The sequence below is a fragment of the Choloepus didactylus genome, chromosome 4, assembly GCF_015220235.1.
Source record: "Choloepus didactylus isolate mChoDid1 chromosome 4, mChoDid1.pri, whole genome shotgun sequence".
Lineage (NCBI taxonomy): Eukaryota > Metazoa > Chordata > Mammalia > Pilosa > Megalonychidae > Choloepus > Choloepus didactylus.
In genome coordinates this window covers 158,453,502-158,525,590 of record NC_051310.1, presented here as the reverse complement: position 1 = coordinate 158,525,590, position 72,089 = coordinate 158,453,502, and the positions used below count along the sequence as shown (strand labels likewise).

Sequence of the window (72,089 nt, the reverse complement as noted above, 5' to 3'; positions counted from 1 at the left end):
AAACATTCTACTTTAGCATTCATGAATCATTCCCAAGGATAGATCACATGCTAGGGCACAAAACAAGTCTTAATTAATTTAAAAAGATTGAAATTATTCGAATCACATTCTCTGACCATAATGGAATGCAACTAGAAATCAATAACCATCAAACAATCAGCTCTTTCACTCCTAAACAACAAGTGGGCCAAAGAAGAAATTGCAAGAGAAATAGATTAGATATGAATGAAAATGAGAACACAACATATCAAAACCTATGGGATACAGTGAAGATGGTGCTGAGAGGGAAATTTATAGCTCTAAATGCATATATCAAAAAATAAGAAAGAACTAAAAACAAAGACCTAATTGAACAACTGAAGAGGCTAGAGAATGATCAGCAAACTAACTTTAAAGCAAGTAGAAGAAAAGAAATAATAAGGATTAAAGCAGAAATAAATGATATGGAGAACAACAACAAAAACAATAGAGAGAATAAATAAAAGCAGATCAACAAGATTGATAGACTGTTAGCTAAACTGACAAAGTCAAAAAGAAAGAAGGCCCAAATAAGCAGAATCAGAAATGAGAACAGGATAATTAATATGGATCCCGAAGAATTTTTTTTAAAAAATCATAAAAGGATACTATGCCAGCAAGCTAGATAATTTAGAGGAAATGGTCAATTTCCTGGCAACACATGAACAACTTGGAATGACACAAGAAGAAATAGAAGACCTCAACAAACCAAGCACAAACAAAGAGATCCAATCATTAGTCATCAAAAATCTACCTACAAATAAAAGCCCAGGGTCAGATGGCTTCACAGGGGAATTTTACCAAATGTTCCAAAAAGAATTGACACCATCCCTGCTTAACTCCTAAAAAAATTGAAGAAAAGGGAACACAAGCTAACTCATTTTATGGTGCTAATATCACTCTAATACCAAAACCAGATAAAGATACTACAAAAAAGGAAAACTATAGGCCAATCTCCCTAAGGAATACAGATGGAAAAAGTCTCAACAAAATACTTGCAAACTGAATCCAAAGGCACATTACAAGACTATAAGAGGTGGGGCAAGATGGTGGCATAAAGAGGTGTGGAATTTAGTTAGTTCTCTAGAGCAACTAGTAAATAGGCAGGAACAACTAGTAAATAGTCTGGAACAACTGGTGGGGGACATCTGTGACTGGTCACACATTGTACACCAGCCTGAAATGGATAGAATGGCTGAGTTTGCAGCACAGAACTGTAAGTAAATTTCCACAAACTGTGGAGCAGGCACCTCAACCCATCAGCATGGCAAGCTGAGTTGCAAAACTTCATTGTGGGAAAAAGAAGCAGTCCCTGCTGGAGGAAGGGAATGTAGCTCAACCAAGCTCCAACTGCAGTTTTAATTAACAAATTTGGACTACTGAATACAAGCTACAAGCACAGATAAACCTGGAGAAAATAAGAAGGGAACCAGAGGTTCTTCCTGGCAGAGCAGATGGGAAACATTAATTAATTAATTAATTAATTAATTAACAGAGGCTTTTGGAGATGGCTGAGCTCAGAATACTGGAAAATGGCTGTGTCCCAAGAAAAGGAGCACAGAGAACCAGGTATGAAAACCAAGCAACCAGCAAAACTGTGTGTGTGTGTGGGGGGGGGGGGGGTTGGGCCTGGCTCTGAAGAGTGGTTTTTGCTCTTTTTCCTTTTTTTTCTCTCATTATAAGCAGCTCATTAGAGAAAGTTTCAGGCATTTTCAATTGCAGCCTTGACCCAGGAAGGGGTGGAGTTAACAGAGTCAGCGAGACAAAGGAGGAATTCAAGTGTGGAAGATAATCTCCTAAAGGGAGTATCTTCCCTAAGAAAAGGGGGTGGGGCCCAGCTCAAGAGGCTTCCCTCCCTCAGAGAATTCAGGCTCCAGCGCCAGGACAGAGTCCACTGAGAATTAAAGGGACCACACCTCTTCACACAGTGGGGAGCTGTGGGCTGAGAAGTGCCACCTGCCAGAGAGGAAAGGAAAAGCTCTGAGTCTAGAGGCCTCACAGGAAAGTCTGACAACCTGCTCCTAAGGGAAACTTGATACTGATTACATCTTCATCCTGAGACCTGGGCCTATCTGGTCTGGGAAAATCTGATTAGGGTAATCAAGGAAATCAGATGCCTAGACAAAAAAAAATATGACTCACATTAGGAAAAAGATATGGCCCAGTCAAAGGAACAAACTTACAGTTCAACTGAGATACAGGAATTGAAAACAACTAATTATTAATCAAACAAAACTCCTAAATCAATCCAAAAATCAAATCAATGAGTTGAGGGAAGATATGGCAAAAGAGATGAAGAATATAAAGAAGACAATAGGTGAACATAAGGAATAACTTGAAAGTTTGAAAAAACAATTGGCAGAACTTATGAGAATGAAAGGCACAATAGAAGAGATGGAAAACACAATGGGGACTTTCAAGACCAGATTTGAAGAGGCAGAAGAAAATATTTATGAGCTGGAGGACAGGACATCTGAAATCCTACACACAGAAGAACAGATAGGGAAAAGAATGGAAAAATATGAGCAGCATCTCAGGGAACTGAATGACAACATGAAGCACATGAATGTACATGTCATAGGTGTCCCAGAAGAAAAAAGAGAAGGGAAAAGGGTCAGAAACAACAATAGAGGAAATAATCACTGAAAATTTCCCATCTCTTATGAAAGACATAAAATTACAGTTCCAAGAAGCACAGCATACCCCAAACAGAATGGATCCAAACAGCCCTACACCAAGACACTTAATACTCAGATTTTATCAAATGTCAAAGACAAAGAGAGAATTCTGAAAGCAGCAAGAGAAAAGTGATCCATCACATACAAGGGAAGCTTGAAAAGACTATGTCTATACGCAGTTTTCTCAGTAGAAACCACCTAGGTGAGAAGGCAATGGTATGATATATTTAAGATACTGAAGGAAAAAAATTGCCAACCAATAATTCTATATCTGGCAAAACTGTTCTTCAAAAATGAGGGAGAATTTAAAATATTCCCAGACAGACAGACACTGAGAGAGTTTGTGAGCAAGATACCTGCTGTCCAGGAAATACTAAAGGGAGCACTACAGGCAGATAGGAAGACAGGAGAGAGAGGTTTGGAGCACAGTAGCACAATAATGTAAGTACACTGAACAAAGATGACTGTGAGTACAGTTGAAAGAGGAAGGTTACAGGCATATAGGACACCAGAAGGAAAGAAAGATTGAAGATAAAGACTGGGACTGTATAACTTATTGAAATCTAGAGTGTTCAATGATTGTGATTAAATTGTATGAATATGTGTTTACATGAGGGAGAACAAATGAATGTTAAGTTTCCAGGTGTTAAAAATGGGGTGGTATTGGGTTAGAAATACAATCAATGCAAACTAGAGTCTATAGTTAACAGTAACATTGTAATATGATTCCATTAATTTTAACAAAGGCAATACACCAAAGCTAAATGTCTATAAGAGGGGGATATAAGGGAGGGATATGGGATTCTTGGCCTTGATGGTGTTGTCTGACTTTTTTATTTTATTTTATTTTATTTTTATTTTTTCCTTTCTTGCCTTTTAGTTGTCATTTTGTTCTTTCTTTTTCTTTTTTCTTTTTACTTTTATCACCCCTTCCTCTTTCATTGTGGAAGAAACGGAAATGTCCTTATAGAAATAGTGTTGGTGAATGCATAACTACATGATTATACAAGGAACCATCAATTGTTTACTTAGGATAGGATGTATGGTGTGTGAATAAAACTGTCTAAGAAATAGACAGAGGAATACAGTGCTGGAGAAAATGTGGAGAATGAGATGTACCTAACCACCATTGGTGGGGAAGTAGAATGGTACAACCCATCTAGAGGACAGTGTGGTGGTTCCACAGGAAGTTAAACATGGGGTTACCACATGGTACTGCAATTTCGTTATTGGGTGTATACTTTGAAGAAATAAAAAAAGGGACATGAGTGGCCATTTGTACAGAGGGGCTTGCAGATCACGATTTGCAGTGGATGGAGTTGGCCTAGGGATACACCAACTAATAAATGGAATGGAGAACTGTGGTGTATACATACAATGGATTACTGAGCTACTACAAGAAGGAGTGAAGTTGTGAGGTGGATGGACATTCAGGACAGTATGTTGAGTGAAATAAACCAGAAATGAGAAGAAAAACATTATATTGCCTCACTAATATGGACTAACTATAATGTGCAAGCTCCACTAATTGAGTCTGAGAGAACAGCTTATCAGGGGAAAGCTTATTGTAAAGGTTCCTAGAGTGTAAGCTCTTATAGCAGTTACATCTATTTCTGAATTGTAATGGTTATTTCTAAATTCTGAGATGCTGAGCTCTTGGTGTGTTATCTGGTCAGTCCCTGGTACTTTGGGTATCTGTGTGACACCTGAGATTCAGAGCCAGAATCTGGCAGCTATGAATGTCAGCATTACCCCATAAAACAAATGTCAAGAAGTCTGAAAAAAAGAGATCAGACTTCAATTAGAGATATGAACAAAATGGACTTGGTTAGGACTAAGGTAAATTACACTAAAGGATAAAGGACAATATTGATGGTGTTTTTAAAACTTCAACTTCTGTGTAAGACCAAAGGAAGAGATGTTTATTAGGTGCAAAATCTGTATTTTTTGTAACACACTATATAATTTAACTTGTATGGTCAGTTTATTCAAACAACATAATTACATGAAACATTGACTAAGGAGTGAAATCTGGTTGGTGTGTACAGGTTAGTGTGAAGCCCCAACACATCCCAGAGTAATCTGGGTAGAGAATAAAGATGTATTTGCAAAGCACCCTTGAGGGACTGGGAGGAAATGTGGGAATATTAAATTTCCCCACCTGGGAAATTAGTGATATTCTTATAAGCATTGGTGTGCCAGTTTGAATGTATTGTGCCCCCCAAACACCATTATCTTTGATGTAATCTTGTGTGGGCAGATGTTATCAGTTTTGATTAGATTTCTTTGAGAGTTTCTTTGGAGATGCGCCTCACCCAGCTGTGGGTGATGACTCTGATTGGATATTTCCATGGAGGCGTGACCCCACCCATTTAGGGAAGGCCATGATCAGTGGAGCCATATAAATTAGCTGAAGGGCAGAGGGAACTCAGTGCAGCTGTGAGTGATGTTTTGAAGAGGAGCTACAGCCAAGAGGGACACTTTGAAGAAAGCACAGAAGCTGCAGATGAGAGAAAGTTTGAAGACGGCCGTTGAAAGCAGACTCTTGCTCTGGAGAAGCTGAGAGAGGACAAATACCCCAAGTGCAACTAAGAGTGACATTTTTGAGGAACTGCAGCTTGGAGAGGAATGTCCTGGGAGAAAGTCATTTTGAAACCAGAACTTGGAGCAGACACCAGCCACATGCCTTCCCAGCTAACAGAGGTTTTCTGGACACCATTGGCCATCCTCCAGTGAAGGTACCCGATAGTTGATATGTTACCTTGGATACTTTATGGCCTTAAGACTGTAACTGTGTAACCAAATAAACCTCTTTTATAAAAGCCAATCCATTTCTGGTGTTTTGCACTCTGGCAGCATTAGCAAACTAGAACAATTGGGGACTACCAATTTAGAAACCTGAGCCCTCGATCTTGGGGCTTGCCTTTATGAAGCTTGTTACTGCAAAGGAGCAGTTAAGCCTGCTTAAAATTGTGCCTTAGAGTCACCCCCAGAGAACCTCTTTTTTTGCTCAGATGTGGGCTCTCTTTCTAAACCAACTCTTCAGGCAAACTCACTGCCCTCCCCCCTACATGAAACATGACTCCCAGGGATGTAAATTTCCCTGGCAACGTGGGATATGACTCCCAGGGATGAGCTTGGCCCTGGCATCTTAGGATTGAGAAAGACTTCTTGGACCAAAAAGGGAAAGAGAAAGGAAACAAAATAAAGTTTCAGCGGCTGAGAGATCTCAAGTAGAGTTGAGAGGTCATTCTGGAGGTTATTCTTATACATCATATAGATATCCCTCTTTAGTTTTTAGTGTATTGGAATAGCTAGAAGGAAATACCCGAAACTGTTGAACTGCAACCCAGTAGCCTTTATTCGTGAAGACAATTGTATAAATATATAGTTTACACTATGTGACCATGTGATTGTGAAAACTTTGTGGCTCCCACTCCCTTTATATAGTGTATGGACAGATGAATAGAAAAATGAGGGGAAAAAAAAGAATTATTCACCATGACCAAGTGGGGTTCATTCTGGTATGCAAGTGTGGTTCAACATAAGACAATCAATCAATGTAATACAACACATTAACAAATTCAATGGAAAAAATCAAATGATCATCTTAATAGGTGCTCAAAAAGCATTTGATGAAATTCAACATCCCTTTTTGATAAAAGCACTTCAAAAAGTTGGAATTGAAGGAAACTTCCTCAATATGATAAAGGACATATATGAAAAACCCACAGCCAGCACAATACTCTATGATGAGAGAATGAAAGCCTTCCCCATAACATTGGGAATAAGACAAAGATGCCCACTGTCACCACTATTATTCAACATTGTGCTAGAAGTTCTAGCCAGAGCAATTTGCCAAGACAAAGAAATAAAAGGAATCCAAATGGGAAAGAAAGAAATAAAATTGTCATTATTGGCAGATGATATAATCTTACATTTGGAAAATCCTGAAAAATCAATGACAAAGCTACTTGAGCTAATAAACAAATTCAGCAAAGTGGCAGGATACAAGACAAATATGCAAAAGTCAGTAATGTTCCTATATACTAGTAATGACCAAACTGAAGAGGCAATAAAAAAAATTCTATTCATAATAGCAACTAAAAAAATCAGGTACCTAGGAATAAATTTAACCAAGGATGTAAAAGCCCTCTTTACATGGAAAATTACAAATTGTTACTAAAAGAAATTAAAGGAGACCTAAAGAGATGGAAAGATATTCCATGTTCATGGATAGGAAGGCTAAACATCGTTAAGATGTCAAGTCTACCTAAACTGATCTACAGATTTGATGCAATTCCAATCAAAAGTCCAACAACCTACTTTGCAGACTTGGAAAGTCTAGTCATCAAATTTATTTGGAAGGGAAAGGGGTCTTGAATTGCGGAAAACATTCTAAAAAAGAACAAACTGGGAGGACTTACACTTCCAGACTTTGAAGCCTACTATAAAGCCACAGTAGTCAAAACAGCATAGCATTGGCACGAAGATGGATATATTGATCAGTGGAACTGAATTAAGAGTTTGGAAATAGACCCTCAGATCTATGGTTGACTGATTTTTGATAAGGCACCCAAATCCACTGAAATGGGACAGAACAGTCTCTTCAACAAATGGGGCTGGGAGTACTGGATATCCTTATCCAAAAGAATGAAAGAGGACCCCTACCTCACACCCTATACAAAAATTAACCCAAAGAGGATCAAAGGCCTCAATACAAGAGACAGCACAATAAAACTCTTAGAAGATAATATAGGGAAACATCTTCAAGACCTACTAAAAGGAGGTAGCTTCTTAGACCTTATACCCAAAGCACAAGCAACAAAAGAAAAAATAGATAAATGGGAACTCCTCAAAACCAAAAGCTTCTGTGCCTCAAAAGATTTTGTCAAAATTTGAAGAGGCAACCAACTCAATGGGAGAAAATAGTTGGAAACCATATGTCTGACAAGAGACTGATATCCTCCATATATAAAGAAATCCTACAGCTCAATGACAATAGTACAAACAGCCCAATTATAAAATGGGCAAAAGATATGAAAAGACATTTCTCTGAAGAGGAAATGCAAATGGCTAAAAAAGACGTGAAAAAATGTTCATCTTCACTAGCTATTAAGGAAATGCCAATCAAGACCACAATGAGATATCATCTCACACCAATAAGAATGGTTGCCATTAAACAAATAGGAAAGCTACAAATGCTGGAGAGGATGTGGAGAAATTGGAACTCTTATTCATTGCTGGTGGGAATGTACAATTGTACAGCCACTGTGGAAGACAGTTTGGCAGTTTCTCAGAAAACTAGATATTGAATTACCCTACAAACTGGCAATTCCACTTCTTGGTATATACTCAGAAGATCTGAAAGCAGTGACATGAATGGATATTTGTACACCAATGTTCATAGTGGCATTGTTCACAATTGCCAAGTGATGGAAACAATCCAAGTGTCTTTCAACAGACGAGTGGATAAACAAAATGTGATATGTATGTATGATGGAATACTATGCAGCAGTAAGAAGGAACAAGGTCCTCAAACATATGGCCATATGGATGAGCCTTAAAGATAAAATGCTGAGTGAAATAAGTCAGACAACATCCAAAAGGAGAGATGTTGTATGTTTCCACTTCTGTGAACTCCCTGAACAATGTAAAATCAATGTCTTATATGTAGAATATTGGGGACCGAGAGATGACATAAGCCAGTGAAGAAGGAATTATAACCTAATATGTTCAGATATGTTATGCAGGTGAATTTAACAGTATGGGAATGGATGGGGGGTGATGATTGTTTGTTAATGGGATTGTAAGTATCAGAGCAGCATTGAAGTTGAACAGGATTGAAAGGGGTTGTTTAAAGGCATGTATCCCATAGATCAGCACTACAAATATAGATACTTCTAAGGTATGACACTGGTACAGAGAGTTGACAACAATGTGGTATATGGGAAAAATCTACCTATTGCATACTAGGGCCTATAATTAATAGGAATACCTTACTTGTACTACACAAATACTTAAGGGCTGAAAAGAGCTATGGGATGTTTTGGGTCATGAGAATTGTTTAAAATGGAGAGTGATGAGGATTGTACAACTAAGTGATGATAATGTGAGATATTGGTTGATTATCATGGACAGAACATATGCTGTGTGAAATTGGGAACCCGCTCCTTATAAGTCAAGCCCTCAGTCTTGAGGCTTGCTCTTGTAAAACTTATGGCTGTAAAGGGGAAGCTAAGCCCACCTATAATTATGCCTAGGAGTCACCTCCAGAGAACCTCTTTCGTTGATCAAATGTGTACTTTTTCTCTCTAAGCCCAACTCTGCTAATAAATTCATTACCCTCCCTCCGATGTGGGATGGAACCCCCAGGAGAGTGAGTCTCCCTGGCAATGTGGGACAGGGATTCCAGAAATGAGCCCAACCCTGGCATTGAGGTGCTAAGAATGCCTTTTTGACCAAAAGGGAGAAAACAAAGGCAACAAAATAAGGTTTCAGTGGCTATGAGATTTCAAATAGAGTCGAGAGGCTGTCCTGGAGGTTACTCCTATGCAAGCTTCAGCTAGATATCCCAAACGGCCACAGTGTGATAAGCCAAAGTCAACATTAGCCCCCAAAACCCTAAAGAATACCCAGGTTCCTATCTGAGACTTTATGAAAGTTTCACTCACTGTGCTGGTTTGTATATTTATGTCCCCAGAAAAAGCCATATTCTTTAATGCATTCTTGTGGGGGCAGACATATTAGTGTGGATTGGGTTGGAACCTATTGGTTCAGTGTCCATGTAGATGTGACCCACCTAACTGTAGGTGATAACTCTGATTGGATAATTTCCATGGAGGTGTGGCCCTGCCCATTCAGCGTGGGCCTTGTTTAGTTTACTGGAGCACTATATAAGTTCAGACAGAAGGAGCTCATAGCAAGCTGGAGCTCAGACATTTTGAAGACAGCCGTTGGAAGCTGATGCAGACATTTTGGAGAACGCCATTTTGAAACACAACCTAGGAGCAAGCAGATGCCAGCCACGTGCCTTCCCAGCTAACAGAGGTTTTCCAGATGCCAATGGCCTTTCTCCAGTGATGGTACCCTCTGTTGATGGACACTTTATGGCCTTAAGACAGTAACTGTGTAACCAAATAAACCCCCTTTTATAAAAGCCAATCCATTTGTGGTGTTTCGCATTCTGGCAGCATTAGTAAACTAGAACACTCACTAAGTGTATCTTCAGAAATTTAAATCCTCCAGAGAGCTCCTATGTCAGGTAAGTTCCAAAACTCAGAGGCAACAGCTTCTTCAAGAACATCAACCAATTGCGTCTTCTTTTCCCATAATGCTGACACTCCTTTTCAGCATGAACAAGTTAGGGTGGTCACTGCCTAGACATCCCTGAAGATTGGAAAAGTAATTAGAGGAAGGGATATCAACAGACAAGATAGAATTTAACAAAGGATTGTGAATACTGAGTCTCTATATAATTTTCTTTTTCTTAGTTGCTAGGATGTTAGAATAGGCTAGAAGGAAAGAACTGATATGGTGGAAATGTAGCATAACATTCTTTGAAATTTGCTGTGTATCTACTTGTTAAATTGCAGTTTGAAAGTTATCACCTTTTTGTGCATATGCTATATTTCACAATAAGGAAATAATTGAAACTATGGTACCATAACCCATAATATTCTTGGAAATTTCCTATATAACTGCTTTAACTGTTAAATTGTACTTGGAAAGTTATCACCTTTTTGCATATGTTATATTACAAAAAGGAAATAACTGAAACTGTGGAACTGTAACCTATAACATTCTTTGAAATTTGCCCATAACATTCTTTGAAATTTGTAAATACGTTGTATTCCACAATAAAAATTTTAGTTCATTCTTTGTACAGTTCTATGGATTCTGACACTTGCATATAGAGTCATGATTACACCACTGTAGTACCATACAGAAGAGTCCCATCATCCTAAAATTTCCTGTGCTATCCCTTTATAGTCAATCCCCTTCTCTAACCACACTCCCTGGCAACCACTGATCTGTTTTCTGTCTCTATAATTTTGTCTTTTCCAGAATATCAAATAAATAGAATCATATGAAATGTAACCATCTGAGTCTGGCTTCTTTCACTTAGCAAAATACATTTAATCATTACCTATTTTGTTGTGGGAATCAATAGTTTATTCAGCTTTATTGCTAAGTAATATTCCACGGTGTGGATGTACCACAGTTTTTTCACCGGTTGAAGTACATCTTGGCTGTTTCCAGTTTGGGTTGATTATGAAAAAAGCTGCTATAAACATTCAAGAACAAGTTTTTGTGTGAAAATAAGTTATCAACTGCTAGGATAAATACCTAGAGGTGCAATTGTTGGTTGGATTATATGGTAAGTCTATGTTTAACTTTATAAGAAAGTGTTGAATGGTTGATATATCTCTGAAGTCTCTTAATCTACAGGTTTTTATTCCATTTTTTTTTCTTGAAATGTTTTATAGAAGAAACCAGGTCATTTTTTTTTTTCTGTAGAGTGCATTTTAATAGCCAGACAATTTTAAATAACCAGATATTTTTCTCTCATATTGATGTACCATAACTTATTTAACCACTTCCCTATAACTGGACATTAAGGATGTTACTAAGAACCAGATTTATTAAAAGAGTTTTCTCTTTGGGGTCTCAGTTCCATCACCTCCTAGTCACTCATCATTCTCTATCCTCACCTGCCACAAGGAAGTTTTCACCAAAATCTCCGACCTGCTAATTGCAAACCCTACCCTACCTATCTTATCAAACTTGTCAGAAGCATTTTCTGTTGTTGACTGCTCCCTCTTTCCGGACATATCCCTTCCCTTATTTCTCATGACTCACACTCTCCTTGGTTGATTTCTTTGTTTGTTTTTTTCACCTACCTCTCTAAATGATCTCTCCTCTCTTACGGGATCTTCTTTCTCCGGCCATCCGTTAAATATGACTGTTCCGAATGTTGATGATCTGGTTCCTCTCCCCATTCTCCAGAGCACACACTGTGGATGATCTCATGGGTTCCTATGATTTCTCTCAATATGACCCACAGATCTCTTTCCTGACCTCCAGGTCCTGAAATACATAGGCCTGCTGGATGTCTGTTCTTGGCCATCCCACGGGCATCTCATATTCAGTGTGAACAAAACTGAGCTCTTCTTATAACCAGTGCAAACCTCTCTTACTCCTCCTCTCCACCCATTCTTCTCTCCTTCTATACTCTCTCTGTGATTGACAATGCCACCCTCCTCCCACCCACGGGTGGCCCAAACCAGAAGAAAGGACTCCATCACTGATGCTTCTCTCTCTCACTTCCCACAGTTGGTCACCAAATCTGGCCTCATCTTTCACCCCTTCTCCTCCACACTAAAATGCTCCAGCCATACTTAACTTCTTTCAGTTCTCCAACTATACCAAGCCATCGGGGCATTTTATATACTGTTCTGCCTGCCTGCAGCACTCTTCCCCTCTTCCCACTCCTCCTTTGCTTGACTAACTCCATATGCCGTTTCTTCCAGGAAGCCTTCCCTGACCACCCCCCAGGCCTGGATCAGGAGCCCCTGCTCCCATGATACTGTGAGTTTCCTATACCCTAGCATTTATCATTCTATATTCACACTTCTCACTTACTTTCCTAAATCTCTGTGAAGCAGCATGTCCCAACTTTTCTCAAGCAGATGTTGAATGAGGCATCACTAGAATGTGAGCTCTGTGAGAGCAGGAATGTTATGTTGTGTTCATTGAATCCTCAGTGTCTAGAAGAGTGCCTCACATATAATAGGCACCCACTGAATATTTGCTGAATGAATGAATATTAGTATTTGTGGTACACAGCCTGCAAGATGGCTGCATATTATCCTCACTTCCTGGTATTCCCATGATGAGTCAGGGTCCTCTGTCTGCCTCACAGTGTACGGCAGAGGTGACAGGGCGTGACCTCCAAGGCTAAGCTGCAAAGTTTCCAGTTTGGCTTCTTGGATTGCTTGCTCTGGGGAAAGCAGCTGCCATGTCATGAGGACACTCAAGCAGCCCTGTGGAGAGACCCATGAGAAGAAAAATAGAGACTGACAGCCAGCACCAACTTGTTGGCCATGTGAATGGGCCATTTTAAAACCGAACCCTTCAGTTCCCATCAAGCCTTCAAATGACTGCATCTCATGAAAGACTCCAGGCCAAATCCTCCTGGCCAAGCCACTCCCAAATTCCTGACCCACAGAAACTGAGGGAGGTAATTTGTTACTGCTGTGTTAAGTCACTAGGTTTGGGGTAATATGTTATACAGCAGTAGATAATTAATATAGTATTGTCAAACAGAAAAGAGTCCATGGTGAAAGAAGTTTGAAAAACTCTGGATTAAACATAGTTAGAGGGGTTTATTTACTGGAGGGCTCTTGAGAACTTTTAATATGCTAATTTGCTTTGAGAATCTCCCCTCCCATTTAAGGGCTTACTCCTTTTTCATTATATCTTTCCAGCATCCCACATTAAATAACATCAAGATTTTCCAAGAACAGCAAGAGAGGGAGAGTTTCCTGAGGAGTGAGGGAGTTGGCCTTCAAATTTCTACTCTTCCCTCCTTCAAAAGTCACCTTTCCCCTGGGAACTCCAATAAATCATGGCTGCATTCACCAAGCTGGCATCAGAGGACAATGATCTCCCCTCCACCACTTGGGTCCAAACATGGGCACCTTCACTTAACTTTCCACAGCACAGCTGAGACCAGGCCTATCGGCAAAACTTAAGAAGCTCAGGAAGGGCCAAAAGGAATTATTCAGGGGGACATAAAAGAGGAATGCCACCCAGCCATGGTGCTACCACATTGCCCACCCTTGGCCCCTGGCTTCCTGCTGCCAGGATCCTACTTCGCTGTGGCATGGGCTGCTTGGACACCCTAAGGCCTACTGAGAGTCTCAGGGTTCAGGGCCAAGAGAGAAAAGCATAGAGAGACACTCCTTCAACCTCTGCCCAAGCCTGAGTAGCAAATCCACATTTCCTGACCCCAGATGCTCCTTATCCCAGGGAGGCTGATATTAGGAAATCCATTCCTTTCAGAGAATATCTTACTCCCCACATAAAGGATGAGCGCAACAGGTTATCTCAAAACATAGTAATCCAGCAACGCTACAAGAGAATACACAAGCAGCAGGAGAGGACAGGTTAAGTGCCCTTTTTCTCAGGTCCCAAAGCCCCCAGTAGTTCCCCCACCAAAACACATTGTTCTATAATTGCCTATCTATTTGGCTCTGTTCTCCACTAAACTTTAAATTCCATAAGGGAAGGAACTGTGTTTGTCTCATTCATTATTCTATTGCCAGTGCCTGTCACAGAGCCTGGCACATAGTAGGTGCTCAATAAACCCTTAAAGATAAGTTCTGTTGATTTGCTGAAAATCACTCAGATAGTTGATGGCCAAGCTGGGCTGCAGCCCAGGAGCCTTCCTACTTAGCTGAACTAAGCAGGGGGTACAGCCCAGATTTTCCTTTCCTGTACTACTGCAAAATCCTGCTATCTGGTCTCCCAACCACTAGACTTTCCACATAGTTTCTAAATCGTAAATCACATACACACACATGCAAGCACACACACACATCTGCCCCTGTAAATCCTCAGACCAAATAAGTGAATGACTTTCCCGTATCCACAGAACACGTACCACACTCCTTGGCATAGCCTGATAAAGCATCCAAAGCCTGGTTCCTGCCCACCTATCTGGTCTTGACCGTATACACTTTAAGTCCAGATGTGACTCCCTCTCTTGTCCCTATCTTGTTTACCCAGAAAACTCCCAGTCTTCCTTTAAGACCCTGCTCAGAGTCACCGGTCTTTGTGAAATATTCTTTGACCCTCCCCCACTGGGCTCAGTTCCCAACGTTTCCATAGCAACCTGTCATTTCTGCCTCAGACAGCTCTGATCAAACCATCTCACTCCCATCCCCAGGCTGGAAGGTCTTTCCCTCTAGAGACCAGATGTCAGCTCCTCCAGGACAAGGCTCCAGCATGATGTCTGTGGCCCCAAAGCCTAGCACAGGGCTTGGCACAGAGCAGGGGCCCCAGAGGACTTTGCAGGGAATTGGCTAGGTCAACAGTCAGACACTGAGGCCACGAAAACCAGCTCCCAAAAAGGCAGCCAAACCCAGTGCACATCCGGCCCTGGAATTTCCAGGAAGTACATGAGATTTCCACTTCTCAGCAGCCTCCTCTCCGGGACAGCTTAGAAAGTCCAGTGGCAGGCTCCAAGAAGAGAAGAGCCCAAAACCCAACCAGAAGGTTACCCGATATGTTCCTCCCCAGGCCTCTTGGGGGCCCAGCGTTCCAGTCAGACAAGGGAGGGGAGATTCACTGAGTTCCACGGGCAGCCCTTCCTGCAGCTGGGCTCCAGGCTGCCACTGAGACCATCCTTAGATTACTGAAGTAGCAGGACAAAGTCAGGTGAGGGGGGAGCTGAGCCGCAGTGTCAGGAGCACGTATGCCCCTCCCTCTCCCCCAAGTATGCTTTTCCAATTGACCCTGCACATGGGGCAGCCCAGACAAGGCTTGTGAGAAGGCGACAAGGAGCTATTTTAGAGCCTGGAGTAGGAAGGAGTGACATTTAATTGGCAGATGACTCTAGTTTTCAAGCTTAAAAAGGGATACCTGGACTCTGCCACTAGAGAATATATTGGAGTAGGTCCAAGTTTGCCTAGGAATCTGCATAAAAAAACTTCCTAGTGATTCAGATGCAAATTATGCTCAGACCACACTTAGAGAAACTCTGGCCAAGAAGGTTTATTCTGGCACCGCTGAAGACCCAGCTTCCTTCTCATCTGTCTCCCAACCACAGTCTCAGGGAGCTGGCTATCTGCAGGGGCCTGGGAAGAGACAACGACCCTGGGAGTCCCAGACAGATAACTTGTGCAGAAGCCCCAGGAGGCTGACCCACATCACTATTCTAATGGGAAGAGGGGCTGGGCCTGTACAGTGTGCCCACAGGGTTGTTAGAAAAAGCCCCTTGCAGAGTGTCCCAAGGAAGCAGATGTGCACTTGACAGAGGGAAGAATTTTATGGCAAATCTATTGCCACTACCCCAATTTAAGGTCTCGGGTCTATTTTCTGCCACCATGGAGATAATTCTAGGTTACCTTGGCATGACTTAGGCGGCCTTTCAGAACCCAGTCTCAGCTTCCCTCTCCAGCATCTCATCACTGCTCCCCATTTCCAGAACTTGACCTGCCCTCAACCCCAGCTGAATCCCTCTTAGTTCTCCAAGCATGCTAAGCCCTCAAGATCTGTTAGCCTTTCTCACTTATCTCTCCCTCCAAAATTTGCCCATCCTGGTCTCCCTGCTAGTCTGCCTTTCCCCTACTCTTAACCTGGCCAATTCCCAGTCATTTTTCAGATCTCAGTTTAGAAGTCAGCCCCTGGAGGTAAACTCTAAACCCTCATAGCTGGATGGAATGCCCTGCTCTCTGCTCCCTCTGCATCCTGTATTGAAATTGTTCACTGCCCACCCCCACCCCCACCCCAGCCTGACCTACAATCTGTACAATACATTTTACTGAGTTAAATTGTTAATTGTAATTAGCTGTTTACTTATCTGTTGCCCCATGAGACTACTGGCTGCACTTAGTAGGTGCTCAATAAATGTCTGACAGTGAATGAATGAATGGGTATGACACATGAGCCCCAGGGCCCCTTCCAACATGAACATTAGAGTGTCATGACTCCTGTGAGGGGCTGCGGAACATAGCAAAAGCCAGGGGGCTGGTTGCCTGATGTCAGTTTTGTCTACAGCAGTTTGTGTTCAGGAAGTTGAAGGAAGTTTATTGGAAAGCAGCAACCTGCCAGAGCAGTCACCCTGGTTCTCTTGCCCTCCAATCCAGAGTCAGTTTTTGTCACACTAACCCCTGTACTCTCGGGTGCTTGCCAGACTTATGTGGACCCCCTGGGCATAGAGAGGCCTCACCAGCCATGAGGTGAGCCAAGTTTCTTGAGTACTAACTCCCTGAATATCTTTTGGGGACTGCCCACTGTGGGTGGATGTAACCCACTCGGGCCAGTGGTATTCAGTGTCCGCTGTGTGCCAGGCTCCAGGTGAGCAGGGCAGACAAGGTCTGGATATCCCCAAACCCACTGGGAACTTGGCCTATTGGCTATCAAGACTGAGGAGCAAACCTGGTTTCCAGCCCGGGCCTGCCAGTGGTGATGGATGTATGGGTTACATAGAAGGCTAATGTGGGTGTGTCTGCAGGATGGGCCAGTAGCTCCTGAACCCCAGGGTGGGTGGTAGTCAAGCTGGGGAGGCTGCTTGGCTTCCTGCAGCCTACTGCTGAAGCACAGACCTTTCCAGAAAGTCTTCACAGTCCCCAAGGGTGGGAGAATCGAAAGTGTGGATAGACCTGTGCCAAACCCTCATCTCCCTGTGCCAAACCCTCATCTCCCTTCTCCCCTCCTCCCCACTCCAAGGATGTGAGCCTCTGCAGCCCAGGCTTCCTGAGTCAGGGTGTCAGAAGGTGGGCTGGAGTCAGGAGCCCAGGAGTGCCACCCACATCCTGCTGTCGATTAGCTGTGTGACCTTGGGCAAGCCCCTTTTCCTCTCTGAGCCTCAGATTCTACCTTTATAAATGAGAGGGACTAGAATAGTGTTTTCTGACCTTGGCTATGAATCGGAATCATCTGGGTGGTGGGGAGAGAAAGGAACTTGAAAAAACAGACTCCCAGGTCCTAGTCTCAAGCTTCTAAAGGAATGTGACCTCCTGGGGAGGAGAGGATGGAGAAGCTTTACTCAAGCCCTAGTCCCCAGCCCCTTTTAGGGAACATCAGGCCCCCAGGCTCCAATCAGGGCGTTCCTGGGGCCCCTTTGCACCTTCCCCAGCCCCTGCTGCCAAGAAGTGCTTTGGGATGCAATGTCCCCCAATCCACCATCACTTGCCCCACCCCTTTCTTCAAAGAGCTCTGGAACCCAAGGCACTAATTGGTGAGCAGTTTATTACCCATACATCCGTGCCCCACAGTCTGTACATAATCTAGGCACAGCCTTCACTTCAGTCAGTCCTTTCCACCCAGGCTCGTCTCCACCCACCCCAGTTCTCCCCACTTCCCCTCCCCCAACCTTCCAAGGCAGCACCAGGCCAGGGTGGGGATGGGGGGGGGCCACACCTCAGCTTGGGGGTGCGGAGAATAGTTGGAGTGGAGTGTCAAAGCAGGAGAAAGAGGAACCAGAGTTGGCCCCAAGCTTCTGGAACCACCACCCCAGGAAGAAGGGGAAGTGGGCAGGGCAGGGGCCAGGGGGCTGGGGTTGCCAGGCGATGATTCAGGCAGGAGGCTCTTCTCCAGACGGCGCAGGGAAGCCACTCAGGTCTCGGCCAATGATCTCACTCACTGCAAAGGAGGGGCAGTTGAAAGATTGGGCTAGGGGTGGGGCCCCTCCTCTTCCAGAGACTCCCAATCCATTCCAGACAGGCCTCCGGCTAGGATGCCTCTGGCTCCTCCTCCACTGGCTTCTCTTCCACTGGGCCTCAGTTTTCCCAACATGGCTTGACATCTGCTCCCGATAAAATCTTGCCCAACTCCATCCACGTGGACTCCCAGTCCCCCACCCCCAGCCCCTTTCCTGCTGACTTGACCTGCAAAGTCAGGGCAATCGGTGTCGGCAGGGACAGAGGTGGGCGTAGCCAGTGGGAGGAAGGAGAGGCAAAATCCTGACCACAGTCACCACGTTAGGGGACTGCTGAGGCAAGAAAAAAGTGCCTGATTGGGACCCCAGCAAACTACTGCCCCTCTCTGAAACTCAGGGCCTGAATCTGCAAATTGAGGGAGCAAAATTAAATGATCTTGAAAGCACTTCTAGCTCAGAGATTTGGGGATTTGGGGCATGGTTAGGAGAGCAGCCGGGGCAGATACTCCATGTGCCCTTCAGAATGAAGCTAACTATGCAGGTAGCCACAGCACCAGGAACGTGCCTCCTGGGACCCTGCAACTGGCCCTGGGGGACCAAGGATGCCCAGTCTAAGCGTCCCCGCAGCAAACATGCAGAGCAATCTCTCAAACGCACTCGCACTCACACTCGCAGCCCCCAGTCCCACACCCACCTTCCTCCAGCGTGATACCCTGGATAGGGACACTGTCTCGGAAGCCGCTGCTGTAGCCACCCCTGGATTTCTCCTGCTCCGGAGCCCCCTCCCCAGGGCCATAGCCTGGCCCTACCTCACTGTATCCCTCAGCAGATGGGGGATGAACACCACTCTGGGGAGGGAAGGGGCCTTCAAGAGGGGGTGACGAAGGTAGTGGGGACCGAAAGGGAGCTGGAGGAGGGAATGGCAGCCCCAGGGGAAAGGGGGAGCCCCGTCCTCCATAGGGGTCATTAGGGAAGGGGTGGGGAAGGAAGGAGACGGGAGGTGGCCGGGCACAACCTGTGGTCCCCCCAGTCTCAGGGAACATCCGCAGGCCAGATCTGTAGGATGGTGGGGGCCCCGTCTGGGGATACAGAGGGGGCGTGCCATAGCTGAAGCCTTCTGACAGGTAAGGAGTTTCGTAAGCAGGGTCTTCATGGGGATAGGAGGGGTAGGGGGGCCTGGGTGGTGAGAAGTCCATGTCAGTGCCAAAGGGGGGGCCTGATGCTGAAGGGAAGCCCCGGAGAGATGAGTCCGACAGAGGCTCCTCCTTGAAGACCACTGACAAACAGGGAAGCAGAAGGACATGCAGGTGAGAGATCTGGCAGTTTCCATGCCTTCCAACCACCCCCCATCCATCCCCAGATTTCACTCACCCCTGGGCCCCTCACAGTGGAGTCACTGCTCCTCTCTGCCCCTGCCCCAGCTCCCCATGTCCCTATACCCCCGCCATGGGCTACCCTAGAGCGCACCAGGCAGGAACTTGAAACTCTGGGTAGGACTGCGCTTCCTCCGCCCATTGGAGACGTAAAAGTAGACCTGGACTGGCCGTGACACCCGCTTGTTGCTGTACTCAGGGACAGTCAGTGTCAGTGTCACCTGGGGAAGAGAAGAGGATGAGGCAGGGAGCACTCAGGGATATAGGATCAGTCCAGCCCTTCCAAGGACCCAAATCCTACCACCCCCTGGCCTTTGCCATTTGCCAAGGAGCAAAGTTCATTCCTTAGAGATGAAGCTGCTTCCACAGTGGCCAGGATGCCTCCTCCAGAAAAGAATAGGTAGCTTTTGGAGTCCACTCCCATGGGCAAGGGGATCTAGTTGAGTATTTCTTGACTTCTCCCACCCCATCCCCCAGAATGGCACCCTGGTGACACTGGTACCTCATTGCTCTGCAACCGGTTCACTGTGGCCTCCTCTTCCCATTGCAGCTTTCCATCTGTGCAGGGGGAACAGAGAGCTCCAGCCCAACACTACGGTCCCAGTCCCCTGCCTCAGTCCCCTGCCATTTCTCCTCCTGCTAGAGCCAAGGCCAGATTCAGAAGGCCTCTAGAAGGTCTGGCACATGGAGGAGCCCACTGTGCATTTACTCAATGGAAAAGTCAGGGTTTAAAACCATCCCCAAAGTACAGAGCAGCAAACCAAGACCAAGAGAAATGACAGGACCAGCCCAAAGACTAGAGGGGGTAAGTGATAGAAGCAACCCTCAAACGCTCCCATCTAATTCCAAACATTCCTTCCCATGATAGTTCTGAGGAGAAGATCAATGGTAAGAAAGGGTCTTGGCTTAAAAGAAGGCAATGATCCCACCAAGTCTCATGATCTGGGACCTCTGAATCCACTCTGAGATTTGGGTAGAAGGGCTGGGGCTCTTGATGGGCAGGGTTGGAAGGGAGGGCAAGAGCCTCAGGTGGGTGGGTGCACCTGGCGGCTTCAGTCTTCCCCTTCTCCACCCCTGCAGCTCTGTCTTGGGCACTTCACGGGTTCTTGTAATCATGGCTGGGCTACAAGCCCATAACTCAGGAGGAGGTGGCTCATGGGAGGGGTGAGGGTGTGAGTCACCCGTCCTTGCTATACCCTATCCACCTGGGGGTTAATTATCTCAAAGCTGACTCCTCTTTAATAAACAGAATGTGCATGCCTTACATTTGTTCAGCATTCTCAAGGTTTTAGATAGCTGTCATCCACATCTCTCCACGGGAAGCGGACAGTACAATAGGTAGGGAAAGTCTATCTGTCCCATTGTACAGATAAGGAAACTGAGGCTTCACTAGCTAGCTTAGTGGCAGTACCAGAGACCTCCCACCTGCCAGTCCCAAACTCTGCCTGCCTCCCTTCCCCACCCCAGTGGGCACTTACCAGGACCCCTCTCAATGAACACCACCTTGGAGTCGGGCAGGAAGTTGGAGCCGGTCAGCACTAGTTCCTCACCTCCTCTCACGGAGCAGGCACTGGGGCTGTAGGCCTCCACCTGGGGCAGCTCCTGAGCTGAGCGCTGAGCTGCAGAACAGTGCAGGGAAGAAGCCTAGCTGGGCTGGGCAGTGAGGGGAGACCTCCTCTGCCCCCACCCTCCTAGGAATAACTGCCACCAGGTCCTGGGAGATGACCTCCTGGGGGGGCAGACAGACAGGTAAACCAACAGTATCCCTGGGGTCACACAGACCATGTCAGGGCCACATCGGGGACAGAGAGAGAGGCAACAGGGTAGGCCAGGTTTTCACCAGACAAGTGCACAGGCCACCCCAGAGGCAGATGGAGCACAGGATCACTCAGAGCCAGCCCGGGGATCAGAGAGTCTGTGGCAGGGCCCTCCATGGTAGAAATGAGAGCTGAGTCCTCTATAGGGCTACCTGGGACAGGGCACAGGACACCGTGCAGAGGAGATGGGCAGATGGACAAGAGAATAGCAAGAGACAGAGAGATGGCGCAGGGCCTCTTTGCTCACAGCACTCAATGGGCACTGATGCTGCCTGCACCGAGATGACCTTCCCGCTGCCCTGGGGCACGTGGACCCGAAACACCAGTCGAACACGCGTGTTCTTGCGCCCGATGTCTGTCTCACCCTTCCGCAGCTCAATGTCTGAATTCCGAAGCTTCAGGATTCCAGCACAGTCGATGCTGAAGGCAAAGAATGGATGGCAAGCCCTCCTAGCTGAAGCCAGAATGGTGACACCTCCCAAGAGTGAAGCCCCCTCTCTCCCTCCAAAGCCCTGAATGACCTTCTATGGGAGCCTAGGAGGGCTATCTTCTAACCCAGGGAAGGCCTTTCAGAATGCTCTCCAGCTCCAAAAGTCATCCTCTAGATGGTGAGAAGGCCTGAACTGGCTCCTAGATGATGTCTAGCTCTTCTGGGAAGAGGGAGAAGGGAGCCTAGTCTAGGTCCAATGGGAAAGACTGGTCCTAAAGCCTGCAGACTTAAGGGAAGTTGACTGGGGACTTACTTGGCTGCCATGTTGTTCTCAGGGAGCAGGGTCATCTCCAACACCTTGGTACCACTGACTACGGCCTCATAGCTGGCCGTGGCCACCATCTTGCCTGTGATGCGGTGCACTTGGTAGAAGGCATGAGGCCGCAGGTTCCTTTCATCTGCAGTGCCGATGAACATCTGTAGGGTCAGTGGCTTCTCACTGTAGCCTAGGAGCTGGCAGAGGGAGACAGAGGCTACCCAACTGAAAGCCCTGCTGTCTTGTTCTTCATCCATCCCTGGATTTTCAGTCCACCAGGGGATGGGGATGGTAAATGATAAAGGATATCCTGCAAGGGATTCCCTGGGGGAACTGGGCACCAGTTATGGAGAAAATGTGGCCTGGAGTTCACAGTGTTATTCTTGGAAAAACACCCAAACTGGGTTTGGGGGAGGGAGAAGAGCTTCTAAAAGACTGGCCCAATTCAACTTAGGGACAACTTAATTCCCAGTGACCTCTGGCCTCAGCCTACCCCCTCCCCCACATTTGGCAGGCCACCATTTTCCAGAGGAGACATGAGGCTGGTGTCCCATGGGATGGGGGTGGAAGGATAGAAGAGTAGAAAGTATATCCGGGTTCTTGAAGTGCACCCCTCCTCCTCCAATTCCAGCCCCTCCCCCAGGCTGCCTGCAGGGTCAGAGCTGAGAGGGAGTGTGGGAAAGGGCAGTGCCATGGGTCTGCACAGTTGGAGCCTGGCTGCAGGGATCTGAGTTCGGGGAGGAGAAAAGCTATCAGGCCCACCCTCTGCCCCTTACCTTGACCACAGGGTGACCCCCAGGGGCGGCTTTGACAGCTCCTCGGCTGCCCTCTGTCTCATAGTGGGCCCGATGGTGGGCTCTAGGCTGCACTTCTATCCTCAGCTCCAGCTGCTCATACTGGCTAGGCAGAGGCCAGTCCAGCGGGGGTAGGGCAGAGGTCCTAGGCAGGAGAGAAGAGCACTGACCATCTGCAGCCTCAGACCCCAGTCACGGCAGCCCTGGGTCCTGGATCCCTGGGTTGTGAGGGAGGAGGGGGTGTGGACATGGGAGGAAGAGTGGGTCCCAGCAGAAATAAGGAAATCCAAAAACCCAGAAGGGGAGATAGGGGACAGGTCCTGCAGCGCCCCTTGAGGTGAGGCCTGGAGGATGACAACAGGCCCAAGTTTCCTTTATCCCAGCTCTGAGCCCAGAGCTTGGGGAGTGGAGGGGGTGGGTTTCACCTGGATACAGAGAGAGCCCAAGCCCATCCTAATCCCTCAGTTCTGGATGGGAAGAGGGAGGTAAAGAAGCACCACTGCAGATCAGAAAAGGCCTCAGAGATGAATCATTTTGTTTTATAAATAAAGATCTTGAGGCCCAGAGAGCATAATCGAAAGGGCCAAGTGAGCAGCAGGGGACAGAGCCTAGGCCTGAGCCTGTTCTCTGAGGCCAGCACCCTTTCCACTAATTGGGGATAGACAGGTAGAGTTCCCATAGTGAGCTCCCAGATATCCAAGAGTAGTGGTGACTTTGTCCCCCAATGATCTTTGGCATTGTCTGGAGACATCTTTGGTTGTCACAACTAGGGGAGGACATGCAACTAGCATCTAGTGGATGGAGGACAGGGATGCTACTAAACAACCTATAGGGCCCCAGACAGTCCCACAGACTGAAGAATTATCCTGCTCAAAGTATCAAAAGTGGCAAGATTGAGAAACCCTTCCCTAGGGGAGCCCCAGGGGAAGCCAGGTTAAGGTCTCTTTCTCCAGGAAACTTTTCTGGATGGAACCAGCCCAGCCTGATATCTCAAAGGTAAGGATTATTGAAATGAGCAGGTTTTTTTGTGAGTGGAAGAGGTAGAAAAACTGCAAGAACTGCTTGTTTTAATATGAGTTCTTTGACTTGCAAATATGTGCTATTTTATTGAAATTAGCAGCTCTACTTTTAAGGCTGCTAGGTCAGGACCTTGAAACTGGGGTATAGAGATGGGGTGCTTTCTGCAGCAGAGAGAGCCAGAGTAAAAGGCTAAAATCCAGTCCATACTCCATGCCCAGCTCCATGCTCCATGCCCAACTCCACACCCAGCCCAGAGTGGCGATAACATGCAGGAATGGTGCCTTTATCTAACTGGGACTTTTAGAACACTGTGCCCTTTTTCGAATTGGTCCAAGGGCTGTGACTGCCCTTGTGCAAATCATCTGCCCTGGGTGGGCCACGGTTTTCTAAATTCTCCCTAAAATGTGGTAGGTGGCAGCTGCCTTCCTGGTTGCAGATTCTCTTTTGAAAGGGCACAGAACTAGGACCCTTCTTCAGATCCATTTGTTCCTTGACCCTCCTGCTCTCCTAGAAGGATGGCTGGAGAGAGTGTTGCTGCCAGGCATGATCCTCACCTGAAGATGGGGCTGTGTCCCCCAATCCGGGCCTTGGACCAAGCAAGTGGGGAGGGCACTGCCAGGTAGTCCATGCCGGCCACCTCCTTCCGGGGCCCCACAGAAGGGGCAGCAGCATCCTCTGCTCCCGAAGGCAGCTTCCCATTGCATGGGGCAGGCTCCTCTGGCCGAGGCAAGGCCGCTGCCTGCTCGCTGGAAGTCCGCCGGGTCTTTTGGGGGATGCTCTCAGCCGGTGGGGCACCCACATAGTCAAAAGGGCCAGGTGAGCCAGGGTCCCGGGTCAAAGGCAATGGGGGTGGTGGAGGTGGCTCAGGACCCTCTTCCCCCAGGCTGCCGCGGCGGGACAGAGCTGGGGAGGCTGAAGACGGGGTTCCCGAGCTGGAATAGCGCCTCTTGCCGCACGGAGAGGCAGGTCGAGGGGATGCTGGAGTTGGCCCTGGAGTGCTGAGGAGTAGCCAGCTATCCTCTGGCCCCCGGGTTCCTGGGCTCCGGCCGTACAGGCTCCAGGGATCCTCAGGGGTCCATGGCCTAGGAGAGGCCCGGGGCGAGGGCAGCGGAGAGCCCAGGCCAAAGCGGGAGGCCGCCTCATTTAACTCAGACTCCACCTCGTCGCAGGCCGCATATAGGGCTGCCTCGTCCGACGCATCCGAAAAGAAGCTCCACGAGGACAAGCTGCTGCTACCGGGGCTCGGGCTGAAGAAAGGCCCCCCGCCCTGACCCCCTGCCTCTCGGTAGCCCCCAAAGCCTTCTGGTGGGAGGTAATCTCTGGGAGAGCCGTCCCCCCAGGCGTCGAGGTTGTCCTCTAACGGAGCCGGCAGGTCAGACGTGGGAGAGATGGAGGTGATGCGGATGCTGGGGCACTCGAAAACCCGGCCGCCCCCAGTTCCCCCAGAGGCCCCGCCCGGCCCCCCCAGTCTCACCGACCGGGCGGGTTGGCTCTCCCAGGTGCCAGGTGAGGGGGCCGGGCGCGGCGGTGGCGAGTGCATGCCAGGCCGAGGGGGTGGAGGCCGGGGAATGCCAATGGGAGCAGCGCCGTAGGGCGGGGGCTCTCCCAGGGCCAGACGGCAGCATAGTGGGGCGTCCTCTGAGTCCAGTTCTGTGAAAGTGGGGAAAAGGGGGGAGGAGAGGGAGGGATGCCATAAAAGATGGCGAGTGAGAGGAGTAGGTGAGGTGTCTGGGCTCCTTGAGTAGTCAGCTCCCCAAGTCCTGCTCTACACCCTACCCCCACCTCAGCGAGGAGGGGTCTCTCAGAGCCACAAAGACAAAAGCGAAGTTGGACCTCGGATTGCGGAGGAAATAGACCCGGGTGTGCCAGAACTTTTCCACTCGGAGAATAGACTCTGAGACCCTGGCCCTGGGACCTGAGGTACCGTAGGGGGCGGGTCTTAAGGTGAGGGAGGCGGGTCAAGAGGGGCTGAGCTGGGCCTGGAGGAGTGTTTAGGGAGGTGCTGGGCTGGGCTGGGGTCGACTCACACATGAACCCAATTAGCAGCGGTTCCCAAACCCCCAAACGGGCATTGGCAGGAGCCCCAGTTGCCATAGCAACCTTGGGGAGGGGGGGACAGCCAGAGCTGTGGTGACGAAGACTAGGTGGCTCCTCCCTTGGTCCCCCCAATCCGGGGGCGGGGGTACAGACAAGGAGGTGCTGTGTGCGGGGCCCAGGCGGGGGTGGGGGGTGGGGGCGCGGGCAATGCGGATTCCGTGCGAGCGACGGCCGCCGCCCCCGGCTCAATCCCCGCCATCTGCCTCTTATTGCGGCCAGACAGGGGAGGGGGAGGGGCGCCCTACCCGGGCCTGAAAGTGCCCCCAGCCCAGGGAGTCCCGTCTGCGGACCCAAGACTCTGTCCACAAGGGGCAAATTCCAGAGCTGGACCTCCCTTTCTCCCCGCGGCTCCCGGACTTTTGGGGCCGCGGTTCCTGCCCGCCCCCCATCCCAGTGACAGTCAGCCCCGCTGGGAGGCGGCGCGCAGCCAGCGGCACCCCCACCCCCACCCAAGTCACGACCTAAAAAGGAGAAAGTGGTGCCCGGGCCCCCAGCCTCATCTCCCCAGACCCCGGACACCCCCACCGGCTCCCCTCAACCTCTCACCCCCCTCATCCTTCACCCTAAATTCCCCAGACGCAGGATCCCCGGACCCCTCTCTCGCTGACCCCAAGACCGCTTCCCAGTCCCGCACTAACCTTCCCCCGACCCCCCCGGGCCCAGCGGGGGGGTCTCCTTTTCCTCCCCGAACACCAGCTTAAATTCCAGCTCCTCATCCTCGCAGCTTGCTGCCCCCATGGATCCGGCCAGAGCCCCCAGGTCCCGGCCTGGGTGGGAGGGGGAGCTGAGGAGGCCGCTGGTTCTTCACCCGCGGCTCCCTCCCTCCCCTTCTCTGAGACGCCCCCTCCTCCGCCGCTGCCGCCTCCCTCTGGACGCCCCCTCGTTATTATAGAAACTTTTCCAAACTTTTTTCCCCCAAACTTCTTCAAAGCGGGCCCCCCCCACCTTATCTCTGATTGGCTGCCCGAGATGCTCCAGCCCCTCCTCCTGGGATGAGATGGGAAAACCACGCGCCCCTCGTCCTCCCCCACCCTCCTTCCCTCTGTCCTCTCCCCATTCCCTCCCCCTAAAAAAAAAAAAAAAAAAAAAAAACTGAATTGGAAAACGGTCCCTCAAGCATGGTACGACCCTAATGATGCCTATTGGTCAGCTGCAGTGACAATCATCTCCCTCCGTGAGTCCCGCTACCCTACCCCAACCCCACTTAGTTGAGCTCCGGGTCCGAGCGTCTTAAAGCGGCCACATTCTGGTCCCCCAGTGTAGAAGACCCAAGGAGGACACTTCCTGAAGTTCTGAAGGCTTGTGTAGCCAGCAAGTAGCAAAGCAGAACCATCTCCCGTCCTCTTTCTCTCCAAGTCTGAGGCCTTATGGCTCTGGGGCGCAGAGTGACTTCAGGCTGCTCTGAAGAGGGAAAGGCCATTCTTTTGAAGTCCCTTGCCTGAGGCCGCCCTGACTGGGCCTTCTGGAAGCCTTTGCCCTGCCAAACCAGCCCCTCCACTCTCGGTCTTTCCCCCTTTCCCAAAGGTGAAGAGCCTTTAGATGGTCTTGGCACCTCCAGGAGCAGTCCTAGCTGAAACTTCTTGGGGAACTGTTCAACGGCCCATAGCCCGTGATGGGTGGTGATCCAGGCCGGGCTTTACCGCTATCCTTGTCCTAGCCACCCAGAGGGGCCATTAATTAGCCTCCGCGGGAAGTTTGCTCCTTCCTCTCTAAAACTGTGGTCTGGAATGAATCTCTAATCCGCTAGCATTCCGCTGCTGCTCTCTTGTAAATTCTGGCCAGGTTTCCAAGGTACTCGGAACCCCGCGACCTAGTGGGCCCCAGAGCCGGACACCTGTCACCTGGGCGGGGTGGGAAGAAAGACTAGGAGTGGAGCTTCCAGGAAGGGCGGGCTCGGAGGGGCCCAGGTTGTAAGAGAAGAGTTAAAGATGAGGCGCGTGACTCGGAGTTGGGGCGGGGAAAGAAGGGGTGGTTACCATTTTCCCCATGCATACAGTATACTCAACCTCTCTAAGAGTCAGCAGCGCTCTCCGATCTCTAAAACTCTGACTCCGCGGCCGCACCCTCAGCCCCGCCCCAACCCTGTGTTTGAAGGGTTAAGAGACAGCCCTCGGGTCAGACGTTTACAAACACTCGGGAGCCGGGCGGAGACCGCGCCCGTTACTCTAATGAGAAACAGGCTCTTCAGAGCCGGGGAAAGAGGGGAGGGCTGGCCCGCGGGCCCCAGCTCGGCGGAGGCGGCTCTCCTCCCTCCCCCTTCCTCCCCTCCCGTCCTCCCTCAGGCCCGCCCAGGGGACCCCCCCAGCCCCCGGGGACCCCAATGACGTGCGGAGCTGCTCAGGCTCCGAGCCCAGGGCCGCGACGCAGGAGGGGCGGGGAAGAAAGAGAGGCCTGGCCCACGGGGAGAGAAGAATGTTCCGAGGCCGAGCGGGGAGGCGGCCTACTGCCTCCTGATTTGATTTTTTTTTTTTTTTTTTTTTTTTTTTTTGGTTGGTCTCCTTAGGTTACATTTCCCTTCCAGTTTCATCTCAGAAATAAAAGACACACGCGGGGAGGGAGAGCGAGGAACATCCAAGGCTGGCGGCCAGCGTCCACCTAAAAGGCGAATAGACCACAAGGGGGACGCTGAAGCACAGCAGGGGGGAGGTGGGAAGCGAAGACCAGAAGGGCAGGGGTAGAGACCCCGAGTTCCAGGCCCAGCCCCTGCTACTCCACAACCCACTCACCCCCACCCACCCCCCGCGCGCGCGCGCACACACACACACACACACACACCGCCCCAGCACAAGCAGACGTGCACATTCTTTTCAAATGTCATATTTCCTTTGATCCTGGGCAGCGTTTCTCCATGGGTCTGGCTCAGCTCCTGCCCAGCCAGCCGCCTCCGCCCTCACCCCCCTTTGTATATTTTCCTGGTGAACCCTCCCCCTTTTCCTAGCATCTGGAAGGCCCTGAGGGCTGGCGTCCGCGCTCTTTCCCCTGTGGCTCTAGCCTCACCTTGTAGTGACTCAATTTCCCCTCTCTGCGGGTGTGGGTTGGAAAAAGGGAGCATAGGCTAGAGTTGTTGAGCGCAAATCTGGCAGAAGTTTGAGACTGCTCAGACTAACAAGCTTGCCTGGCACTGGGGAGGATCCCCTCGACTCTGAAAACCCTTCCATCTGTTCGGACTGCGGCAGAGGGATGGAACATCTGACTTCTGAAATGTCCCGCCTGGTGTTGGAGCCTGGAGAGAAGCGGGTAGTTGTGGATTTAGGTTGCCCTACACTTCTGCCCCCTGGCAACCACAAGGACCCAGCAGCCAGTCCTTCTTCCGCGCCGGGCTACCCGCCCCGCCTTGCCTTTGTGCTGGCTCGGCTGCCCCCTAGCGCGTTTGCCTAAGTACAGCTCAGCTTTTCTTGAGTTTTGTGGCGCGCTTTTACCTTCTGCTCTGCGCTTTCACAAGCATGATTCAAGAGCCCTGTGAGATGGGCATTGTTTTCATTTTGTTACCCAAGATGCTTTCTCCTTGTAAACGGTTCGAACCTTAGGACAATAAGTGGCAAACCGTGATAGTCCATCATTTTGTATGCATATGCTTATATACACACATTCTCTTTTTATGCACATGAGATCATGCTAGAAGCATCTCTCTCTCTCTCCCTCTTTCTCTCTCTCTTTCTCTCTCTCTCCCTCTCCCTCTCTCCCCTCAGTTAACAAATGGCTTGGCCATCTTTCCATGTCAATACACATGCATCTAAAAATGGTGACAAAGGTGCCCACCTTTTCAGTTGATAAAGTGATTTTCACAAGATCAGGTTAGCAAGAACACTAGGTCTGGAACTCCTGCCTCCCGGGTCCTTGTCCAGTGCCAATTACACTACACCATATTTAACATTTAATCTGTCTGAGCCTGGGCTCCTGCAAAAAGCAGAGCCCGAGGCAGACACCTGACACAGGTAGTTCATTTTGGGAAACGATCACAAAGAACAGAAGTGGGAGACTAGGAGTGAAACTGGGAGACAGGGAAAACCCATCCAAGGGCGTGGTATTGAGCTGGTCACCACTCTGAAAAACTGGAACTTTATCCCACTGGAGACCTTCCGTGGAGCCATAGAGAGCGGGATTCGAGATGCAGCAGAGGGGAATATTTATTTACTGGCTCCCACTCCCAATAGTCACAAATTGTCCCTTGAGTTTTAACTCCCTCATACTTTCAGGTTTGCCCAAGTGTCAGAATGGTAGGTGTCCCACAAAATGGCAGCAAATAAGCCCCTGGGAAAAAAGGCAGAAACTGGGACTGTGCTGTCAGGTGACCCTATAAGCAGTTGGTTGCCACGACGACAGCTGGAATAAAAAAGTGGATAGAGAATACATAAGGCAGGATAAGACAAGTCCTATACGAGATCATTCATTCATTCAAACAAAGATATGTTTTGAACGGCCTCTATATGCAAGAGCAATTCTAGGCATTGGTATGTATAAAAAGCCAAGCCCCCCAAGAATTGCCAGTTTTTACCAGGCTGCAAATATACTTCATTCCTGAAATCTCCTGCTTCTTTGCCCCCATTACTGTAAAGATCTATCAGTTTTACTTCTGCAATTTATATACATTCCCATCAATGCCATCCCAGATCAGACCCTGATTTTTTTCTGATTTGGTCTCTCAATAGCACAATATCTAACATTAGTAGCATACCTAATTTGATGTCTGAAGTATATCATTTTAAAAGCCCTTTTCTTCTATAAGAAAAAATTATTTTCACTACTAGTCATGATACAAAACAAATAATAATAACCAGAAAAGAAATGCAGAGAGTAAAAATTTCCTTTTATTGACCTCATATATATACAATGCCAGTAAAGATATACATAAATTAAAATAAAATAAATATTACAGTACAAGACAAGAAAAAGTAATGAATTCATCATTGAAATATATTAATGTATTTTTATAAAAAAGTAAAAACTTATACTTACATATTGGTCTGTCTAATTTTTGTGTCTATGAGCTTGCATATTCTCCAATATCTTCTTTGCTTAAATTTAACATCTTAAATCTATAACACTCTCATTTGCTTTGAAACCAACTTAATTTCAAATGTCTACACAAACTATCTTCCTATTTCCCTCCATCTTAACACAAATTATATGTTTGTAAATTATGAGTCAGAATTCTAATTTATCATTACATTTCATGCATTTGCCTTTTAGATTCTGTAGGATGTAAAAAGTAAAGTTACAAACCAAAAATACAAAGGTGTTGGCATTTATATTTATCCATGTCGTTACCCTCACCAGAGATCTTTATTTCTTCACGTGCTTTGATCTATTGTCTACTGTCCTTTCCTTTCAACCTGCAGAAATGTCTAGCATCTTTTGTAGGTCTGGCTTAGTGGTGACAAACTCCCTTAGCATTTGTTTGTCTGAAAATGTCTTGATCTCTCCCTCATTTTGAAAGACAGTTTTGCAGGATATAGAATTCTTAGTTGCCAGTTTTTGGCTTTCAGCACTTCAAATATATCATCCCACTGCCTTCTTGCTTCCATGGTTTCTGATGAGAGATTGGCACTTAATCTTATTGAAGTTCCCTTGATACATTGCTTCTCCTTGTGGCTTTCAGAATTCTCTCTTTATCCTTGGCATTTGACAGTCTGATTATAATATGCCATAGTGTTTGTGTTAATCCTGTTTGGAGTTCATTGACCAGGTTGGATGTGCATTCATGTCTTCTGTTAAATTTGGGAAGTAGCTGGTCATTGTGGTGGTTTGGACTCTGTACTCCAGAAAAACATGTCCTAAAACTTAATCCATTCCTGTGGGTGTGAACTCATGATAAGCAGAACCTTTTGATAAGGTTACTTTAATTAAGGTGTAACCCAAATCAATAAAGATGGGTCTTAATCCTATTACAGGAGTCCTTTATAAAGAGAATGAAATTCCAACACAGAGAGAAAGCCGCAGAGGAAACAGCCAGAAACTGAAAGTCAACAAAACTCAGAAGAGAAGGGAGAAGCCAGGAGAGGCTGACAGGTGCATTGCCATGTGACAGAAGAGCCAAGCACCAAGGATGGCTGACAGCCAGCCCCAGAATGCCAGTCTTTGGGAAGAAAGCATTGCCTTGATGGTGCCTTGATCTGGCTTTTCCTAGCCTCAAACTGTGAGCCAATAAATTCCCATTGTTTAAACCAACCCATTGCATGGGTTAGCAACAAGGAAACGAAAACAGCCGTTATTTTTAAAATATTCTTTCTGCCCCTTCCTCTCTTTCTTCTCCTTCTGGGATGTCCACAATGCATATATTGGTAAACTTGATGATGTCCCACCAGTTCCTCAGGCTCTGCTTACTTTTCTCCATTCTTTCTTCTTTCTGCTCCTCAGACTGGATGATTTCAATTTTGCTATCTTCAAGTACACTGATTCTTTCTTGTGCCAGCTCCAATATGCTGTTGAATCCCTCTAGGGGATTTTTAATTTCTATTACTAGGGTCTTCAGCTCTGTTTGTTTTCCTTTCATAATTTCCATCTCTATATTCATATTTTATTTGTGTTCATATATCATTTTCCTGATTTCCTTTAGTTCTTTGTCCATATTTTCCTTAAGCTCTTTGAACATATTTAGGACCATTGTTTAAAAGTCTTTTTCTGGTATGTCCCAGGTCCGGTCCTCCTCATTGATGGTTTCTAATGCTTTAATCCTTTTCTTTGCCTAGACCATTGAGTCCTGTTTCTTTCCATGTTTCGTAACCTTTTGTTGGAACTGGACATTTTGATACATTAATGTATCACTGAAATTTAGATTCTGTGGCATCTGTTCCTTGAACTTGTATCCACCTATGTTTTGACACAACTTTCCTGGAAGCCCAGAAGCTAAAAAAGAAAAGAAAAGGAAAGAAAAGAGGAGAAGAGAAGAGAGGAGAGGAGAAGAGAGAGAAAAAAAAAAAAAAGCGTACGCATTCCCCAGTCTTTGCAGATTGTTCTGTATTAGTGCTCTGCTTCAGGGCTTATCCCAAAAAAATGAGTTTAGAGAAGAGAGGCCTCCCTGATTATTCCAATTGCTAATGCTGCTGTTATGCAAAATACCAGAAATAGAATGCCTTTAAATAAGTGGGTTATTTGGTTGCATTTCAAAATGGCTTTCTCAAAAATGTCTCTGGGTCTCTCTTGGCTTCTTCAGCTCCTGTGCATCTTAGCATTGGGGTCCTCTCTTAGCTTCTCCAGAGCAAACTCTGGGATACCATCTCCAAATGTCTCCAAGCATCTCCAAGTGTCAGCATCAGTGTCAGCTCTTACCTTCTCTCCAAAATGTCCCTCTCAGCTGCTCTGAGATCTGTTTGTGAGTTCTTTTATAGGACTCCGGTGATTAAATTAAGACCCACCCTGAATGTGCGGGGACCATATCTCCATGGAAATAATTTAATCAAATGTTTCACCCACAATTGATTGAGTCACATCTCCATGGAAACAATAAAAAATTTCCAACCTAATCAACACTGATATGTCTGCCACCCCGTCCCCAAGATTGCATTAAAGAATATGGCTGTCTGGGGGACAAAATTATATCCAAACCAGCACACTGATCCTTTCTGCACAAGTGTCTTGTCTTGGGCATGCGCATGTAGCCCTAGGAATTCCCTGTTTACACAGACATAAATGTCCTCTCTTTTCTAGAAAACAGCCCTCATGACCCTGGGTACTGCACTGTATGGCCAACAGTCTGCAATCCCTTGCTCCAGGCAGTCGTGACTTGACTGCTCTCTGTCTATAGGAGAGTTCTATGAGCTGCCTCCTACATGCAGGGCAAGTTCTGGGACAGGAAGCCTGCAGTGAGTATCTGGGTTCATTCCATAAGGCTGCCACTAGTCAGATTGTGCCAGACATACATGCTCCAGGGACGTGCAAGAGGGTTACTCTGCTCCTTCCAGAACCAGGACCAGGGACCCCCACTATAGTGCAGGTCAGCTCTGCACTGAGCCATTTAGGGGTGGGGTAGGGACCAGCCAGGATGCTGGAAGATCCTACTGCTTTTAAGTAGCCTTTTCCTTGTTTCAGTCCCTGCTCTGTTCCTGCAAGCCTTTAATTGTTTCTGGAGCTTTGAGAAAGATATTTCTGCCAGTTTTTGTTGGTTGTTCAAAGATTCTATAGGGGGATGGAATTTGGAAGCTTCTCCAGTATGTGGCCTTTTATGTCTGGCTTCGATCACCTAGCATAATATTTTCAAGGTTTGTCATGTAGTAGCATGTATTGGTACTTCATTCCTTTTTATAGCTAAATATTAGTTTTGAAAATGTTTTCACACAGAGCAACAGATATATAAATAGTTAGAAAAAATTTTAAAACAAAGGATAAGTTTGGCAGAGATTCATAAAATCCCATTTCACAAAAATTCCTGAAATTGCAACACTTTCTATATCCTTTTTCCTCAATTTTCTCTAATGGTTTTCAAACTGTCTCCTTAGTTGAAATATTTTAATGCAAATATACATTCAGAGTTATCACATAATGTATTATTTATCCATTGCTGCATTACAAATCATCCCCCAAACTTTTAAAATTAAAAACATAATGTTCATTTTTTACATCTCATAGTTTCTGCAACAAATTCAGACAGAGTGCAGTGAGAAGGCTTGTATCTGCTCCACAGTGTTGACTGGGGACCCAAAGGCTGAGGACTGGAATCATCTACTGTCTGGTAGTTGATGCTGACTGCTGGCTGAGACTGTCGCTAGGGCAATTGGCTGTAACATATACATGTGACAACTCCATGAGATTTAGGCTTTCTTAACAACATGACAAGTATTAAGAGACAGAGCACCGGACAGAAGCTATATCCTTTTCACAACCTAGCCCTGAAAGTTACACAGCTCTACTCAGTTGGTCAGGACAGTCATGAGTCCCTGGCCAGCATCAGGAGGCAGAACATGGACCCCACCTCCAGGGAACGGGAATGTCAGTTATACTGTAAGAAGAGCATGTGGGATGGGATAAATACATATACATGACCATCTTTGGCAAACACAATCTGCCACTGTCTGCCATCTGCTCATAAAAATTTACATCACTCACACATTCATCTCTCCTCCCAAGACCCTCAGGTTTCATCCTATTATGGCACCAAGCTGAGGCTTAACAGCCTGGATCTCGTCATCTAGATCCTGGACCTCTACCCTGAGCAAACACTGTATAACAAACCCTAAAACTTAGTGGCTCCTTCAAAGCACAGGCCATCTAACTGGGAGATAACATACAAACATACAAAAGGTTATTTAAAAATAAAAGTTTAACAATAACTGACAATTCAGGAGATGTAACAGAAATTATATCAATAACAGATTTTTGGTCGGAAGCAACAGAAACCAACTCTGGATAATTTAAGTGCAAAAGGAGTATATCGAAAGGAAAGCTCACAGGACTGAAAGAAAAAAAGAATCAGGCTTCATGAAGGATGGGAGCCATAGTGATCCCAGGCGTCTAGGCAGCAGGGCCTAGGTAGGGCACCATCTCTGCAAGGTGCTGGATGTTGTCAGTTCCTTATATGCATAAGGTCATTCCTGCTTCCAGGACTTTGCAGATGCTGTTCCTCCTGCCCAGGTCCCTTTTTCCACATAACCTTTGTTTGACCAACTTCTACTCATGTCTAGATCAGAGTTAGCATTCTGTGCTTCTCATTCACAATGTGCAACCCAATTAGGGTAGGTTAATTGTGCAATTACTTGTTTAATATCTGTGTACCTCATGAGGGCATAAATTCTTTAAGGAGAGGAAATTTGACCATCTTTTTCATCTACCAGTCTTTAGTCTTTAACAAACATTTTTGAGCATCTGTTATGTGCCATACACCATACTAAGTTCTGGGATACAGAGAGCAGGGTCATATAGCAGAGAAGAGGAGCTGGGTAAACATCCTGCTACAACACTCTCTCCTTGAGTGATGAGCGCATACTTCTTCCCATGCTTATGCCTCCACCTAGTATAATCCAAACATCTTTGCCAAAATTACAAACACACTTACCATCTCCAGAGAGGCTATCCAAAGCCTAAGGAGCAGCTCTTTCAGAGATCAACTCATGGGGCCATTTTCTCAGAGTGAACAACCTCAAGAGGGTGTATGTCTAGTCCTCCTCAAGTTTCCTCCTGACCTTCCTTCTGAACTTACTGATGGTGCTCCCTCCCAAAACCACCTCAGATAAACATAATGTCAACAAAGTACCCTATGATTCCAGTTCCAAGTCAATTGCTGCCCCTAAGCCACTCCTATATAAACATTCCGGAGCCACCTCTGTTTTTGTTGGGAGATTTTTTATGACCGAGGGTTTATTTCTGAACTCTCAATTTGATTCCATTGGTCTATATGTCTGTCCTTGTGCCTGTACCATGCTGTTTTGATTACTGTAGCTTTATAATAAGTCTTAAAATCAGGAAATGTGATTCCTCCAACTTCATTCTTCTTTTTCAAGATGGTTTTGGTTATTCGAGACCTCTTACCCTTCCATTTAAACTTGATGATTGCTTTTCCATTTCTGCAAAGAATGTTGTTGGAATATTTATTGGGATTGCATTGAATCTGTAAATTGCTTTGGTAAAATTGACATTTTAACAATATTAGACTCTCAATCCATGAACACAGAATTTCCTTCCATTTGATATCTTTGATTTCTTTTGGCAATGTTTTGTAGTTTTCTATGAATAAGGCTTTCCATCCTTAGTTAAATTTATTCCTAGATATTTGATTCTTTTAATTGCTATTGTAAATGGATTTTTTCCTTGATTTCCTCCTCAGATTGTTCATTACTAGTGTACAGACATACCACTGATTTTTGCATATTGACTTGTACCTTGCTTCTTTGCTGAATTTATTTATTTGCTCTGGTAGCTTTCTTGTGAATTTTTAAAGATATTCTGTATATAGGATCATATCATCTAAAATAGTGAAAGTTTTACTTCTTCCTTTCCAATTTTGATGACTTTTATTTATTTTTCTTGCTTAATTGTTCTGGCTAGAACTTCCAGTACAATGTTGAATAGCAATAATGACATTGAGCATCCTTGTCTTGTTCCTGATCTTAGACGGAAAGTTTTCAGTCTTTCACTGTTGAGTGTGATGTTACCTGTGGGTTTGTTATATATGACCTTTATCATGTTGAGAAAGCTTCCTTCTATTCCTAGTTTTCTAAGTGTTTTTTATAAAGAAATGCTGCTGGATTTTGTCAAATGCCTTTTCTGGGTCAATTGATATGATCGTGTATTTTATTTTGTTTTACCTTTGTTCTGTTAATGTGATGTACTACATTAATTGATTTTCTTATGCTGAACCACCCTTGTATACCTTGGATAAATCTCAATTACACAATTAGTCATTGTGTATCATACTTTTAATGTGCTGTTGGATTCAGTTTGCTAGTATTTGGTTGAGGATTTTTGCATCTCTATTCATAAGAGATATTGGTCTATAATTTTCTTTTCTTCAGCTACCTTTTTCTGTCTTTTATATTAGTTTGATGTCAGGCTCATAGTATGATTTAGGAAGAAATTCCTCCTCTTCAATTTTTTTTTGGAAGAGCTTGAGAAGGCTTACTGTTAATTATTTTTAGAATGTTTGCTAAAATAGACGAGGGAAACCATCTGGTGCTGGGTTTTTCTGTTGGGAGGTTTTTGATAATTGATTGCTTTAGTTTCCTGGGCTGCTCAAGCAAATACCATGTAATGGGTCAGTTTAAACAATGGAGTTTATTAGATCACAGTTTTGAAGCTAAAGGAAAGTCCAAATTGAGGCTTGATCAAGGCAATGCTTTCTTCCTGAAGACTGGTATTCTGGGACTGACTGTCAGCGATCCTTGGTCCTTGGCTCCCCTGTCACATGGCAATGCACATGGTGGCCTCTCCTGGCCTCTCCCTTCTCTTATGAGTTTTGTTGATTTCAGCTTCTTACTTTCTGTGGCTTTTTCTGTCTGAATTTCACTCTGCTTGTAAAAGACTCCAGTAATAGGATTAAGACCCATCCTGATTGTGGTGCGCCACATCTTAACTGAAGTAACTTCATCAAAAAGTCCTACTTACAATGGGTTCACATCCACAGGAATGGATTAAGCTGAAGAACATGTTTTTCTGGGTTGCATACAGCTTCAAACCACCACACTGATTCAATCTTTTTACTTGTTATTGATCTGTTCAGATTTTCTATTTCTTTTTGAGTCAGTATAGGTCATTTGTGTGCTTCTAGGAATTTGCTTATTTCTTCGAGGTTATCTAATTTGCTGGTGGACAATTGTTCATAGTATCCTTATATAATCCTTTTTATTTTTGTGGAGTTGGTAGTATTGTCCACCCCTTACATTTCTGGTCTTAACTATTTGTGTCCTCCCTATTTTTTCCTTTGTCCGTCTAGTTAAAAGTTTTTTTATTTTGTTTTATTGATCTTTTCAAAGAATCAACTTTTGGTTTCATTGATTTTCTCTGGGTTTTTTTTTTTTTTTTTATTCTCTATTTCATTTATCTTCACTGTAATTTTTGTCATTTCCTTTATTCTGCTTACCTTGGGTTTAGCTTGCTCTTCTTTTCCTAGATCCTCCAGTTGTGAAGTTAGGTCTCTGATTTGAGATCTTTCTTCTTTTATAATGTAAGCATTTAGATCTATATAATTCCCTCTCAGCACTGCCTTTGCTGTATCCCATAAATTTTGGTATGCTCTGTTCTCATTTTCATTTGCCTCAAGATATTTCCCAATGTCCCTTATGATTTCATCTTTGCCCTAATTGTTGTATAAGGGTGTATTGTTTAATTTCCACATATTTGTGAATTTTCCAGTTTTCTCTCTGTTATTTATTTCTAGCTTCATTTCATTCTGGTTGGAGAAAATACATTGCATGATTTCAATTTTTTGAAGTTATTGAGACTTGTTTTGTGATCTAACAAATGGTATATCCTGGAGAATGAGCCAGGTTCACTACAGAAGAATGTGTGTTCTACTGCTTTTGAGTCAAGGGTTGTATATATGTCTGTTAGGAAAATTTGATTTATAGTATCATTCAAGTCTTCCATTTCCTTACTGATCTTATGTCTAGATGAAAGTGGTGTCTGAAGTCTTATACTATTAATGTAGAACTGTCTATTTCTCCCTTTAAATCTTTCAATATTTGCTTCATATATTTTAGAGCTGTTAGGTGCATATGTATTTATAATTGTTACACCTTGTTTAATTGACCCCTTTATAAGTATATAATGACCTACTTTGTCCCTCATAACAGTTTTTTAATGCAATTTTATTGAGATATGTTCACATACCATATAATCCATCCAAGGTATACAGTCAATGGCTCACAGTATCATACCGTTGTGCATTCATCACCACAACCAATTTTAGAACATTTCCATTACCCCCCAAAAATAATAAAAAATTATAAAAAAATTTAAAATAAAAATAAAAAAGAACACCCAAAACATCCCATACCCCTTATCGCCCCCCCCCAATTATTTATTTATTTATTTTGTCTTTATTTTACTACTCATATACCCATACACTGGATCCAGGAAGTGCCAGTCACAAGTTTTTCAGAATCACATGGTCACGTAATAAAAGCTATGCAGTTATACAATCATTATCAAGAATGAAGACTACTTAAGAGTCTCCCACAGAGAACCTCAGATGTGGCCTCTCTCTCTCTAAGCCCACTCAGCAGATAAACTCACTGCCCTCCCGCCTACGTGGGACATGACTCCCAGGGGTGCAAATCCCCCTGGCAATGTGGGACGTGACTCCCGAGGATGAGCCTGGACCCAGCATCATGGGATTGAGAAAATCTTCTTGACCAAAAGGGAAGAGAAAATAGTTTCAGTGGCTGAGAGATTTCAAATGGAGTCAAGAGGTCACTCTGGAGGGTATTCTTATGCACTATATAGATAACCCTTCTTAGTTTTTATTGTATTGGGATAGCTAGAAGGAAATACCTGAAACTGTTGAACTGCAACTCACTAGCCTTTATTCTTAAAGATGACTGTGTGGCTATGTAGCTTACATGGTGTGACTGTGTGATTGTGAAAACCTTGTGGTTCACACTCTGACTATCCAGTGTATGGACAGATGAGTAGAAAAATGGGAACCAAAATAAAATGAATAATAGGGGGATGGGGGGATGGGATGTTTTGAGTGTTCTTCTTTGCTTGTGTTTTTATTCTTATTTTTATTTTTTCAGAATAATGAAAATGTTCAACAACTGATTTTGGTGATGAATGCACAACTATATGATGGTACTGTGAACAACTGATTGTACACTGTGGATGATTGTAGGGTTTGTGAATATATCTCAATAAACTGAATTTTTTTAAAAAGAATCAAGACTACTGCATTGCACTTCAACAGTTTCAGGTATTTCCTTCTAGCTAGTCTAATACACTATAAACTTAAAGGAATATCTATATAATGCATAAGAATAACTTCCAGAGTGGCCTCTCAACTCTATTTGAAATCTCTTAGCCACTGAAACTTTATTTTTCCCCCTTTTGGTCAAGAAGGAATTCTTAATCCCACGATGCCAGGGCTGGGCTCATTCCTAGGGTCATGTCCCACGTAGCCAGGGAGATTTACATGCCTGGGAGTCATATCCCATGTAGGGGGGAGGGTAGTGAGTTAATTTGCAATGTTGGCTTAGAGATACAGGCCACATCTGAACAACAAAAGAGGTCCTCTGGGGGTGATTATTACGCATAGTTATAATTAGGCTTAGCTCCACTATTGGAGAGATAAGTTTCATAAGGGCAAAACTCTAGATCAAGACCTTGGCTTACTGAATTGGGAGCCCCTATTGCTTATGAGAAGAGCCGAAATTCCCCAGATGGGGAAGTTTAATAGTTCCACATTTTCCCCAGTCCCTCAAGGAAACTTTGCAAATACTTTTTTTATTTTCTGCCCCAAATATTCTGGGATGTATTGGGGTATTACAGTAGCCTGTACATAATAACAAGATCTCCTTCCCTATTCTAGTTTCCATGTAATCACATTGTTTAAATAAACTGACCAGACAGGTTAAATTAGATAGTGTGCTATAAAAAATTAAATTTTGTACCAAAAAACCTCTCTTCCTTTGGTCTCAAGCAGAAGTTGGAGTTACAAAATATAGTCACTATCATCCTTTACCCTGTGTTGTAATTTACCTTAGTCCCAACCAAGTCCATTTCATTCATATCTCTAATTGTAGTCTGATCTCTTTTTCAGCTTCTTTAACAATTGCTCTTTGGAGTAATGTTGACTCTCAGAGCTGCAGAACTTAACTCTGAGTCTCAGGTGTCACAAAAGATATCTAAATTTCCAGAGAAATACAAGGTTATATACAAAGAGCTCAGTATCTCAGAATTTAGAAATAACAGTTAAAACTCAGGAACAGATGTGACTGCTGTGAGAGTTTATCACTTAGGAACCTTTACAATAAGCCTTATTGAACATTCTGTACTCCTTAATCATCCTTATAACTGTTTTTTTACTTAAAGTCTATTTTATCTGAAATAAGTACAGATACCTTAGCTCTCTTTTGGTTTTTGCATGTTTTATTTTTTCCATCCTTGCACTTTCAACCTACTTGTGTTTTTTGATTTAAGAAGAATCTCTTGTAAACAGCACACAGTTGGTTCATGCTTTTCTATCCAATCTGCCAATCTCTGCCTTTTGACTAGAGATTTTAATCCACTTACATTTAAAGTAACTACTGATAATGCAGAATGTTCTTCTGCATTTTTGCTATTTGGTCATTTTATGTCATATCTTTTTTGCCCCTCAATTTTTCCATTAATGCCTTCTTTCATATTTATTTGATTTTTTGTAGTGTACTATTTTGAGTCCCTTCTCACTTCTTTCTGTAAATATTTTTCAGATGTTTTCTTTGTGGTTACCATGGGGCTGAAATTTAACATCCTAAATCTATATCAATCATGTTGGATTTGATACCATTTTAACTTCAATAGCATACACTAACACCATTCCTATATCTCTTTGTCCCCCAACCTTTCTGTTGTACTTCTTACAAAGTATACCATTATACACTGTGTATCAAAAACCATAGATTAATCATCAACTTTTATGCATTTGCATTTTAGAATCTGTTAGAAGTAAAAAGGACAATTACATACCAAAAAAAATATGATACACTAGTACTGGCATTTCTAATTACCCATATGGTTACCTTTACTGGAAGCCTTTATTTCTTTATGATATGTCTATCCACTGTCTAATGTCCTTTCCTTCCACTCTGGAGAACTCCCTTTAGCATTGCTTGTACAGCAGTCTAGTGGTAACAAACTCCTTCAGCTTTTGTTTATCTTGGAATGCCTTAATCTTTGCCTCATCTTTGAAAGACAGTCTCACCAGATGTAAAATTGTTGGTTGGAAATTGTTTTCTTTCAGCATTTTAAGTATTTTGTCCCACACTATACTTATCTCCATTTTTTCTGATGAGAAATCAGAACTCAATTTTTGTGGGGCACCCTTGTACATAGCACATTGCTTTTTTCTTGCAGCTTTCAGTACTCTCTCCTTGTCCTTGCATTCAACAGTTTGACTACTATGTGTCTAGGCATGTGTTTTAATTTCCTAGGCTGCTCAAGTTAATACCATGAAATGGGTCAGACTAAACAATGGGAATTTATTTGCCTATGGTTTTGAGGCCAAAAGAAAGTCCAAATCAAGGAATCATCAAGATGATGCTTCCTCCCCAAAGACTGTGGCATTCTGAGGCTGATTGTTGTCAATTCTTGGTCCTCAGCTTGTTACATGGCAGTGCACATGGTGGCCTCTCCTGGCTTCTCTGTTCTGGTTTGATAATGCTGCCATTGTGCAAAACACTGAAATGGACTGGCTTTTATAAAGGGGGTTTATTTGGTTACAGAGTTACAGTCTTGAGGCCATAGAGTGTCCAAGGTAAGGCATCAACAACAGGTACCTTCACTGGAGAAAGGCCAATGCTGTCCGGAAAACTTCTGTTAGCTGGGAAGGTATGTGGCTGGTGTCTGCTCTGGAGTTCTGGTTTCAAAATGTCTTTCTCCAAAATTTCAGTGTCAGCTTCCAATGGCCATTTTCAAAATGTGTCTCTCAGCTGAAGCAAGCAGTGAGCTCCTTCTGTCTGAGCTTTTTATATGGCGCCAGTGATTTAATTCAGACCCACACTGAATGGGTTGGGCAACACCTCCATGGAAATTATCCAATCAAGGTCTTGTCCACAGTTGATTGAGTCACATCTCCATGGAAACACTCAACCAATAGGTTCCAACCTAGTCAACACTAATATGTCTGCCCCCACAAAATTGCATCAAAGATAATGGCATTTTGGGGAACATAATACATCCAAACTGGCACACTCTCCATTCTTTTCTGGGTTCCATTGATTTCAGCTTCTTACATCCTGTGGCTTTCTCTCTGTGTGTCTAACTTTCCATTTATAAATGAACTCCAGTAACAGGATTAAGATCCATCCTGACTGACTTGGGGAACACCTTCTTAACTGAAGTAACCTCATTGGAAGTTCCTTCTTACAATGGGTTTACATCCACAGGAATGGTTTAAATTTAAGAATGTGTTTTTCAGAGATAAATAGAGCTTCAAACCACTTCAGCGTGTTTCTCTCAAGTTTATCCTGTTTGGGTTTCATAGGGTTTCTTCAATGCACATATTCACGTCTTTCATTAAATTTGGGAAGTTGTCATCCATTATTTCTTTAAATATTCTCTCTTCCCCTTTCTCACTTTCTTCTCCTTCAGGGGCTCCTGTAATGCATATATTGGCATGCCTGATGGTGTCCAACAGGTCTCTTAGGTTCTTTTCATTTTTTTCCATTTCTTTTTCTTTCTCCCCCTCAGCCTGAATCATTTCAATTGTCTTGTCTTTGAGTTCACCAATGCTTTATTTTGCATGCTCCAATCTGCTATTGAAACCCTCTAGGGAATATTCCCTTTCAGTTACTGTGATCTTCAACTAGGGTATTTCTGTTTGTTTCCTTTTTAAAATTTCTATCTCTTTATTGAGATTCTCATATTGTTTATTCATTGTTTTCCTGATACCTTGCAGTTCTTTCTCTGTATGTTCTTTTATCTCCTTGAGCATACTGAAGATAATTTTTTTAAAGTCTTTGTCCAGTATGTCCACAGTCTGATCTTCTTCACTGATGTTTTCTGGATTTTTATCATCTTACTTTGGATGGGCTATCATTTCTTGTTTCTTTGTCTCCTAATCTTTTGTTGCACTGAACATTTTAATATTTCAAAATGTTACCTCTGGGATTTAGTCCCTGGGTTGTCTGTTCCTTATGTTTGTACCCGGAGAGTGATATGAAAAATATCCTTGAGTTTCAGGTGATAACAAAACCAAACAAACCAACAGAAAAAACACAGAGCAAATTGGCTCTGTGTTGGTTGATGCTCTCCTTCAGAGTTTAGCCTTCCTATCAAGAAGATGAGCCTGAGACAACTGTGAAGTTAAGGGTCCTCTCCTTTTCTGAGCCTGTGTCCTATCCTGAGCTTGTTTTTCTCATTGCCTTAGGAATTTCCCTGTTTACAGGAATTCAAATGCCCCCTTTACTCCCTATGAAATAGATTTTCTCCTCTTCACAAATGCTCTATTTTGTATGACTTAAGTCAGGCAATCTTTACCCTATCCCACTTTGACTTAATTGCTTCTTACACTACTTTAGCTGTCCACAAACTACTTCTGCCTGCAAGGCAAGTTCTAGGAAGGGGAGCCAGAGAGGAGGGTCTTTGTTCAGTTTTCCAGACTTCCACTCAGTAGATTGCCACCAACATACAGGCACTGCAGTATGCACCTTAAGGTTACTCTGTTCCCTCCAGAACAGGGCCAGAGACTCACAATAGGAGAGCAGACTGGCTCCACACCATGTCAGAGAGGAGGTGGGGAAGGGACCAGCAAGGTTACTCTGAGCTTCTCCTACCATTTTTTAAAGCTATGTTCTCTTGATTCAGCACTTGCTCAGTTATTGCAACCCTTTAATGGTTTTCTGGAGTTCTGAGGAAGATTGCTCTGCCAAGTTTTTGCTGATCATTCAAAGATTCCATCAGGGAACAGCAACCTGGAGCATCTTATGCTGCCATCTTGGTCAACCAGAAGTCTTGATTCATTTTACTGGCATGAATCCATAGACTGTGTTCCAAGAACTGCCTTAGTTCCTATTGACCACGTTCAATTATTGCTTGGGTTCCATGAAGTACCTCTGTGCTGGATATTTTCCATTTTTCCCTCCAGATCCACACTCCACGTTTTGACTTTCACCAGTTAAGCATCCTTGTCCTTTGGCTTCTGGGTAGGTTAGGCAAACAGGTTGTCAGGGGCTGTGTTCCTCCACCCAAAGCCACAGCTCCCATCAGGCACCCATGCTCCTCTATCAGTATCTTCAGGTGCCAGTATCTGTTCCCTTTCCTTGTGCCTTCAGGCCTAGGGGTGGGGAGGCTTCCTGATGTTGCTTGACTTGGAGTGCTTCAACAGTCCTTGTTAGTTTCTCTCATAACTGCCCACAACTTTGTAAATGATTACTTCAGTAAATTCATCTCAGTGACCTCTTTTGATAGCCCCTTCCTGCTACAGCTACATTCTTAGATATTTCCCATAAATTCTCATTTATCCTTAAAGTAGTTTAAGTTAGTATCTACTACTTACAATCAAAAGAATCAACAATCTTGGCAACAAATGAGAGGTAGTTCCCAGAATAGCCAGGAATGATGGGAGGACCAGGTTTAGAAATGGGGAAACTAGATGGCAGAAGCCATTGCCAAGGTAATGTTCAGTAATATTCTAGTTATGATGTCACCATTTCCACCACCTGTCACTACTGGATGCTGCAATTAATTCATTCTAAGCTGTTCTTGCACCCTTGTATCACTTGCTCATGATTCCAAGTCCAAGGGAAAGCCTAGGTCCCACCCCTGCACTGGCAGCCAAGGAGTATGTGGCCTCTCGACTTCCTTAATGAAATCTAGAGCCCTGACTCCTGTAAAGAGTCACATGATGTGGATTTCCACTACAGAGAAAGGAAACTTAGAAACTAATCAGGCAAAAAATTTTAAGTTTTTACTTTAAAACAAACACATCTATCCCCTCATAGAATATAAACTGCTTAGGGGCAGGATCCATGTCTGACTCATTGTTGTCTTTCCCTGAAGCCTAATATGGGGTTTTGCACTTTGTATGTGGATTCCTAATCTATTGGCATAAATTCTTGTTTCTCAACTTTTTTCCCAGAAACTCCCTCCCTCTCACCTTACCTGAGACCTGGACATTCTCTCACATCCCTCCAACAGAGAGGCTGTCCTTGTATGTTTCAGGGAGGAAGGTGGGTTTTTCTCCTCACAAATCTTCACAGCAGCTCCCAGGCAACTCTTTGTCATTTTCTCTCAGCAACCTCTTCTCTAAAATCTGTGTCTAATTGGCCATCTGAGTCACGGCCATCTGAAGATCTAAAGGACTCTCCTGATGGATTTTGGCACTGGGTTCAGTGTGCTCCTTTACCACATCCCTGCCACCAACCTGGCTGACTAAAGCTGTATCAATGCCATTGGTCATGACCCCTCAATCTAACAACCTGACCCACGCTTCACTTCAATAATTCACATAACACAGTTTGGACTTATCAGGATTTAAGAATGCTCCATTTCCTGCTATCAAACTCTGACATTGCCTTGCTCTTTGCTCTTCTCACCAACTCTAATTTCCAGAATCTTGTTGTTCTCCTAATCTAATGAACTCCTCTCATCTCCCTGCCCATTCTGGGATCCATGTTAGCTATTTCAAATATATTTTCACAAACAGTCAGAATATGCTCAACCTCTACCTTTCCATAATTGCCCAAATTCAGGTAAGCCCAAGCGTGCATGTCTCTTTCTCCTCTTCTGGAGAAAGTATCATAATCATGATGAGTGATTTTACAATAAATTACCACTTTCTAACTGCAGCTGGACCCTCACAAACATTTTATCAATCCTTATTTATCTCTGGCTGACTTCACTATGAAGAATTAACTTGCATCAGGTCAACCCTCTGAAAGCAGCTTTAAAAGCTGGATATAAATTTTTAAAAATATGTTTGAAGGCATTTGGAAGCTAACCAAGGCAACCAGGTCTTGAGGGATCAAGATCTCAAACAGAAAGGAAGCACACAGAGGTGAGTCCAGCAATCTGCAGCTTTCCCCAGTGGGGACATCTGTCAGTTTGTAAGAGGCAGTCAAGAGGCTGAGGAGCTGAGCAGAAAGCAGTCCCTAAGAGGCTCAGAGTCTGAGTAGAACTTACAGCAGTCTCTTCATACTAAGGGGAAAAATTGGAGCTCAGGACCTGTTGAGAAGGAAGGAGTCTGATAAACACCCGAGGTTCAATGAGGTCCCCTGAAGAGCTATACCCTAGGACTTAAGCTCTATCAGTCAGGGTTCAATCAGGAGACAGAAACCATATAACAATTTGAACCAGGGAAGTTTGATACAAAGAATGCTATAACAGGGTACTGAAGTAATGAGGGATTGGCTAGAATAAGAAGAAAAAGGAACTCTAAAGAATACAGGATACAGGAATAGTAGATATAAGAAAGAGCCACTAGCTCTAGGGCTGAAATAGCATGTCTAAGGAAGATCATTCACCCCACGCCACCCCTTGCTTCAGGGATGAGATCCAGACGCAGTTGAGGAGGCCCCAGCTGCGGCTCACTGGTTGGCAGAGATGTCACTGAGATGCCACACCTCTTACCTAGCTGCAAAACCACCCAAAGGGGTACGAGGGAAAGCCATTCTCAGTGAGATACCTTACCAGGGGCAATCCACTGAGAAGCCCCCCTGAGGATGTGCTGGAGGAAGCTACTAGCCTCGTAGCTTTGGTGACCATCATGTACTGCAGGAGCATGGCCCTCATAAGTTGCACCTGCTGCAGGAGCCTGGTGAAAGAGGAGCAACCAGACCTAGAAAGAGGGGCCTCTTCCTCATCCAGTGCCCCTACAGCACCCTCTACTGACAGTGTTTAACATTGTGCCAGCCGGCAGAAGAAAAATATTTACAGACTCCATCTCCAGTATTGTAAAGCAGGCAGCGAAGGGTAGATTTGGTGCTGAGAGGCAGTAAATAATTGGCACAAAGGGAATCTGGAAGTAGATCAGGCCTCACAAAGACTGAAACACAGCTTTGAATCAGCTTACTCCCATATTGAATTAAAGTGATTTTTCCCTACTTCTATTGCCTGCCAGAAACAAAAGTGAATTCTCTCTGGAGAAGTTTAATATTACCCAAAGACTCAAGCTATCTCTACTACTTTTCTTACAAAATATTCATTACTCAATGAAAAACTACCAAGAGTACCAGAAGATAAAACCAAATGACTGAACACCAGGAGGAAAAATGGTTGATAGAAACAGACCCACAGTCTAATCCAGATATTAGAGTTATAAGTTATGGACTTTGGAATAACTGCAATTAATAAGTTCAAGAAAATAGATGATAAGATATAGAATTTCAGCAGAGAAATGAGACCTATAAAAAATCATATGTAAAATTTAGAACTGGAAAAATACAATAAATGATATTAATTATCTTTATCTCCCACTTTCCATAGTGGCTAATCCACATCCAAGACCCACTTAATTTTTCCCACTTAGAAAATTACTTTACTTAATAATAGTCAGGCACTGTAATACATGCATCACATATTGACCCTCTTAAGTAGGTATGGTTCCCCATTTTATTCCTAAGGAAATTAACACTCATAGAAAGAAAGGCAAACATGTCTAAAATGGTGGAGCCAAAATCCCAGCCCAAGCCCATCTATCTGAATACAAAGTCATGTTCTTCCCGTTGTACCATAATCTCTCTCCCTCACCTTCCATACTTGTCTGAGCAAATAAAAATACTTCCCTTCTGGTCTCCTCAGCATAGGTCAGTATCTTCATCTATTTCCTATTTGTTCTCTTCTCTTCCTAAAATGACATATCCTTTCCAATGCTCAAGGTGAATCCTTCTACCTGTGCCCCTGAAACCCACTCTCATCCACTACCCTGCGTCCTCGCTCCCTCTACTCTGCCTGCACTCTACTACCACTCTGTCATCTCCATAGCGTCATTACTGCTCTTTGAAAGCATTTAAAAACTTCCCTTGATCCTTCTTCTTCCTTAATTTTATATCTAACCCACTTTCCCTTCCTTTACTACCAAACTTCTCAACAGTATCTATGCTCTCTGCTTCTACTTCCTCATATCCTACTCACTCATTAACTCACTAAAAATGAACCATAAAAATACTCTTTCAAAAGTCACCAAAGTCCTCTTTACTGCCAAACGCCACAGCTCTCACCCTCTTTACCACCTCTAACAGCCACCTCAGGTGCTCACACGCCATCTCTGAGCTCAGCCACAGCAGTGGTGGACAGTTCTATGTGAATTCAGTCTCACTTTGTGCTGATAGTATTCTACCTGAAATCCGCACCTTGATTCTTTCACATTCTGCCTCTGGTCCTTCTCCCACACAATAGGAGCTTGTTCACCACCTACTCCATGCTTACTCTAATGTGAACACAGCCAGGAAGTGCTGAGGAGCAGTGATCCCACGTGCAACCCTCAATCAATGACTACGGAAGATGGAGAATGAATGCACAGCCTCCCATCTCTCATGTGGACAATTCTCTAGATCTGAAGGTTCTGCTGGAATCGAGCTCCACTGCCTGTAATGGCAATATCAATTACATATCCCTCCATTGTCTTTTTCTCCTTCTCTGTCTCAATCTCTCTGTCCCTCATTCCTGCTTCCTGGGATTGCCTCTCAAGAAAACTGCCTGAATCTAAGTCCATATTCAGGCTTTTCTTTTGGAGAAACCCAAACTTAGATGCCTTCCCAGCAGCAGCTGATGGTAATGATTCTCTCCTCCCTTGGCTTCCATGACATTATACTATCCCAATTCTGCTCTTGCCTCTCTGACCTCTCCTCAGTTTCCCTCGCTGGTTTCCTTCTGCTGGTCTGACCTTGAAGATGCAGAGTTTCCTGTCCTCTTCCTTCTTCCCTTCTCCTTCCATAGGCTCTCCAGGTTGATGCCATTCATTTTAGCTCAACTCTCTCCACTTTCTCTGCTCCAGTCTCTTGTTTCCTCCTACCTGCTGGAAGATTCCTTGAGGCTGCAGTATGAGGTCCTCACACAAATGTGCCCACATGCAAACATAATCATTTCCCACACAATTTCATAGCATCATCATTCTCTCAATGTTCCAGAATAGAAACTTTTCTCTATCTCTTTTATTTCTACCTCAGAAATATCTCTAGACTGGGTTCCCTCCTCTCCATCCCCACTGGTATTTGTTTGGTTCAAGTCCTCACCATCTTGAATCACTCTAACTGTGGTCTCCTCTTTTCCTTCCCACCAGTTCTCCCCATCTCAGTCCATGCTCCCAGAAGCCACTGGTTTGGTCTTCCAAAAACACAGATCTGATCATGTTGCTCCACAGCTCTAAATCTTTCCTCAGCTTCCAATATTAAAACACAGCAAAACTTTTTAAATCTTTTGCAGAGAAGAACTCTGAAAGTCATATCTTCAGGTAAGAACAATGGTCATTTAGAACCCCTGATGCTCATTTGGATTACTTCTCCCCTGCCACACCAAAGCTGCCTGTGTGAAGGGCACCCTCTCCCACCCCAAATCTGGCCCATCTATACCACACAAATTCATGGTCTGTAGTTACTTTAGCAAAGGTGAGTCAACCTAACACTTTCAAAACGCTCTTCCTTAAAACTAAGGAAAAGGTCAAAGAAAACCCAAGAAGAACATACACAAACATACACACAAATGCCATAAGTAGGGATTTCTGAACCTTTAAAAATGAGTAGATCTGGAATCAAGATGGCAGAGTGAGACACTTTAGAGCTCCATTTCCCACAGAAGCTTTGAACAACCAGGAAGAACTGGCAGAAACATCTTCCTCGAAGAGTCAGAAAACATTTAAAGGACTGCAGTAACAGGGCAAGTGCCAAATCAAGAAAAAGACTACATAAAAGTGGAAGGATCTCGTGGCGCCCTGGCTGGCTCCTCCCCCACCCCTCAACGGCTGAGTGCAGAGCTGGCCTGCTCTCCCAGTGTAGACTCCTGATCTCAGTACTGCAGGGAGCAGAGTAACCCTCAGGCACATATTGGGATCATGATATCTGGCCCAGTCTGTCTTGTAGGCCTAAAGGTCTTGCCCTCCCATAACTCCCTGCATGCAGAAGGCAGCTTACAGAACTCTCTTGTAGAATGCTGTGGGAGAGCAGTCAAGTTGCAGCTGCTTGGGGCAAAGGATTACTACCCATAGGACATACTGCACAGTTTCCAGGATCATAAGGACTGTTTCCTAGGGAAGAGGGGACATTTGTGTCTGTGTAAATGGGGGATTTCCTAGGGTCACATGCACATGCCCAAGACAAGATGCATGTGTAGAAAAGATCAGGGAGGCCCCTATGCATTGACCTGGAGCTATTCTTTAAATCATTGTATGGATATGTCCTGAAGGAGAGCACCCACACAGGTCAATCTGCAAAGACTGGGGAAGGTGTACTCTTTTTTCCTTCTTCTTCCTTGTTTTTTTTTAAATTAACTTCTGGTATTCAAGAAAAGCTCTGTCATAACATAACTGGATACAAGCTTAAGGAACATACTCCACAGAGTCTAAATTCCAATGATAACACATTAAAATATCAAAATGTCCAGGTTTCAACAAAAAGTTACAAAACATACAAAGAAACAGGAATCAATGGCCCAGGCAAGGAAAAAGACTAAAGCATTAGAAACTATCAAAAAGGAAATCAGGAAAATGATATATGAACACAGAGAGAATATGTATCTAGAGATGGAAATTATGAAAGGAAAACAAACAGAGCTGAAGACCACAGTAATTGAAATTAAAAATCCCCTACAGGGATTCAACAGAATATTGGAGCTGGCAGAAGAAAGAATCAGAGTATTTGAAGATAGCATAATTGAAATAATCCAGTCTGAGGAGCAGAAATAAGAAAGAATGAAGAAAAGTGAATAGAGCCTGAGGAAACTGTGGGACACCATTAAGCCTACCAATATATGCATTGTGAGAGTTCCAGAAGATGAGAGAAAGGGGCAGAAAGAATATTCAGAAATATTGGCTGACAATTTCCCATATGTAACAAAAACATGAATATATACATTCAAGTCTCTCAACAAACTCCAAATAGAATAAACTCAAATAGACCCATGCCATGTTATATTACGATGAAACTGTCATATGCGAAAGAGAGAACTCTGGAAGCTGCAAGAGAGAAGCAACATGTCACATATAAGGGAAGCTTAATAAGACTAAGTACTGATTTCTGATCAGAAACTGTGAAAGCAAGACAGGAACCATGGAGGCAAGAAGGCAGAGGGATAACATATTTGAAGTGCTGAAAGCAAAAAACTGGTGACCAAGAATTCTATACCTGGCAAAACTGCCTTTCAAAAATGAGGAGAGATTAAGACATTCCCAGATAAACAAATCTTGAGGGAGTTCATCACCACTAGGCCAGACCTACAAGAGATGCTAAAGACAGTTCTGCAAGTTGAAAGGAAAGGACAATAGACAATGGATGGAAGTGACATGAAGAAATAAAGATCCCCAGTGAGAGTAAGGACATGAATAAAATATAAATGCCGGTACCATTGTATTTTTGGTTTGTAACTCCACTTTTTACATCCTATAGATTCTAAAAGGCAAATGCATAAAAAGTAATGATAAATTAGTGGTTCTGGACTCACAATGTATAAATGTATAATTTATGACAAAAACTACATAAAGATGGGGGGACACAGGGACAGATAGGAACATCGTTTGTATATACTATTGAAGTTACGTTGGATTCAAAGTGTTTTAGTTTCCTAGGCTGCTCAAAACAAATAACAAGAAATGGATCAGGTTAAACAAAGGGAATTTATTCACTCATGGATTTGAGACCAGGAAAATGTCCAAATCAAGGCATTGTCAAGGCAAAGCTGTCTTTCTGAAGACCAGCTGCCGGTGATCCTTGGTTCCTCTGCCATGTGGCAAGGCACATGGTCATGCCTCCTGGTCTCTCCCTTCTTTTCTGAGTTCCATTGATTTCAGCTTCTGACTGCTCATCTATGGCTTTCTCTGTGTCCAAATTTCACTCCATTTATAAAGGACTCCAGTAATTGAATTAAGACCCATCCTGATTGAATTGGGCCACACTGTAACTGAAGTAACCTCATCAAAAGTTCCTACTTACAATGGGTTCACATCCATAGGAATGGATTTGATTTAAGAACATGGTTTTCTGGGGTGCATACAGCTTCAAATCACCACACAAAGCAAACGAGATTGTTATAGATTTAGAAGGTTATATTTAAACCCCATGGTAACAACAAAGAAAATATTAGAGAATGTGTAAGCTCATAGAGACAGAAAACAAATATCAGGTTGCCAGGGCATGGGCAGGGAATGTAGGGAGTTAATGCATAATGGGTATAGGGTTTCTGTTTGGGGAGATAGGGAGATTTTATTAATGAAGGTGGTGAGGGTACTGCAGTATTATGATTGTGTCAATCCCACTGAATAGTATGCTTGAGAATGTTTGAGATGGGAACGGGAGGAAGGAAGGAAGGAAGGGAAGAAGGGAGGAAGGGACAATGGAGGGAAAGATGGCGGGAGGGAGGGAGTAAGTAACTGAAAAGACAATGACAATTAAATGCAATACATGATGCTGGATGGAATTTAGCAAGAGAGGAGAAAAGGCTCAAAGCGACTATTCCAGTTTGCTAATGCTGCCATTATGCAAAATACCAGAAATGGATTGGCTTTTACAAAGGGGGGTTATTTGGTTACAAAGTTACAGTCTGAAGACCATGAAAGTGTCCCAGGTAAGGCATCAACAATGAGGTACCTTCACTAGAGAAAGGCCATGGACATCTGGAAAACCTCTGTTAGCTGGGAAGGCACGTGGCTGGCGTCTGCTTGCTCCCAAGTTGCGGTTCAAAATGGCTTTCTCCCAGGACATTTCTCTCTAGGTGTCTGGGGGGTATTCTCTTAGTTCCTCCCAAGCAAACTCTGGAGTAGCAAAAGTCTACTTTCAATGGCTGTCTTCAAAATGTCCCTCTCAGCCGCAGCACTGAGGTCCTTCTATTTGTGAGCTTTTATAAGACTCCAGTGAACCAACCAAGACACACTGAATGGGCAGGTTAACACCCCCATGGAAATTATCCAATCAAGAGGTCACACCCTAATCAAAAAGATTAATTAATCTGCCCCCACAAGATTGCATCAAAGAACATGGATTTTTCTGGGGGACACAATATATACAAGCCAGCACAGGGACATTATTGGGACATGAAAACATTGGAATATAAACTGTAAGCTTTATATAAATGTTAAATTTCTTGAACTGTATAACTGCACTTAAGATGGTGTTGTAAGTGAATATCCTTGTTCTTAGGAAGTATACATGGCAGTATTAAGTGTTCAAGGAGGCTGATGTATACAACCTACACTGAAATGTTCAGAAAATGGATTGATAAATAGATAGATGGATAGCTAGATGCAGCTAGATTATAGATAGACAGCTAGATGATAGATAGAAAGATGTCAGAGTTCTTTGTCTGAGGTTTGTATTTTTTTTGCAACTGTCCTTTAAGTTTGAAAGTATTTCAAAATAAAAATTTTTTTTAAATGAATAGACCTAAAAATAAAAATAATAGCTCTAAATGTAAAGCCTAAAACTCTTAAACTTTTAGAAGAAAACATAAGAGAAAACCATTGTGACCTTGGATTAGGCATAAATTTCTTATCTACAATACTCACTATCCATAAAGGAAAAAATTTACAAATTAGACTTTATTAAAATTAAAACTTTTGCTCTTCAGAAGACACTCTGAAGAGAAAGAAAAGATAAGTTGTAGACAGGAAGAAAATATTTGTAAATGATAAAATCAAAAAAGGACTTGAACCCAGAAAAATAAGGAAACAAACAACCAAGAGAATATGAGCAAAAAATGTGAACAGCCTAAGATAAATGGATGACATGTAAACACATGAAAAGATAATATCATTAGTCATTAAAGACATGCAAATTAAAACTACAGTGAAATACCATTACATACCTATCACATTATCTAATATTGAAAAGACTGAACATTAACAAGTTTCAGCAAGGATATGGAAGAACTGGGCCTCTCATACCCCACTGGTAGGAAAGTAAAATGGTATAACCTCTCTAGAAGACAATCCAGCAGTTTCTTAAAAAGTTAAATATACACCTAAAACATGATGCAGTCATTCCACTCCTAGATATTTACCCAAGAGAACTGAAGGCATACGTCCATACAAAAACTTGTACACAAATGTTCGTAGTGGCTTTCTTTGCAGAGCCCAAAACTACGGTCTATGAACAGGTGAATGGATGCAGAAACTGTGATACATTCATACAATGAAATACTATTCATCAGTAAAATAACTGAACTATTGAAACCCACGGCAATGTGGATGAATCTCACACTAATTGTGCCGAGTGAAAGAAGCCAGACAAAAAAGAGTAAGTGCTATGTGATTCCTTCCACATACACAAAATAGAAAACGTAAACTAATCTAAAGTGACAGAAAGCAGGTAAGTGGTTGCCAGAAAAAGGGAAATGGAAAGGATGTGCAGAACAACAGGATTACAAAAGAACTCAAGAAAACTTTGGCGAGTGATGAATATGTTCATTATCTCATTCGTAGCGATGGTTTCGTATATATATATTATATACACACACAGGTCAAACCTTATCAAATTTTACCCCTTAAATATGTGGGTCTTTTTGTATGTCAACTCTACTTCAATAAAGCTGTCAAAAGACTTCATTAAAAAAACTAATACTCTTACTTGATTCAAAGACCTTCTTCCAGATTCTATCAAAGAATTCCAGCCAAAAAGGGCTATAGCTGAAAGAGCAGAGGTCTGGGTTTAAAACCCTGCTCTGCCACAAAGTCGTTTTCTGATTTGGGCTTAACCTCTAACAGCCTCCTCAGTTTCTTCATCCATAAAATAGGATTAATTTTCTCTGCCTCACAGATCCCTTGCTAACTTTGAGGGAGATAACAGATGAGAGAGCACCAAGCACCTCTACCCTGGAGGTTAGATTTGTTCCTGTTCCTTTGCTTTTCACCCCTTGCCTTTTTCCTTCCAGATAGGGATCTAAACCATGAAGAAGACCTTAGGGGTGAAACAATGGAGCGGAAACAGGGCAGAGGGCGTGTCTTGAATTGTGTTCCTCCGAAAGCAGAGCCTGACAACAGCACAAGAGAGTTTCTGAACGAAGGTTTCAGGGATCAGGAAGGAGGGCGCAGAAAATGAAAGTGAGAGAAGACACCAGTAAGTTACTGATTTGGAGCCCATTGGTCCAGCCAGAGACCCTCTGGAGAACTGAAGCACAACTTCGAACTGACCTTCCCAAGGACAGGAGGCTGGGGCACTGAGATGTACCCTCCAGCTTAATTTCCTCCCACCCCCCCCCCATCCCCACACACACACTTCTGTCGGCTGAGGGAGGAAAACGGAGACAGGGCCTCTTGCCTGGGGCTCTGGCAGGGACCTGGGACCATACACCGCAGCTGCAGCTCAGATCAGAGGCTGGCTGAGGACATGTGGCGGCAGGACACAAAAAGCAGGTGCCTCAGGCCCAATGCCTACCCTTGGATCAACAATATAACCTTCTTAACACTGTTGAGTGCTTTTGTGCCAAGAAGGCAAACTTCAAGTGCCTTTCAGTAGAGAAGCCAAAGGCCGGATATTAAAGCCCTCTCTACTCCGGACTGCAGGCTGGGACACAATTGACTTCCTCAGTGGTTTCCTGGGGACTTTGGTCTGGCAGATGAGAGAAGAGAGAGAATACCTAAGGGGTGAGTCATTAAAAATGTCCTGAGGGGAAAGGGTAGAGCTGGGAGTTTACCAAGTGAAGGAAAAGATAAAGGTTTCACTGAACAGTTACAAAACAGTTTTCTCAGCTCTGCAGATAAATCGTGAACTAGAAATGCTTCTCAGCTCTACAAATAAATCGGGAACTAGAAATGCTTCTCAGAGTGAAGACACAGTATGCTTGTTGTAATAATGCCTAGCATTTACTAAGCACCTAATATGTGCCAGGAAATGTGCTTTGTTCTTTCATGCCTCATTTCATTTAATCCTTACAGCAACCCAATCCAATAGGTACTATCATTAACCAAAGCTCAGAGAGGCTGAGTAACCTGCTAAAGGTCAAACAGGTAGAAATTTGCAAAGTCAGACTTCAGTGTCAGGTAGCCTGACTCCAGAGTCCGGAGCCTTGATTATTAGGCTATACCCACCTCCCTATTTAAAGAAAAGAAGAAGAAGAAGGAGGAGAAGAAGGAGAAGGAGAAGGAGAAGAAGAAGGAGAAGGAGAAGAAGAAAGAGAAGGAGAAGAAGAAGAGGGGGAAGGGGAGGGGGAAGAGGAGGAGGAGGAGGAGGGAGAAGAAGAAGGCAGTAGGAAGTCGGGCATAGAAAACTTTGAAGAAGCAGCCTACCTGACTAGAAAGAGTGGGACTGGCAGAGTATAGAAATTAGATCTTTGACATTAGCTAGAAAGTAGGCAAGGAGAGAGGGACTCTATGCTGATAGAAGGTGCCTTACAGTTGTATATGTAGACATTTACCATTTGTGTCTGTCCAGAACCTTTTTAGTCCCACCGTGCCAATGGAAAATCAAAAGAATTTACATTTCCCAGCCTCCCTCGACTTGAGGGTTCAGACTTAGGTTCTGCCAAAGAAACGCTTGCAGACACAACTCCAAAATGTCCTCTCTGAGGAAAGAGACAAGGTGCAGGGATTCCATTTTGCTGGGACAGGTGACAGTAGAGGCAGCGTGGTTCTTTGTGAAAGCATCAGCCTCTCCCAGCTTTGCTAAGGAAAAACAAGTAAAAAGTAAAAAAGATCTTTTAACGTGCTTGGAGTCCTAAAGGAGAAGCACTGGAGGGGGCTCTCAAAAACACAGAAGCCCAAGGGTGGAGCAAAGTAGGCGCCATGGCGGGTGGGATCCCTTGCCACATGGAAGTTTCCCCCATAGCTCAATTAGATTGTTTCCAAGGAGATGTGACCCACCCAACTGTAGGGGGTTCTTTTGCATCTTTTCCAGATTGAGCATGATCTAGCCCCCAAAATGGCAGTTGATTTGCCCATATTTGCACTCTTTCACTTTATGTTTGTTTTCACATCCAGACCAAAAAAAAATGAGGCCATTTTATTTCTTCATCTGTAAAACTAGGACAGTAAGTCCAACCTCAAAGGATGGTGATAACTCATGGTGAAAGTCCTCTTAAAAATATTTGCATTTATCACTGTTTTTGATAATGATAATCATAACAAGGCATGGGAGCCAATAAAAAGGCCACTCAGCCAGGCTGGACTTGCCTTTTCCCATCACACTGTTAGCTTTGTACCTCTGCTCACGGTATTCTCCCTGGCCGAAACCACCTCTCCCAGGTTTATGTCTGTCAAAATCCTATTCATTAACTGGAACTCCAAGCGCTAACTTCAATTAAGTATCAAAGGTGATGCCAGCAGGCCAAGACGTAATTGCAAAAAATCAGGAAGGAACAGCAAAGAGTAGGTTTCCTGTTAGGGTAGTGGCTGGTGTAATAGGGAAGCTGCTACATCTCTGGTCAATGTCCTGGGGGGGAAAGAAGCTGAAACGTACGATTACCATACACATTTCATGAATTCATTTTAGGAAAATTAGAAAACACAGATGGAAAATAAGAAAAGAAAATACAAGAAAATTAAAATCACCTGTAATCCCAAGACCCAGGAATAACTACTTTAAACATTTTTCTATTTTATCCATTCAGATATTTCTTTAAGAATGTATATACATGCTTCCTTTTTTTCCCAGTAAAATTTAATGTTCAAATCCAATAACTAAATGTTTTATTTAATACATAGAATCATATTTTTAGCAGATCCTTTTTTTAAGTCAGCTTGCAAAAATGATTTTGATGGGTATATAATTCTACAAATACACTTTTTTCTTTTAGTACTTTCAATCACTCCAATGTCTTCTGGTTTCCATTATGACTATGGAGAAGTATGCTACCAGTTTAGCTGCTATTCCTTTGTAGATGATCTATGTTTTCTCTCTAGCCTTTCAGATTGTTTCTTTATCTTCAGTGTTTGGCAGTTTCACCAGAATGTACTAGGTGTGAATTTCTTTATATTTATCTTTCTTGGAATAAGTTGCACTTCCAATATCTATCAATTCTTATCAATTCTAGAAAATTCTCAGCCCTATTCTCTTTGAAAATTGCTTTGTCCACATTTTTTCCTCTTCTCTCCTCATGGAATCCAGTTTTATGTATGTTAAACCTTCTCATTCCTCTTTGTCTCTTAACTTCATGTTTCCTATCTGCTTGTCTCTCTTTGCTGCATTCTGGAGAATTTCTTCAGATCTGTCTTTCAGTACACTGATTTCTCTCTTCAGCTGTATCATCTCTTTAACCAAGTATTACAATTTTAATTTTAATGATCACATACTTTTTTTCATTTCTCAATATTCTATTTTTTCCCTAAATCTATCTGGACAATTCTTATAGTCTCTTGTTCCTTGCTCATTTTTTCTATTCAATCTTTTATTTCTTTAAACATTTCACAATAGCTTCTTTAGATTCTTTATCTGATTGTTACAAACTCTGAAGTCCTTCAAAGTCTAAACCTGTTGATTATTGTTGCTGTTGATTCTTTCTTACAGTGCTTTGAATTCTTAAATATTTGGCTGAATTTAATCCAGAAGCCTGGGTTAAGGATATTTCCCTCCAAGAAGGATTTGGTTTGCTTTTGCTGGGCTCTAAAAGGCATTATTAATCAGGGCAACTTTAATTTATCTGTTTATGGTTTACTGAAGGGAAAGCAAAGATTCCAGTCAATGAGCAGGTCATGCATGGACACTAACATTTTATTGTTTTAACACCTAGTGCTACAGCCCAGCAGGGAATCCTTTAGATTCCCTCTGCAAACACATGAACTTCTTCCTCTCTATTAAGAATGTAGCTTGTGCATCTGTGCCAGTTTCAATGTATTATGCCCCCCAAAACACCACTATCTTTGATGTAATCTTGTGTGGGCAGACTTATCAGTGTTGATTAGATTGTAATCCTTTAAGTGTTTCTGTGGAGATGTGCCCCACTCAAATGTGGGGGATGACTCTGATTGGATAATTTCCGTGGAGGTGTTACCCCACCCACTCAGGGTGGGTCTAAATTAAATCACTGAAGCACTCACCCCAGTGTTTGAAGAGAAAAGGGCTGCCACAAAGGCTCTTAGGAAGGCTAGACTCTCACTCTCTTAAGCCCCAAGGATGCAACATCATTCTGTAAATGACTCTCAGACTTGGAAATCTAATGGAGTTTGTCCTGCAGGTTTTAGGAATTGTTTTGGTCCCTTAATCACTGTTTTCCTTTCAGTTTCTCCTTATGGCAATAGGAATGTGTTCTAGTTTGCTAATACTGCTGGAATGCAAAACACCAGAAATGGATTGGCTTTTATAAAAGGGGGTTTATTTAGTTACAAAGTTACAGTCTTAAGGCCATAATGTGTCCATCAACAAAGGGTACCTTCACTGGAGGATAGCCAATGGTGTCTAGAAAATCTCTGTTAGCTGGGAAGGCACATGGCTGGCATCTGCTCCAAAGTTCTGGTTTCAAAATGGCTTTCACCCAGGACTTTCCTCTCTAGGCTGCAGTTCCTCAAAAATGTCACTCTTAGTTGCTCTTGGGGTGTTTGTCCTCTCTTAGCTTCTCCAGAGCAAGAGTCTGCTTTCAATGGCCATCTTCAAACTGTCTCTCATCTGCAGCTCCTGTGCTTTCTTCAAAGTGTCCCTCTTGGCTGTAGCTCCTCTTCAAAATGTCACTCACAGCTGCGCTGAGTTCCTTCTGCTTGTCAGCTCATTTATATGGCTCCACCTATCAAGGCTCACCCTGAATGGGTGGGGCCATGCCTCCATGGAAATTATCTCATCAGAGTTATCACCCACAGCTGGGTAGGGCTCATCTCCAAAGAAACACTCAAAGAATTACAATCTAATCAACACTGATAACATCTGCCCACACAAGATTACATCAAAGATAATGGCATTTGGGGGACATAATACATTCAAACTGGCACATTCCACCCCCTGGAACCCAAAATGACATTATCTTTCCATATGCAAAATACATTCATCCCACAACAATATCACAGAAATGTAAATCATTTCAGCAACAACAGTTAAGTACAAGATACCATCAAAATCAATTATAGGCGTGGTCAGTTCTAAGGCATAATTTTCCTTTAGCTGTGGATCTGTGAACTTAGAACAAGTTATGTGCTTCCAATATACAAACGAGGAACATTCATAGGATAAACATTCCCATTGCCATAAGGAGAAACAGTAAGGAAAACAGGGTTAACAGGACCAAAACAGTTCCCAAAACCTGCAGGACAAACTCCATTAGATTTCCAAGTCTGAGAGTCATTTACAGAACAACGTTGCATCTTTGGGGCTTGAAAGAGCGGGAGTCTAACCCTTCCTAAGGGCCTTTGTGGCAACCCTTTCCTCTCCAAACACTTAGGTGAATGCTCCAACATATCCACACATTGGGGAGACCACCTTCTCAGCCCTACCCTCCTCAAACATCGGGGCAGCTCCCAGATTCCCTTCCATCTCCGGAGCACACGCTCAACCCCTTCAGAACAGTGTGGTGGCAGCCAGGCTCTCCCCAATTCCCTGGAAATGTGCTCCACCCTCTTTGGGGCTTGGGATGGCAGAACATTTCCTGAGCATCTAGGTGGAAGGCCCGCCCTCAACCTCCAGGGCAAACTCACCCTTTCCATGAGTGTGGGCTGCTCCGCTCTCCCGGCCTGAGATTGCTTGACTCCAGACCTTAACCTCCATGGCTCTGTCTTTGAAGAAATTTTTCCTTCAATTTGTTCCTTGTCTGTTTCCTCCAGTCCAGACCAGCAGCATCTCTGTCTATAAAGACCTCGCAAAAATTCTGTTGGCTTTGCATGAAGCACACAGGGATCAAAGCCATCAGACAACAGGACTTTCCACAAATCCTTTCTGCTTAACTCCTTTTCCAATCTTGGCCTGTACTGAAATGGCAGCTGGGTTCCATGTTTGGTTACATCCTCATTGGGCTGTAGCTTCTGGGATTCTACCCCCTGGAAGCCTGTAATTTTCCAAGCCATCAGTTTCTGGATTCTTTGAACTCAAAGTTCAGTTCTAAGTTTATCTCTCTCCACTCACATTTTACTATAAGCTACAAGGAGAAGCCAGGGTACATCCTCCACAAGTAGTCTGGAGATTTCCTCAGCTAAGTATTCCAGGTTGTCGCTTTAAAATTCTTCCTTCCATCTGACACCAGGACTCAATTTTGCCAAATTCTCTGCTGCTTTAATACAAAGATCACCTTTCTCCTAGTTTTCAACAACATATTCATCATTTCTGTTCAAGGCCTCATCAGAAGTATGTTTAGAGTCCATATTTCCACAAACAGTCTTTTCAAAGCAGTTTAGGCCTTTTCTATCAAGCCCCTCACAGTTCTTCCAGAATCTTCCCCTTATCCATTTAAAAAGCCACTCCAACATGTTTGGTATTTGCAAACTCAGCAGCAAAAGCACCCCACTTCTCTGGTACCAAAATCTGTTCTAGTTTGCTAATGCTGCTGGAATGCAAAACACCAGAAGTGGATCGGCTTTTATAAAGGGAGTTTATTTGGTTACACAGTTACAGTCTTAAGGCCATGAAGTGTCCAAGGTAACACATCAGCAATCAGGTACCTTCACTGGAGGATGGCCAATGGTGTCTGGAAAACCTCTGTTCACTGGGAAGGCACATGGCTGGTGTCTGCTCCAAAGTTCTGGTTTCAAAATGGCTTTCTCCCAGGACGTTCCTCTCTAGGCTGCAGTTCCTCACAAATGTCACTCTTAGTTTCTCTTGGGGTATTTGTGCTCTCTTAGCTTCTCCAGAGCAAGAGTCTGCTTTCAACAGCCGTCTTCAAACTGTCTCTCATCTGCAGCTTCTCTTTCAGCTTCTGTGCTCTCTTCAAAGTGTCCCTCTTGGCTGTAGCTCCTCTTCAAAATGTCACTCACAGCTGCATTGAGTTCCTTCTGTTTGTCAGCTCATTTATATGGCTCACTGATCAAGGCTTACCCTGAATGGGTGGGGCCATGCCTCCATGGAAATTATCTCATCAGAGTTATCACCCACAGCTGGGTATGGTGCATCTCCAAAGAAACACTCAAAGAATTACAATCTAATCAACATTGATAACACCTACTCGCACAAGATTACATCGAAGATAATAGCATTTGGGGGGATATAATAGGGCACAGGGGGAGGCGGGGCAAGATGGCGGACTGGTGAGCTGTATGTTTTAGTTACTCCTCCAGGAAAGTAGGTAGAAAGCCAGGAACTGTGTGGACTGGACACCGCAGAGCAATCTGACTTTGGGCATACTTCATACAACACTCATGAAAACATGGAACTGCTGAGATCAGCGAAATCTGTAAGTTTTTGTGGCCAGGGGACCCGCACCCCTCCCTGCCAGGCTCAGTCCCGTGGGAGGAGGGGCTGTCCGCTCCAGGAAGGAGAAGGGAGAACTGCAGTGGCAGCCCTTATCAGAAACTCATTCTACTGATCCAAATTCCAACCATAGATAGACTGAAACCAGACACCAGAGAATCTGAGAGCAGCCAGCCCAGCAGAGAGGAGACAGGCATAGAAACAAACAACACAAAAAACTCCAAAATAAAAGCGGAGGATTTTTGGAGTTCTGGTGAACATAGAAAGGGGAAGGGCAGAGCTCAGGCCCTGAAGCTCATATGCAAATCCCGAAGAAAAGCTGATCTCTCTGCCCTGAGGACCTTTCCTTAATGGCCCTAATTGCTTTGTCTCTTAGCATTTCAATAGCCCATTAGATCTCTGAGGAGGGCCCTTTTTTTTTAATCCTTTTTTCTTTTTCTAAAACAATTACTCTAAGAAGCCTAATACAGAAACCTTCGAAGACTTGCAATTTGGGCAGGTCAAGACAACAGCAGAACTAGGAGAGCTCTGAGACAAAAGGCAATAATCCAGTGGCTGAGAAAATTCACTAAACACCACAACTTCCCAAGAAAAGGGGGGTGTCCGCTCACAGCCATCATCCTGGTGGACAGGAAACACTCCTGCCCATCGCCAGCCCCATAGCCCAGAGCTGCCCCAGACAACCCAGTGTGACGGAAGCGCTTCAAATAACAGGCACACACCACAAAACTGGGCATGGACATTAGCCTTCCCTGCAACCTCAGCTGATTGTCCCAGAGTTGGGAAGGTGGAGCAGTGTGAATTAACAAAGCCCCATTCAGTCATCATTTCAGCAGACTGAGAGCCTCCTTACACAGCCCAGCAGCCCAGAACTGCCCTGGGGGGATGGCACTCACCTCTGACATAGCACAGTCATCCCTCAACAGAGGACCCGGGGTGCACAGCCTGGAAGAGGGGCCCACTTGCAAGTCTCAGGAGCCATACGCCAATACCAAGGACTTGTGGGTCAGTGGCAGAGACAAACTGTGGCAGAACTGAACTGAAGGATTAGACTATTGCAGCAGCTTTAAAACTCTAGGATCACCAGGGAGATTTGATTGTTAGAGCCACACCCCCTCCCTGACTGCCCAGAAACACGCCCCATATACAGGGCGGGCAACACCAACTACACACGCAAGCTTGGTACACCAATTGGACCCCACAAGACTCACTCCCCCACTCACCAAAAAGGCTAAATGGGAGAACTGGCTTGTGGAGAACAGGTGGCTCGTGGACGCCACCTGCTGGTTAGTTAGAGAAAGTGTACTCCACGAAGCTGTAGATCTGATAAATTAGAGATAAGGACTTCAATTGGTCTACAAATCCTAAAAGAACCCTATCAAGTTCAGTAAATGCCAAGAGGCCAAAAACAACAGAAAATTATAAAGCATATGAAAAAACCAGACGATATGGATAACCCAAGCCCAAGCACCCAAATCAAAATATCAGAAGAGACACAGCACCTAGAGCAGCTACTCAAAGAACTAAAGATGAACAATGAGACCATAGTACGGGATACAAAGGATATCAAGAAGACCCTAGAAGAGCATAAAGAAGACATTGCAAGACTAAATAAAAAAATGGATGATCTTATGGAAATTAAAGAAACTGTTGACCAAATTAAAAAGATTCTGGACACTCATAGTACAAGACTAGAGGAAGTTGAACAATGAATCAGTGACCTGGAAGATGACAGAATGGAAAATGAAAGCATAAAAGAAAGAATGGGGAAAAAAATTGAAAAAATCGAAATGGACCTCAGGGATATGATAGATAATATGAAACGTCCGAATATAAGACTCATTGGTGTTCCAGAAGGGAAAGAAAAGGGTAAAGGTCTAGGAAGAGTATTCAAAGAAATTGTTGGGGAAAACTGCCCAAATCTTCTAAACAACATAAATACACAAATCATAAATGCCCAGCGAACTCCAAATAGAATAAATCCAAATAAACCCACTCCGAGACATATTCTGATCACACTGTCAAACACAGAAGAGAAGGAGCAAGTTCTGAAAGCAGCAAGAGAAAAGCAATTCACCACATACAAAGGAAACAGCATAAGACTAAGTAGTGACTACTCAGCAGCCACCATGGAGGCGAGAAAGCAGTGGCACGATATATTTAAAATTCTGAGTGAGAAAAATTTCCAGCCAAGAATACTTTATCCAGCAAAGCTCTCCTTCAAATTTGAGGGAGAGCTTAAATTTTTCACAGACAAACAAATGCTGAGAGAATTTGCTAACAAGAGACCTGCCCTACTGGAGATACTAAAGGGAGCCCTACAGACAGAGAAACAAAGAAAGGACAGAGAGACTTGGAGAAAGGTTCAGTACTAAAGAGATTCGGTATGGGTACAATAAAGGATATTAATAGACAGAGGGGAAAAATATGACAAACATAAACCAAAGGATAAGATGGCTGATTCAAGAAATGCCTTCACGGTTATAATGTTGAATGTCAATGGATTAAACTCCCCAATTAAAAGATATAGATTCGCAGAATGGATCAAAATAAATGAACCATCAATATGTTGCATACAAGAGACTCATCTTAGACACAGGGACACAAGGAAACTGAAAGTGAAAGGATGGAAAAAATATTTCATGCAAGCTACAGCCAAAAGAAAGCAGGTGTAGCAATATTAATCTCAGATAAAATAGACTTTAAATGCAGGGATGTTTTGAGAGACAAAGAAGGCCACTACATACTAATAAAAGGGGCAATTCAGCAAGAAGAAATAACAATCGTAAATGTCTATGCACCCAATCAAGGTGCCACAAAATACATGAGAGAAACACTGGCAAAACTAAAGGAAGCAATTGATGTTTCCACAATAATTGTGGGAGACTTCAACACATCACTCTCTCCTATAGATAGATCAACCAGACAGAAGACCAATAAGGAAATTGAAAACCTAAACAATCTGATAAATGAATTAGATTTAACAGACATATACAGGACATTACATCCCAAATCACCAGGATACACATACTTTTCTAGTGCTCATGGAACTTTCTCCAGAATAGATCATATGCTGGGACATAAAACAAACCTCAATAAATTTAAAAAGATTGAAATTATTCAAAGCACGTTCTCTGACCACAATGGAATACAATTAGAAGTCAAAAACCATCAGAGACTTAGAAAATTCACAAATACCTGGAGGTTAAACAACACACTCCTAAACAATCAGTGGGTTAACGAAGAAATAGCAGGAGAAATTGCTAAATATATAGAGACGAATGAAAATGAGAACACAACATACCAAAACCTATGGGATGCAGCAAAAGCAGTGCTAAGGGGGAAATTTATAGCACTAAACACATATATTAAAAAGGAAGAAGGAGCCAAAATCAAAGAACTAATGGATCAACTGAAGAAGCTAGAAAATGAACAGCAAACCAATCCTAAACCAAGTAGAAGAAAAGAAATAACAAGGATTAAAGCAGAAATAAATGACATAGAGAACAAAAAAACAATAGAGAGGATAAATATCACCAAAAGTTGGTTCTTTGAGAAGATCAACAAGATTGACAAGCCCCTAGCTAGACTGACAAAATCAAAAAGAGAGAAGACCCATATAAACAAAATAATGAATGAAAAAGGTGACATAACTGCAGATCCTGAAGAAATTTAAAAAATTATAAGAGGATATTATGAACAACTGTATGGCAACAAACTGGATAATGTAGAAGAAATGGACAATTTCCTGGAAACATATGAACAACGTAGACTGACCAGAGAAGAAATAGAAGACCTCAACCAACCCATCACAAGCAAAGAGATCCAATCAGTCATCAAAAATCTTCCCACAAGTAAATGCCCAGGGCCAGATGGCTTCACAGGGGAATTCTACCAAACTTTCCAGAAAGAACTGACACCAATCTTACTCAAACTCTTTCAAAACATTGAAGAAAATGGAACACTACCTAACTCATTTTATGAAGCTAACATCAATCTAATACCAAAACCAGGCAAAGATGCTACAAAAAAGGAAAACTACCGGCCAATCTCCCTAATGAATATAGATGCAAAAATCCTCAACAAAATACTTGCAAATCGAATCCAAAGACACATTAAAAAAATCATACACCATGACCAAGTGGGGTTCATTCCAGGCATGCAAGGATGGTTCAACATAAGAAAATCAATGTATTACAACACATTAACAAGTCAAAAGGGAAAAATCAATTGATCATCTCAATAGATGCTGAAAAAGCATTTGACAAAATCCAACATCCGTTTTTGATAAAAACACTTCAAAAGGTAGGAATTGAAGGAAACTTCCTCAACATGATAAAGAGCATATATGAAAAACCCACAGCCAGCATAGTACTCAATGGTGAGAGACTGAAAGCCTTCCCTCTAAGATCAGGAACAAGACAAGGATGCCCGCTGTCACCACTGTTATTCAACATTGTGCTGGAAGTGCTAGCCAGGGCAATCCGGCAAGACAAAGAAATAAAAGGCATCCAAATTGGAAAAGAAGAAGTAAAACTGTCATTGTTTGTAGATGATATGATCTTATATCTAGAAAACCCTGAGAAATCGACGATACAGCTACTAGAGCTAATAAACAAATTTAGCAAAGTAGCGGGATACAAGATTAATGCACATAAGTCAGTAATGTTTCTATATGCTAGAAATGAACAAACAGAAGAGACACTCAAGAAAAAGATACCATTTTCAATAGCAACTAAAAAAATCAAGTACCTAGGAATAAACTTAACCAAAGATGTAAAAGACCTATACAAAGAAAACTACATAACTCTACTAAAAGAAATAGAAGGGGACCTTAAAAGATGGAAAAATATTCCATGTTCATGGATAGGAAGATTAAATTTCATTATGATATCAATTCTACCCAAACTCATCTACAGATTCAATGCAATCCCAATCAAAATTCCAACAACCTACTCTGCAGACTTGGAAAAGCTAGTTATCAAATTTATTTGGAAAGGGAAGATGCCTCGAATTGCTAAAGACCCTCTAAAAAAGAAAAACGAAGTGGGAGGACTTACACTCCCTGACTTTGAAGCTTATTATAAAGCCACAGTTGCCAAAACTGCATGGTACTGGCACAAAGATAGACATATAGATCAATGGAATCGAATTGAGAATTCAGAGATAGACCCTCAGATCTATGGCCGACTGATCTTTGATGAGGCCCCCAAAGTCACTGAACTGAGTCATAATGGTCTTTTCAACAAATGGGGCTGGGAGAGTTGGATATGTATATCCAAAAGAATGAAAGAGGACCCCTACCTCACCCCCTACACAAAAATTAACTCAAAATGGACCAAAGATCTCAATATAAAAGAAAGTACCATAAAACTCCTAGAAGATAATGTAGGAAAACATCTTCAAGACCTTGTATTAGGCGGCCACTTCCTAGACTTTACACCCAAAGCACAAGCAACAAAAGAGAAAATAGATAAATGGGAACTCCTCAAGCTTAGAAGTTTCTGCACCTCAAAGGAATTTCTCAAAAAGGTAAAGAGGCAGCCAACTCAATGGGAAAAAATTTTTGGAAACCATGTATCTGACAAAAGACTGATATCTTGCATATATAAAGAAATCCTACAACTCAATGACAATAGTACAGACAGCCCAATTATAAAATGGGCAAAAGATATGAAAAGACACTTCTCTGAAGAGGAAATACAAATAGCCAAGAAACACATGAAAAAATGTTCAGCTTCACTAGCTATTAGAGAGATGCAAATTAAGACCACAATGAGATACCATCTAACACCGGTTAGAATGGCTGCCATTAAACAAACAGGAAACTACAAATGCTGGAGGGGATGTGGAGAAATTGGAACTCTTATTCATTGTTGGTGGGACTGTATAATGGTTCAGCCACTCTGGAAGTCAGTCTGGCAGTTCCTTAGAAAACTAGATATAGAGTTACCATTCGATCCAGCGATTGCACTTCTCGGTATATACCCGGAAGATCGGAAAGCAGTGACACGAACAGATATCTGCATGCCAATGTTCATAGCAGCATTATTCACAATTGCCAAGAGATGGAAACAACCCAAATGTCCTTCAACAGATGAGTGGATAAATAAAATGTGGTATATACACACGATGGAATACTACGTGGCAGTAAGAAGGAACGATCTGGTGAAACATATGACAACATGGATGAACCTTGAAGACATAATGCTGAGCGAAATAAGCCAGGCACAAAAAGAGAAATATTATATGCTACCACTAATGTGAACTTTGAAAAATGTAAAACAAATGGTTTGAATGTAGGGGAACTAGCAATAGAGAGCAATTAAGGAAGGGGGAACAATAATCCAAGAAGAACAGATAAGCTATTTAACGTTCTGGGGATGCCCAGGAATGACTATGGTCTGTTAATTTCTGATGGATATAGTAGGAACAAGTTCACAGAAATGTTGCTATATTAGGTAACTTTCTTGGGGTAAAGTAGGAACATGTTGGAAGTTAAGCAGTTATCTTAGGTTAGTTGTCTTTTTCTTACTCCCTTGTTATGGTCTCTTTGAAATGTTCTTTTATTGTATGTTTGTTTTCTTTTTAACTTTTTTTTCATACAGTTGATTTAAAAAAGAAGGGAAAGTTAAAAAAAAAAGAAAAACAAGGAAAAAAAGATGTAGTGCCCCCTTGAGGAGCCTGTGGAGAATGCAGGGGTATTCGCCTACCCCACCTCGATGGTTGCTAACATGACCACAGAGATAGGGGACTGGTGGTTTGATGGGTTGAGCCCTCTACCATAGGTTTTACCCTTGGGAAGACGGTTGCTGCAAAGGAGAGGCTAGGCCTCCCTATGGTTGTGCCTAAGAGCCTCCTCCCGAATGCCTCTTTGTTGCTCAGATGTGGCCCTCTCTCTCTGGCTAAGCCAACTTGAAAGGTGAAATCACTGCCCTCCCCTCTACGTGGGATCAGACACCCAGGGGAGTGAATCTCCCTGGCAACGTGGAATATGACTCCCGGGGAGGAATGTAGACCTGGCATAGTGGGACAGAGAACATCTTCTTCACCAAAAGGGGGATGTGAAAGGAAATGAGATAAGCTTCAGTGGCAGAGAGATTCCAAAAGGAGCCGAGAGGTCACTCTGGTGGGCACTCTTAAGCACACTTTAGACAACCCTTTTTAGGTTCTAAAGAATTGGGGTAGCTGGTGGTGGATACCTGAAACTATCAAACTACAACCCAGAACCCATGAATCTCGAAGACAGTTGTATAAAAATGTAGCTTATGAGGGGTGACAATGGGATTGGGAAAGCCATAAGGACCACACTCCACTTTGTCTAGTTTAGGGATGGATGAGTAGAAAAATAGGGGAAGGAAACAAACAGACAAAGGTACCCAGTGTTCTTTTTTACTTCAATTGCTCCTTTTCACTCTAATTATTATTCGTGTTATTTTTGTGTGTGTGCTAATGAAGGTGTCAGGGATTGATTTAGATGATGAATGTACAACTATGTAATGGTACTGTGAACAATCGAAAGTATGATTTGTTTTGTATGACTGCGTGGTATGTGAATATATCTCAATAAAATGAAGATAAAAAAATATTATACAAAAGAAGAGGGACAGTATAATAAACCCCTGTGTATACTCAGCTCCAAAAAAAAAAAAAAAAAACTTGCCTTAGAGTTCAGTTTTTCCTCCCTTATTTTTTGCACCTCTTTTTAGTCACATGTTCAGGGCAGTCAGTCTTCTTACCATAACACCTGCAGTACTGTAGCTTTCTGACCACCACTATAAAAGTTCTTCTTAACTTTTTAATTTTTCTTACAAAAGAAAAAAAAATTCTTTTCCCTGGAAAAAAAGATTTGTAAATGATATACTATAGTTAATAGTACAATTATTAAAATATTCTTTCATGAATTATAACAAATATACCACACTAATGCAAGGTCTTAATAATGTGGTGGTATGTTGGGAAAACAATACACCCTAATATAAACTATGGACTGTAGTTAATAGTATAATTATAATGTTCTTTAATCCATCGTAACAAAGGTCCACACTAATGCAAAGTGTTAATGGTAGGGACTGGTGTATATGGGAATACTGTATTTTTTCTATGATGTTTCTGTAAACCTACAACTTCTCTAATTAAAAAAACTGTAAAATGTCCAATTAAAAATCTTTTAAAATCCTCTCTCAATGTAAAAATAAAACCAGTGTAACTAATTACTATATACTAGAAGCAAACAACAGATAAACAAAGTAAACAGATTCAAGGAGAAAAAAAAAAATAGGGCACAGGATGTTTACTCTTTGACTGTCCCTCCTTTGTATACTGGAAGCACATAACTTGTTCTACGTTTCACAGGTACAGAGTCAGAGGAGAATTATGCCTTAGGACCAACCACACCTGTAATTGATTTTGATGGGATCTTGTACTTAACTATTGTTACTGAAATGATTTAAGTTTCTGTGATATTGTAATGGGAAGAATGTATTTTGTATATGGAAAGATAATGTCATTTTGGGGTCCAGGGGGTAGAATATGTCAGTTTGAATGTATTGTGTCCCCCAGAATGCCATTATCTTTGATGTAATCTTGTGTGGGCAGATGTTACTAGTGTTGATTAGATTGTAATTCTCTGAGTGTTTCC

The 72,089-nt window shown here is 43.4% G+C and overlaps 1 protein-coding gene across 3 annotated transcripts; it reads right to left on the bottom strand.

The window, feature by feature from the left end:
• Positions 1–17,696: 17,696 nt before the first annotated feature.
• Positions 17,697–29,192, bottom strand: NFATC4 (nuclear factor of activated T cells 4). Of its 3 annotated transcripts, none has more exons than XM_037834683.1 (11): positions 28,929–29,169; positions 26,570–26,698; positions 24,389–25,484; positions 22,797–22,959; positions 22,018–22,217; positions 21,522–21,694; positions 20,936–21,076; positions 19,960–20,015; positions 19,552–19,678; positions 18,779–19,360; positions 17,697–18,068 (listed from the first exon to the last, which is right to left on the bottom strand). In XM_037834683.1, the coding sequence occupies exons 1-11, from the start codon at positions 28,981–28,983 to the stop codon at positions 18,001–18,003; spliced, it is 2,790 nt and encodes a 929-aa protein (XP_037690611.1). In that variant the 5' UTR covers positions 28,984–29,169; the 3' UTR covers positions 17,697–18,000. The 3 variants fall into 3 exon arrangements, with proteins under 3 accessions (XP_037690611.1, XP_037690613.1, XP_037690612.1); XM_037834685.1 differs by having other exon boundaries at positions 19,100–19,360; XM_037834684.1 differs by lacking the exon at positions 26,570–26,698 and having other exon boundaries at positions 17,698–18,068; positions 29,047–29,192.
• Positions 29,193–72,089: the final 42,897 nt, after the last annotated feature.

Bases quoted from the DNA above. Each gene is read 5' to 3' on its own strand.
- NFATC4 (XM_037834683.1), bottom strand. From the start codon at position 28,983: ATGCTCCCTTTTTCCAACCCACACCCGCAGAGAGGGGAAATTGAGTCA. The intron at 26,699-28,928 runs GTGAGGCTAGAG...CCTCCCACCCAG, and splicing joins GGAAATTGAGTCACTACAAG to GCCGGGACCTGGGGGCTCTG. The intron at 22,960-24,388 runs GTGAGGATCATG...TCTCCTGCCTAG, and splicing joins GGACACAGCCCCATCTTCAG to GACCTCTGCCCTACCCCCGC.